Below are 64,988 nucleotides of genomic sequence, written 5' to 3'. Positions count from 1 at the left end.
TTATAACGAAACTAATAGCTGTACATTATGTGCTGATGGGAAATAACACAATTTCAACCCAATGGCAAGCACCACTTTCCATCGTTCAATGTTACCTGTTTCTTGCAGGGTACCAAGCATCAAAGCGGGCTCCATCCCAGCCGCTGCTGCTCTGCCTGGTGCCCTTGGTCTGGATCCCATGACTTCTGGCTCTCTGAGGTCTAGAATCTCTTTCTGAAGCCCAAAAGCCTCCTATTGAAGCAGAAATGATAAAGGGTTTCCCTTTCTATAGTTACTTTTTCATATAATTCTTCTTTCTCTTGATAGGTGAGGAAAACTTGAAAACATCAAAACGTACATACTAGATTATGATGAAGCCAAAATCAGGTGGAAAGAAAGAGAGTGGGAGCAGGAGGAAGAGAGAAGTGGGAAAGGAGTGGGGAGGGGGAAAGGATGGAGAGAGAAAACAGGAGGAGGGGGAGAAGGAATGGTAGAAAGAGTGAGGAGAGAGGGAAAAAGGAGAGAGGGAAAGAGGAGAAAGGGCAGAAGATAGAGGCCAGCAAGGCCTGCACAGAAACTGCGACCTGGAGCGCCCGATAGATGGTTCAGGGTTGAAGGTGGAAGGATGGGTTTTCCCAAGGCCACAGCCAGCCCTGAGGGTGGCGAGGTCAGGCAGAGAAACGGCCAGAATCAGATCTGTGGCCGCTCTTCCAAGCACATCTGTGCATATTGCTGCTGAGGACATCAGGGCCTGGCTTCAGCAATCTCTGTGCTGCTAAAGTCACAGGTGGTCCTCGGAGGGTCCTGTTGTCCTCATGCCTTCTGCGCTTCAACTCCTGTTCTGACATCAGGTCTCCTTGGCCAGGGATGAGCTCCTTACTCTCCAAAGTGGAAAATGTCCTGCAAAGTGTGGGCTCCACTGCCACAGCGACTTCTGCCTAATTCCATGGGGAGTGCCCCGACCGTAGTACCAGGCCTTCCTGTGCCCGGCATGCACCCGAATGGGGCAGGAATCAGAGACTTGTATGGCAATGCCCGGCATGGGCTCCCCAGCCCCCAGGGCCCTCCCTACTGCGCCCAGTATCCCTGCAGCTGCTCCCACACCCCCACAAATATTCTCTGTGTTATCCTTACAACTTTTGTATAAATGTAAAAGTATTCCAAGATGGAAAGTCTTTCAGAGATAAGAATGTGTGAATGAGCTTATGCAGCCTGACTGTGGGATGGTGGTGGCTTGCTTTCCACTGCTTTTCCTAGATCAACGTGTCTCTAAGTTGTCAGGACATACACCTTCAGTCTGGTGACACCTGCAGCCTCCCCACCGCCCCCGCTGCCCTCACACACTCACTGGTAATGTCCTTGCTCGATTAGCCCACTCTTCTATTGTGCACACACATGCACACACACACAGGTACACACACAGGTGTGCACACACACAGATACACACAGGTGTGCACACGCACAGGTACACACAGTTGTGCACACACACACAGGTACACACAGTTGTGCACACACAGGTACACACATAGTTGTGCACACACACAGGTGTGCACACACACAGGTACACACAGTTGTGCACACACACAGGTGTGCACACACACAGATACACACAGGTGTGCACACACAGTTGTGCACATACACACAGGTACACACACAGTTGTGCACACACAGGTACACACATAGTTGTGCACACACACAGGTACACACAGTTGTGCACATACACAGGTGCACACACACAGGTACACACAGTTGTGCACACACAGGTGCACACACACACAGGTACACACACAGGTGTGCACACACCCAGGTACACACAGTTGTGCACACACACAGGTACACACACAGTTGTGCACACACACAGGTACACAGGTGTGCACACAGACACACACAGGTACCCACACACATGGATTGTCTCTTGACCTCCCAGTGACTGCATAGTGGGGACTCCTGTAGATGCAGCATCTTGGACATGAGGGAGCTGTGTTTTCTTGGGTCCCTGATAAATGCATTCAGTTTCCTCATGTTCCCAAATATCTGGCTGACGTTGTGAAAGTTCAGGGGCCTCTAGGAAAATAACCTGCAATTATTACCCTTACCTGAGGAATGGAGGGGAAGGTTGTCTGCTGATAGAGGTTGCATTAGGTTACAGAAGTTAAAATGGCAGATTATATCAACTTAAAATAACCCCGAACCGATTTTAGCTAAGTCATCATAACTTTTACCGAAAACCAAAGGAGCAAATATAGGCAATAAAAAGTCTTGCTGCTCAGTGTAAGCTCAGTTTCTACTTATGAGTATTCTAGCCCGAGGTATTACTTCTCATATCTGCCCCTGATTAAATAAAGACTTTTTTTTTAGCATTCCAGATTTTTCTTTGAAAGCTGTTTTCTCGATAAAGAATGATGTGTTTACATACAGTGACATTTTTGTTGCTTGGTCCTTAAACTGGACAGATGTCTGGTAGTATTAAGAAAAAGTAAATACTGGCATGTTCCAGTTTCTGCAGAAATAGAAGACACTGAATTAAAAGCCATATCATACATACCCCAGGAAAAGACTCAAGCTCGTGAAGCCCTCAGCCTCTCTGTCTCCTCCACTGTCAATCCATCTCGGCTCTTTCTGGAAAAAAAATTCAGGAATGTATGCAAGAATATTTTTCTTGGCCAGGAGAAGGAGATGGAATCCCCTCCTCTTCCTCCCTCTTCTCCACAGGGAGGGCCAGAGTCCAGCTCTCAGGTCACAGGCTCACTGGGAGGCTGGAAGGACATGTCTTAGATTTGGGGTGTCAGCATCAGGGGCGAGCAGCCCAGGAGAGGTAGGCAAGATTGGAGTCAGGGCAGAGAAAACGTATTTGTTCTCTGCTCACACACCCAGATCATGGAGAAAGGGACAAAAGAAGAGAGAGAGGAAATGGAGGCAAATTAATAATAAAAGACTCACTGAATAGATGGGGGTGGAAAATCAGCTTTGGTGAGGGTCTTTGGCGTTTTCCGTCTAGGTCTGGTCTGTGGTGACATCAACAGCTTCAAAAAGGACCATGCTCAGAATTGCACATCAGCTAACAGGAAGGTGGGAGATCGCCACAGCTGGACCAAGGCCACGCGTGGCTCTGTCGTCCTCTTCTCCCTAGTGGCCTCCCACAAGCAGAGGGGAGGTCTCTGCTCCTCCTTTCTTGGGATTCCCGGGCTGCTAATCAGCCACTGTCCTCACCTCAAGTCTCACTCCACAGCCACTGTGGCTGCCAGCTCAGCCCTGGGCGCTCAGAACTTCCACCCCATGGGGCTGTGACCCAGGACCCTCAAGGCTGCTGGCCCAGCCACCTGTGGACACCTGATCCACAAGGCCATTGACCCAGGTTCCCAGGACCCTCAGGACTGTGCCTGAATGCTAGACACCAGGGGGGATGGGAGAAACTGTTTCTGCCTGGCAACACCAGAGATCAACAGAGCTGCCCTTCCCTGGGTGTCTTCCCTGGCACCCACAAGAGCATGGGGAGGGAGCAGAGGGCCACAGTCTCCCATCTGCAGTGCCACAACCCAAAAATCGAATACTTTATTTTATTATGGCCAAAAACTCATTTGGCAGCAAATCCTGTTCTGATCTGATGTGGAGCCATTTGCAATCTTTATTTATTCCTCTTAGTGTGAATATTCATGCATTTCTCAGGAGAAATATTAATGCATGTGCTTATGAGATGCTGTCTGGATTCTATTGGAGGTGTTGTGTAATTTACAGATCCTGCAGCTTTGTGCTCTTCCCCACCTGGGCTGGGCACTCTGAGACATTCACCATCGTGCAAGGCAAACCCTCCATAGAGGCCTGACGGATGGCTAATCTTTCTTATGTAAGCTGTGCATAAGCAATGCAAAAAGTTGCCTTGTATTTTCTAGTAAAGGATATTTTTTCAAAGTTAGCCCAAGATGAAGGCTGCACAGTGTACAGCATTTCAGGACCAAAAATATGACTGCATTTTAGAGGAAAAAAAGATCTTTGCAAGATTGAAGGGTTCTTGGATGGATTTTGCAACCCACTGTAAACCTCTGATTGGCCTCATGGGCTTCACTATTTGCATACCTCACCCGTTACATGGAAAATGCAGGGTCTTTGGTGGCAAGGAGCAGAGTGTGTATAATTAATTGAGGCCTTTCAGAGGAGCAAAGGACCAGGCAGGAGAGAAACAGCGCGAGGGAAGGTGATTGATAATGTGTTTCCAGCAGCTTAACTTCAAGAACAAATTTGCAAGCAAAAAAATTATTGGATTATGTAAAACCAACCTACAACTCAAATCCTGGTTACCAGCCTTTATTCTTGGTACATATAAACCACAGTTTCCACATATTTTCAAAATTACTTGCTTGACTTACAGCTTTCAATTTGACACAAGTTTTTCATCACACACACACACGTTTTCTTTATGAAAAAAGAAGAATGCCAAACAATGGGCAGACCCAAATACACCAGAGGAACGCGAGAGGCAGAATCAGGAGAGACCTCATTATTCCAGCGGTTCGAGAAGTCCCGGGTGCTACACTTGGAGGTTTGGTGGTGATGACCGGAGCACATTAAATTCAAAATGCTTGGCAGTAAAATTCATCACCTGTTTTTGATGAAAAGATGCATCTTTTCAGAAAATCTGGCTCTCCATCAGGAGATGTGTAGCAGGTCAGACAAGCCTAAACACACCCACACTGGCTGGACAGGAAACCCCACACCCGACGCAGTGAGCTTTGAGGCCCGGCACGTGCATTCTGAGCACCTGCCCAGCAGAAACCACCCCCTCCCCGAGTGTGGGGAGCCCAGTGCCATGGGAGATGTTTGCCCTTGTGCTCACTAATTTTTTTTTTTTTTTTTGGCACTTATTCCATCTCTTGATGGTCCAGGTGGACTTGTATCAGTTTGGGGCATATAGAAGCCTTAACTTAGCATTTTTAATGGGCTCATTGAAACTTGGATTTAAGTGAAACGCCATATAACAAAACCCGTTTTACCAGAAGCTATTTGATGTAAACAAGAGTTTAAGTTCCTATAGCATATTTCTGATTTTAAAAAGCAGTAAACTCAACTTAAAAACCCAAACACTTCTGATATTATGCACTGAAGCTGAGTGTGACGGCTCACGCTAAAACCCAAACACTTCTGACATCATGCACTGAAGCTGACTGTGATGGCTCATGCTTGTGGGAAGCCACAGTGGGAGCACCACTCGAGGCCAGGAGTTCAAGACTAGTCTCTGGGCAACACAGTAACACCAAACCCAATCGAGACTGAACATATTTTCCTATCTCCTTGATGACAACAGCTCAGCAGTGATTCTACTGAAATGCTTTTGAAAATGTGTTAAGCCAACAAACTCCCCTTGCCCTTCCTGTCTGCACTGGCTTTACCCATAGAGACCTCCCTGTTCTTGTGTGGTCTGCTCTGTTTACTCGGCTGCCTCCTGGAGGACCTGTGAGCAGCCCAACACAGCTGCCTTCTCTGAGATGACAGCGGGCACTGGGCTCTGACCACAGGCAGCAGGGGGCATCTCAGGCACTACAGCAGCTAGAGAGCATTCACTCAGACGAGAGACTGTAGGACCCATGCAGCACACAGGGAGGAGCCTGGCTCTGCAGGAGCCCACGTGTGGGACAGGAGAGGTGGGGGCTGCATTTGGAGAAAAAGACTGCACCACCGTGCAGAGAGCGCCTCATACATAGAGAGCTGCACAAGTGTGCTTTGTGCACATGGAAATTGGGAGCCATGGGAGGCGTTAGAGTAGAGGAGTGCCCAGATCCGCTGTGCACTAGCATCCTTGATCTGTTTTCTTGCAGCTTGCTTACTGAATTTGGTTGGAGAAAGGGATAAGAATGGAAGTTTCTGGAACAGCACTAGTGAAGTATAATGGGAGTCTAAGTGGGGAGTATTGGCAAGGAGAGAAATGGAACCTGGGTGGGCTCAGTCAGGCGACCTTTGCCCCTTCCCCACTGCCTGCACAGGGGAGTTCTGCACCTTTGAATACGGAGCACCCTCAAGTCTCAGGGGGATGTGTACGAGCTGCCCATAATGAACTCAGGACAAAAGGCTGTACCTGTGGGTTCAGAGCCTGCCAGGGAACGGCAAGCGCACAGTGGAGAATGGCCATCGGGCCCCCAGATCCCCCAGCTTCCCATCCCTCAGGCCAGGCCCCTGGTGGAACTGCGTGGGTTGGGGGTGGGGAGTTCCCCTAGTACCCCAACGTGTTGCTGACCCTGCTGCGAGGGCTTCCCCGCTGCCTTGAACCCGACATCTGCTACGGTCTGAATGTTTGTGTTGCTCCCAAATTTGTGTTGAAACTGAATCCTCAATGCAAGAGTACAGGGAGATAAGGTCTTTAGCAGGTGATTAGGCTCCGCCCTCATACATGGGATTAGCGCCTTTATAACAGGGTTTGAGGGAGTGAGTTCCTCTCTTTTTTTGTCCTTCCCTACGATGAGGACACAACAACAAGGCGCCGTCTTGGAAGTTGAAATTCAGCGCTTTCCAGACACTGAATCTGAGCTTGCAGAACTGTGGGAAGTAAATTCCCAGTATTTATGAGCTACCCAGTCTAAAGTACTTTGTTATAGAAGCGCGCGTGGACTAAGACGATATCTTTCATCACTTTACCCCACAGGGTCCCCCACACTGGCTGTGGCTAAATTCCTTACTGACCCAACTGGATGGAAATTTACAGGAAACAAAGTAATTCCAAGAAGACAAGGCTGGGCACAGTGGCTCATGCCTGTAATCCCAGCACTTTGGGAGGCCAAGGTGGGTGGATTGCCTGAGCTCAGGAGTTTGAGACCAGCCTGGGCGACATGGTGAAACCCCGTATCTACTAGAAACACAGAAAAATAGCCAGGTGTGGTGGTGGGCGCCTATAATCTCAGCTACCTGGGAGGCTGAGGCACGAGAATTGCTTGAACCCGGGAGGCGGAGGTTACAGTGAGCCGAGATCGTGCCATTACACTCCAGCCTGGGGGACAGAATGAGACTCTGTCTCAAAAAAAAAAAAAAAAAAAAAAAAAAGACAAATTATGATGTTTCTTTAGGGTCTCCATATCACGCAACCCTGAAAGTACCATTCACACAGATTGGGTATGGGCAGTGCCTGTTCTGTGCAACTGTCCTGGACAGTCTTCACTCACACACATTCATAAGACTATGGGAATTTGCATAACTCTGAGTTTTCAGACATAATTGCCTTATTTCATGAATATATTATAGGAGATATACAAGATATTAAATACACAAATCCTCTCCTGATGCAAACGCTCAACTCAGGTGATACAGCACCTTCTACGCTCGCCTTTGAAAAATCTTTTGGTTTTAAAAAAAATCTTGTTAAAAGATATTTGGAGCCATTTAAACGTTCTAAGTTAGATGTTATGGCCACCAGGCAAAGTCACACTATAGCCGTCTTGCCCCTCAGACCTGGAAGGATCCTGTGTAACTGTGTCCTTACCACTCCAGCCATCGTCATTTCAAGACTTGCGTATTTTGAAGGCATGTGTGTTCTACTTTCATTTTCATGTTTCAAAAGAAACCTCTGCAGATGTCATCCTCTGCTGGATTTACTCAACAAAGCCATCATCCAGAAAACAAATAAACAAAACCATACCACAGCTCCCTTACCCAGGCCAAGGGTGTGCTCACCCCACGGACTCCAGATGAAAAGTTCTTGCCTTCAGAAGCAACGTTTATTTTCAGTCTCAGCACAGCAGCCCACAATGGGAGGCCTTCAGCTCTCTGCTCCACCTGCTCTAACGAGATCTGATTTTTAAATTTTGATGTGGGATGAAAATTGCCAATGGTATAACTTAGTTACAAAAGCTAGGGTGCATTCCATTGATTGCAACTGCTTAAAGGGAAAATTGACTCTTACCACTGTTTGTAACCTTGCTATGGTTGGCATGTGGAGGGGGGCTTTGGAGAAAGACATTTTTCTCTTTCCTTTTTCTGATGCATTCAGAATCCTTGTGGAGTGCCTCCCACATGCCCTCCTCTGGCTCTCCCAGGCAGGGAGAGTGTAAACCTCTCCCCCAGTTCCTGGAGTGGAGGGGGGCAAAGCCTGAAGGTCCACAAGCCAGCACAGCTGGAGTCCAGTTGGGGTCCTAGTGGGCAGGGGGTTCAGGCTAGAGAGAGGTCCCATTCAGCAAGGGATCCCAGCCAGCAAGGTATCTCGGCCAGTGGGGACTCCTGACCTCACCTTCAGGCTGAGAGGGGCCTGGGTGTTCAGAGAACCCCCAGGTGGCCCCTGCCTGCTCTGGGGGGCATGTGGTATGACTGGTTCCCACGTGGATCTGCAAAGGGAAGGAGAATTCCGTTCTCTGAAAGACTAGCCAATGTTTCCAAAGCTTCAGGCTAATAGATGGATGGCCAGGACTTCCAACCCTGTGAGTTCTACCTGGATTCTGGGTGATCCTAGGAGAGCCTTTTCACCTCTTCATGTCTCTACCCTGACCACCTGCATGGAGCAAAATGCCGTGATTCACACGAAGAAGGCACCGGCAGCCAGTCCCAGCTCAGCCATCCCTACGTCACACCTGGAAGCCCTGTGCTACGACCCCCTTTGTCTTTGGGTATTTCCAGGCCCACTTGGTCCTCGGAGAGTTCTGGGATCAGCTCCTGCAGGACATTGAGGTTTGATGGCTGCATAGTCAGGCTTCCAGAGGCACAGGCCGGGCCAGTGCAGGAGGGGTGGCCGCCGTGGACCACCGACTCACAGGGGTCTTGCCCTTAGCCTGGCAGGGTCTCCAGCCCCTCCCTGACACATACTTTTCCATCAGCTCTTCATCACACGCCCTCTCTCAGCAGGTGCTTTCTTGTGCCTAGCATTTCCTTAGGTCTACCAGCATCCCGTCTTGTCCTCCATGGGATCCCCAAGGAGGATGGTGCCTGTGCAACAGTAACTGTCCCTGAAGTCCGGCTGAGCAAACAGGACAGGGATTTGCTCACAGCCTCAGTGGCACCCGTGGGATTCCCCAGGGCCTCATGCCCCAGCCCTGAAGGAGGCGGTCCTATCTCTAATCAGACCCCCTCTTGTTAGTCTCCAGTGGACTTCATTTCCCTTAAATAATAAATCCTGGAGCCCCAACCACGAGGCCAACAAAGTTCTGTGTTTTGAGTAAAGGTTACACACTGGAAGCACAGAGGTTTCTTTGATTGTTAGATTTTTTAAAATATTGAGAAACATTTTTAAAACATGGCTATGATAGCTATCATCTCATAGTCATGAGCGCGACTTCTCAAAGGATTTCCCAATTCCAGAGGCTTCAGTGCCCATCAAAAGGTGAGCCCGGGGCACCGGGGCACAGACGTTGCCTCTAAAGGAGAGAAGGGCAACCTCAGACTGTGGCCCGAGCAGGGGTCTCCGCTCCTCAGAACCCCCCACCAGGCTGGCATCAGCCCGATGCCCGCTCCCTTTCCCCAGTCCACTACAGCAGTTTCTGGGGGAGACCAGGAAATCTGGTGTTTTAAAGAGCTCTTGGGCGATTCTGATGGACGGCCAGGGTTTAGAGCCGCAGACTTCAGTGGGAGAAGTCTCCCTCCCCGCCCCAGGAGAAACGGATCTGGCTGGGGAAGCTGGGCAGAAGCAGGAGAAGGCAGAGGTGAGAGGTCAACTCCGAAGGTCTTGGGTCCTGCTCCAAGTCCAGATTCTTGGAGGTGCAGGGCAGTGGTGGTAGAAGAGCTGGGTCATTTTGAGGGCCAGCCCCGCCCATCTCAGGTGCCAGTCTGGGGCACAGCAAGCTCCTTACAGAGGCTCCCAGAATAACACGGCACAGTGGAGACTGGCTTAAAACTAGCTGAGAAAGGAATTGTGTTTGCAGCCGCCGCCGCGCTGCCGTCGCTCTCCAACGCCGGCGCCGCCTCCGCCTCTCGCTCGCCCGAGCTGAGCCGAAGGAGAAGCGGGGTAAGTAAGCAGCTTCCGGTGCCATGGCGCGCACAAAGCGGGCAGCCCGGAAATGACCCGCGGTGAAGCTCCCAGGAAGCAACGGTCTACAAAGCCGCTCGCGAGAGTGCGCCCTCTACTGGACGGGTGGAGAAACCTCATCGTCACAGGCCGGGTACTGCGGCGCTCCGGGGAATTAGACGTGATCAGAAGTCCACTGAACTGATTCGCAAACTTGCCCCCAGGCTCTGCTGCGGGAAATTGCTCAGGACTTTAAAACAGATCTGCGCTTCCAGAGCGCAGCCATCGGTGCTTTGCAGGAGGCAAGTGAGGCCTATCTGGTTGGCCTTTTCCAAGACACCAACCTGTGTGCTGTCCATGCCAAACGTGTACCAATTATGGCAAAAGACATCCAGCTGGCACGCCGCATACGTGGAGAACGTGCTTAAGAATCCACTATGATGGGAAACATTTCATTCTCAAAAAAAAAAAAAAAAAATTCTCTTCTTCCTGTTACTGGTAGTTCTGAAAAAAAAAAAAAAAAAAATCTCTTCTTCCTGTTATTGGTAGTTGTGAACGTTAGATATTTTTTTCCGTGGAGTCAAAAGGTACCTAAGTATATGATTGCGAGTGGAAAAATAGGGGACAGAAATCAGCTATTGGCAGTTTTTCCATTTTCATTTGTGTGTGAATTTTTAATATAAATGCGGAGACGTAAAGCATTAATGCAAGTTAAAATGTTTCAGTGAACAAGTTTCAGTGGTTCAACTTTATAATAATTATAAATAAACCTGTTAAATTTTTCTGGACAGTGCCAGCATTTGGATTTTTTTAAAACAAGTAAATTTCTTATTGACGGCAACTCAGTGGTGTTTGTAGCATTTTTATCATACAGTAGATTCCATCCATTCACTATACTTTTCTAACTGAGTTATCCTACATGCAAGTACATGTTTTTAATGTTGTCTGTATTCTGTGTTGTTCCTTTAAGTTTGCTATTAAAATACATTAAACTAAAAAAAAAAAAAAAAAAACCGCTGAGAAAGAAGGTTTCCAGGCAGAAGGATGGAGTTAGAAAAGTCTCCATTTCCAATTTCCCATGGCCCTGGTGGAAGCGACTCAGGAATTCCTGCTCCTGAGAGCTGGCTACTGTAGGAAGTAGGAAGAGAGGCTGCCAGGCAGTGGGTTGAAGCTGGGGTGGACGGGGCAGCTGTGACTAAGCCAGGGGCATGGGCATGGGCAGCATTGGCAAGAGCAGAGAGGAGATGAGTGTGTGGAAGAGGGATCCACTGGGACCCCACCGAGGCTGCGAAACCACCTGAAGTTTGGCCAGCTGCACACAGATGCACTCCCAAGCACAGAGGGGAAGCGGGGTCTCGCCTGTGGCCCTAAAACAGGGCCGATTCCGACTCCAGAGGTCAGGCGGGTGCTCTCCTACCAAGCTCCCAAGAGGAGCTAAGGGGGCCAGGGTGGAAACGGGGAGCACTGGCCCTGGGAGGTGAGCTGACAGCATCAGGAGCCTGGGCGTCAGGAAGGTACCTAGAGGTGATTTCTGCGAGGAATGTCCACACAGGCATTTGGGGCCACGGGGCTCAGACAGCAATCTCTGGTTCTTAACAATCCTCCATAACAATTTTAAGAACTGTTTTTTGGGAAAAGTTTAGTTCACCATGTTCATTTAATAGTCAAAGTCCCCGGCTGGGCGGGGTGGCTCGTGCCCGTAATCGCAGCACGTTGGGAGGCGGAGGCAGGCAGATCACTTGAGGTCAGGTGTTCAAGAGCAGCCTGGCCAACATGGTGAAACCCCGTCTCTAACAAAAATATAAAAATTAGCTGGACGTGGTGGCGCATGCCTGTAGCCCCAGCTTCTTGGGAGGCTGAGGCAGGAGAATCGCCTGAGACTCAGAGGTGGAGGTTGCAGGGAGCTGAGATCATGCCACTACACTCCAGCCTGGGCAACAGAGTGAGATTCTTCTCAAAAAAAAAAAATTGTCAAATTTCCCAAACAAGACTGGTGCAGCAGTTTTGGCAAAGTGCCCACTGTAGGTCCTTGGCCATCCTGGACCCTGGAGCCTGATGTTCTTCCCAGCACTGGTCCTCTCATTTCAATTTTGCTCAGGGAAGCTCAGCTCAACCCTGTGGTCTTTGATGGTGACTCTGCCTTGAGGGAATGGAGCAGTGCGGCGAAAGGCCTCCCATGGTGTCCAACCACTGCCTGTTTTGTGGGTGGACTTGTCCTTCACTGCCCCTGAGGCTCCTGGGTAGAGTGATGTCCACCTTGCCTCCTGCCTGCCCCTCTGCCTCAGGAAGACTCACTGCAGGGCTCAGCCAAGCGTGGCAGTGTCACAGACAAGCAACGCCCTAGCGAGTGGGGAGGCCAGAGCAGCACTGCACGGTCTGCAGAGCAGGAACACAGAGGGCAGCTCCCTCCAAAATCAGAAGGCTCCTGGGTGATTCCTTTCCCAGGCCGGCAACGCCCTGTGGAAGGCCTCCTACGTTTTGCATGAACTTTAGTGTAAAGAGTAGCTGGAGAGAATTACTTATTTCATTTTTCCTGAAAATATGCTGCCTTTTGATGTGAGCCCCAAATACCTGCTTGTATACTAAAAAGAATTAATTTAGTTAAGATTTCTCCTACAGCGTCGTGGTACTACCAAGTAAAAATAAATTATTCTGTAAATCGGGTCAACAAGGAAGCGCCTGGATCCTCGTTTTCATGAGTGGGAAGGGGTCCTTCTCCAAGACTTGCAGTGGGCAATGACCTCCTTCCAGATGTGTTGGGGGCTGGTTCCCTCTCTGTCCTCCCTGTGGGGATCTCCAAGGGATGTTGGTGACTTCGAAGGGGAATCCCGCAGCCAATGCTGTGCACCAGAAGGTCTCAGCATCCCCCTTGTGGCCTCCTGCCCTTGGGGATTCTGTAGGTGGGTCCCTCCCCTCCATGCCTGATGGCTGAGCTCGCACACCTGCCGTGGGGCTCAGGTTGTTTTCCAGGCTCAAAGAATGGCCAGTGCATCCCTGGACTGGCCTTATCTGAGGGTGACCCTGCTGGGAGGGTGACTCCTTTTCCTCTCCCCTTTGGCTTCTTTCGGCTCCTTTAAACGTCTCCTCCCAGCAAGGCGTGCGCGGAAGCAGCCTGCAGGACCTCCGTGCACAGCGTGTGGCTGCAGGACCCCCGTGCACAGCGTGTGGCTGTGGGACCCCCGTGCACAGCGTGTGGCTGCTGGACCCCTGTGCACAGCGTGTGGCTGTGGGACCCCCGTGCACAGTGTGTGGCTGCAGGACCTCCCGTGCACGGTGTGTGGCTGCGGGACCCCCGTGCGCAGTGTGTGGCTGCAGATGACGTGGAGTGCTTGCACATGTGCCTGCAGAGTTCCTTGGGCTCTCAGGCACTGGCAGATCAGAGAGGACTTGGGAAGTGATGTATTATTTACAACTGCAGCTCCCCTGCAAGCCTGGGGAATCTTCCGAGAGTGATGGCAGATCCTAGATGCTTTCCAGGGAGCCTCTGGGGGAGCCGGTGCAGCCTCCGGGCAGATGCTGTAGAACCATAGCCAGGAGGCCCCAGGGTGGTGCTGATCTCAGAGTTGGGCTGACCTGCCCCTGGCTCTGGGAAATAGGACAACGGACGCCCCACTGGTGAGCGGACAGACCCTCCACGTCAGCTCTGCAGCATCTCTCACACCAAGACAGCTCATGGGGCCTAATCCCAATTAGCCCTGCAGACAGCATAAGCTTTGCATGAAGCAGGGAAAAAGAAAGGACTTAAAAATGGACATTTTCAGTATTTCTGCAGTTTCTCTAGACTGGCAAAAGTTGTGCAAACTTAATAGAAAATGAAGATGTATGAGGACGATGGCTTTATGATTAGGAGGAGTGAGATAGAGTGGATCAGCGAGCACCCCCAGAGAATCACAGGTGTGTGGCATTTGTGACTGTCATTGTCATTTCACTTATTGAAAATGACTTTGATAAAAATCCCTGACCCAGGAAAGTATACATCAGTGGCCCACAATTCAAATATTCATTTCAACCTCTGTGGTCTCGTTTCCCTAATGTGACACTAGATTTCATCTTTTGGGGACCAGATCTCTGCTAAGATTTCCCACACTTTTCCTGACCCTACCTGAATCAGAACTAGACCATACAGATTGGGCAACTGACTCTGAACGAGATTTTTAAGTCCTGAGGGAACCGTGTGCCCAGGCAGTCTGGCCTACAGCAGGATTCGGGGACGGATGTTGCAGAAGTCAGCTTTTTTTCCTGTGAACTCCCACGGCACAATTGTCAAACATGACGAGCACTGGCTTTGGTTTTCCTGCTCGAACGGCTGTTTTTCTGACGTTGTGTCAGCACCACTGTATGACAAATCAGCTTCACGTCACAGGTAAGACAAACCACGAGGTGTTTGCCTCCTCCAATCTTTTAAGCAATTAAGTGGGGAGACTAGTCTGTTGAAGAAGCTTTTAAAACAACATTTCACCAAGCACAATGATTCTGTAAAACCATTCATTTTCTTAAGTAATGACCGTTGTTACTCACTAGCTGATTCTGTTTGCCTTAGAGAGGCCACAGCCTTGGTACATGGTCGAGCTGAGAGGGTCTCAGAGGGGGTACTGCCTTCATGAACCCCACATTGATGGGGTCGACAGACCCTCCGGACTTCAGACCCCAGTGGACACATCCATTCCTCCATGGGAGGGAACAGCGGGGGCTTAGAGAAACTCAGATGTCACAAGGGCCCCAAATGGAGAATCAAGTCCCCAAAGCCCTGGCTTCTGGGATAGAGGCCCTGCTCAGCCGAGGGTCAGAGCCCAGGAGAGGGAGAAACCAGTCTCTTTGGTGGCAGATAGGGGCTCTGCCCCCAACTTTTCACCTCCTCTTATGCCAGGTTCTAGGCTTTTATTCCTTGCCCTGATGTTGCTAAGTCCTCCTGGACTATTTTAAGCATTTTAGCCTGAAGCTAGGGACATTTTATCAGCCCCTTTCAGAGTCTCAAAATAAAATGTTAAAAATTTGGAATAAAAGAACATCCATGGAGGACAGGAGCTCCCTCTGTTCAGTTGGAAACACAGAGCAAATGTGCAGCCTTTGGGCCAGGGGTTCCCAGGGACCAGCAGCTTCCTGGCTATTTCTCTCATTCAGAACCGGCTCTGCTACACCCCCAGTGCTCATGGTCTGGGGCACCCGCTGGATCTCCAGAGGCTCCCGCCATGTCCTGTTCTGACCCCTGGGTAGCCTCTCCCGCACACTGTCAGCCAAGGAGTGCCACAGCTAGGCGAGGTGCATTTGTCTGTAGGTGCTTCACATGGACACAGCTGCAGGGGGGCAGTGACAGGTGGCAGTGGGGGTTCACCAAAGGGCAAAGGCAGAGGGTGAGTAGTCAGCTCCCCACTTAGTCTCCTCGTACCAACAGGGGCCACTTCTAGCTGGAGAGGCTCCGCAGCCTGCCCGACTGCTCCTTGCTATGACCCACTCTCCTCCCCACACCGCCTGCTGAGGTGCCACACCTGCACACTCATGCCTGTCCTCGGCTGCCCCTGACCACTACACCCCGAGAGACCCGGGGGTTCCCTCTGCACAGGGAAGGACAGTCAGGGTCCTGGGCACATGCAGGATAGTTGCCTGCCAAGGGCTCAGATGCTCCGTGCCCTTCGGGTCTAAAGGGAGCCCTGAGCCCCCTGCATGGGGCTTCTGGATGGGGACAAACCTGACTGGGGCCCCGTGCCCTGACGACGGTGCCCTCTACACATGACGTTTACGTCAGTGCCGAGAGTGAGTGGGGCACGGATTGCACTCTGTCTGTGGAGACCAGAAATGGAGGAATAAGCCAGATGTTCCGACGGCCCAGAGGACAGTGCTTATCAGAAGGCACAGGCTTGTTCCTCTGCAGGTTCTGCCAGTTATCCTTGGCTCAAAACTGGACCCATGACCCTTGTTTCTGAGCCCTTCCCTAAGGGCCCACCCCCCTCCACCCTCGGCAGATGGCTCACGTCAGCTCCTCACCCTGCTGTAAAGCAGCCCCAGCATCCCCAAAAGCAGAGGCTCAGAAGGCTAATGTTTTACTTGCTCAAAAGGAGGCGTGTTTCATCAAGGGACTTTGGAAGTCAGCTCGCCACTCCAGGGTGAAAGCTGGCCCTGCCTTCCCACCTGCCAAGCCCCTGCCCCTGAGTCGGTGACCCCACCTCCCCCAGGCCAGGGCCCATCTGGTGCAGGGGTGGTGGCCTCCTGCATTGGAGGGGCCACAGACATTAGTCTCTGAGCAGATGCTGAAGCATACAGGAGCCCTCCCACAAATTCCTTGATGATGCTCCACCCAGGCGACGGAGTGGGCAGCATCTTGAGACCGTTTCCACCGGGGCCATCCTCGGCAGGGCTGCAGGCGGCCTTCCCCCGTCCTCAGCAGGGCCGGCAGCTGGCTTCTGGCCATGGACGCAGTGCATGGCTGCCCATGCAGGGATGGCTGACCCCCACTGCCCTGCCCTGATTCCTGATGGGTAGACAGACCCTCTGGACCCCAGGCCCCATGAATACGTCTACACTCCTCTGTGGGGAGGGCCACAGCAGGTCACAGGATGGACAGCGTCCTTCTCAAAGGCCTTGTTTTCCTGGGCACCCGAGACTTTCTGAAGCCTTCTCGGCCATGGATGACACCCCACTTACACTGTAGACAGCCCAGGCTAGACCGTGGCAGTGTGCGGTAGGAGGGCCATGGCTTCACTGGCGATCACCGTCAGAAATCCTGGCAAGTTGGGCTGGAAGAGATCTAAGTGATACCGTAGCATGTTTTATGGATAGGGACTTAAGGAGATCAGAGAAGGAAGGGACAGCCCCAGGGTCACACAGCAAGCTCCTCCTTTTAAACCTGGAAGAGCAAAGTGATGAAATGCATCCGGGCTCAACTTCTCTGCTTTGAATTCTGCAGAAGCTCTTGGCTTTCAGGATCACTCTCTCACTTCCTAGCCTGGCAGATGCTCTTCCCACATCCTTGCTCTGGCCCTGCCCTCTGCTCCTCACTCGGTTCTCAGCTGCCCTCTCCTCCCTGGCCATCCCCACTGAGCCCCTGCCCCTGCTGCCTGGATGTCCCTGCTGGCTGCCTAACTATTGGGAGAACCTACTCCCAATGTTTAACGTGGGTTCTTTTCTATTTCCCAAGTGTCTCGGCTGGGTTGAGAAATAAAGGGAAAGAGCACAAGAGAGAGAAATTTAAAGCTGAGTGTCCAGAGGAGACATCACATGTTGGCAGGATCCGTGATGTTCCCCGAGCCGTAAAACCAGCAAGGTTTTATTAGCGATTTTCAAAAGGGGAGGGAGTGCACGAATAGGGTGTGGGTCACAGAGATCACATACTTCACAAGGTAATAGAATATCACAAAGCAAGTGGAGGCAGGCTGAGATCACAGGACCACCAGATGAGGTGAAATTAGAATTGCTAATGAAGTTTCAGGCATGTATTGTCATTTATAACATCTTAGCAGGAAACAGGGTTTGAGAACAGATAACCTGTCTGACCAAAATTTATGAGGCGGGAATTTTCCCGTCCTAGTAAGCCTGGGAGCGCTACAGGAGGCTGGGGCTTATTTCATCCCATTGGCTTCGACCATAAAAGACGGGACACCTTAAAAAGGGGCCGTCCATAGGCCTACCTTCAGGGCGCATTCTCTTTCTCAGGGATGTTCCTTGCTGAGAAAAAGAATTCAGTGATATTTCTCCTATTTGCTTATGAAAGAGAAAGAATACAGCTCTGTTTCCTCCGGCTCACCAGCGGCCAGTTCAAAGTTACCTCTCTTGTTCCCTGAACATCGCTGTTATCCTGTTCTTTTTTAAAGATGCCCAGATTTCATATTCAAACACACACGCTCTACAAACAATTTGTGCAGTTGACACAATCACAGGGTCCTGAGGCGACATTCATCCTCCTCAGTTTACAAAGAAGATGATGGGATTAAGAGATAAGTAAAGACAGGCATAGGAAATCACAAGGATATTCACTGGGGAAGTGATAAGTGTCCAAGAAATCTTCACAATTTATGTTCAGAGATTACAATAAAGACAGGTGTAAGAAATTATAAAAGTATTAATTTGGGAAACTAATAAATGTCCATGAAATCTTCACAATTTATGTTCTTCTGCCGCGGCTTCAGCCGGTCCCTCCTTTCGGGGTTCCTGACTTCCCGCAACACCTAACCCTCTCTGGATCCAGACTCACTCAGGCACCCTTTCTCCAGGAGGTCAGAAGTCCTCCCTGACCTCCCCCTGCTCTCTCTGGATGGGGCTCAGGCCCCACCTGTGCTCACCTGTGCCACCGCCTCCTCGGAACGAGCCAGCGTGCTCCGTGACCTCATCTGCCTCCCCAGTCCGACCGGGATTTCTCAGGGCTTGTCTTATGTAAACAGCAGGCAGGACTGCTCATGGCAGGTACTCACTGTTTGTTGAATGAATGGACGTGTGGGCAGATGTAGGCTGCTCATGGCAGGTACTCACTGTTTGTTGAATGAATGGACGGGTGGGCAGATGTAGGCTGCTCATGGCAGGTACTCACTGTTTGTTGAATGAATGGACGGGTGGGCAGATGTAGGCTGCTCATGGCAGGTACTCACTGTTTGTTGAATGAATGGACGGGTGGGCAGATGTAGGCTTTTCCAGCACCCTCGGGTCTCTGCAGCCCTGCCACCAGCAGCCCTTCTCTGGGTCACTTCTGATAAAAGCGCATGTCTGCTCCATAGCAGGCTCTTGGTGACGCCTCCATGTGCCTCTTTGCTCACCACATCAGCTCCATTTGCTGGATTTGTCCTGTTCTCCCTGACCCGGGCCCGTGTAGGGTAGTTCTGGTTGGTTGCCTTTGGGGTGGGGGAGCCTAGTGACATGTTCTGGCCAACAAATCAGCAGTGGGGATGAGGAGAGTCCCTTCTGGCACAGAGACCCTGCCACAGCTCCCACCTGGGGCAGTTCACTTCACGACAGTGGCCTTCCACCCACCGAGTCCAGGAGGGGGCCACAGAGCGAAGGCCCTGGGTCACCCCATGTGGCCTATGACGGACAAGGAGTGAGGGGGGTGTGCACATGGAGCGAGGGGGGTGTGCACACAGAGGTAGGTGTGCACACAGAGGGGGATGTGCGCACGGAGTGAGGGGAATGTGCGCACGGAGTGAGGGGGGATGTGAGCCTCCATTGGTGAAGCTCCCAGGACGTGAGGAGCAGCTGTTCCTGCAGCAGAAGCTGGCCCGTTCCGACAGTTTCCATCCGGACTCCGCCTTTGCTGGAGTTGAGGCCCAGGAACAATTCTCTTGTCCCTGGAGAAAACCCTTCCATCAACTATGGAAGGACATGGAGGTGTCAGAGGCAGGCTCTCTGGCTTCGGGGATCAGGTGGAGAAAATGATTTGGGATAAGTGAAGGCACATTGCAGGAGGTGGCTATCAGCTCACTGGAAATTGAAGAACTGCTGCAAAGTAGTCCATCCTGGATACCTGCAAAAAGACTGCAGACAGAGTTTTAGGAATCTTAGGAGGGAGCAGCAAACTATTGATCCTAGGTTGTTGTAAAACTGTCTCTCAGGCCTCACTTTTCTGGGTAAACTTTGGCAGAGTTTAAGGAGGCAGCAGATCGAATGAAAGCCGCCTGGGATTGGATTATTAACCCCCAAATTCCAGTTGTGGATGGACCATTTACTGTCTGAGAATGTGGGCAGGTCGTTGAAGCTTCTCTGGAGCGCTGCTTGCTCTGATCTGTGCAATGGTGGAGCCTAAGCTTGTCCACCTGGGGCCACAGAGGCCAAGAGCATCTCCTCTTCTTCATGTTCTCTTTGTTCCTTCTCATTCTCTTCCTTCGAGGTGAGGTGAAGAAAGTGCAGCCGGGGACCAGACAGACCACCCTCAGAGCCACCTCCTTCTCTAGTCAGGTGAGGTGAGTTGGGATGAGTGATTTCCCACCTCTAGTGTCAGTTTTCCCTCCTGTCACAGAGCAACCATCCTCCCAGTTTCCGTGAGGCTCCAGCTGAGCTAACACGCTCTGAGCTGCTCTCAGTGTGTTCCGAGGCTCTGAAGGAGACCTGAGTCTATCCCTCCTGAGGCACGAAGCAGCCCTGGGGGATGCTGGGCTGTGAGGACGCAGCCTGCAGGCCGTCCCGGGGCCGGTATCTAGCCCAGGGCGATGCGTAGCAGAGAGTGTGAGCTCCGCATGTTAAAAAGGCTCCCATCGTCCCAGATTTCGTTTTCAGAACAAAGGTGCTCTGGGGTCTGTTGGGGAAGTGCCAGAATTTGCCTTTCTAAGCAGACCACTCCGGATGTGACTCTGCAGTCGTTAAGTGCCATTCTCAGTCCTCCGCAGAGCTCGGGCCTCCCTGCTGCCCCGCACCGACAGAGCAGGTCAGACGTGTTATTTCAGGAAATGCATTTTCCGGAAAGACTGACCCTAAGAGGTTCAGTGAGCTTCCTCGTGTTTCCACACCAACTTTCTGTTGTTTTTCCTCCGTGTGAAGTCGTTCTTAGTTCTGCCAATCTGAGAGATGAAAAGGATGGTATTGCAGGGGGTTTATGTTGTATTTCTTTCATTCTCTTTTGTTTAGTTAGGTTTATTGAAGGATGCTTTACACACAGCAGAGTTTGCTTGTTAGTGCACAGTTCGATGCGATTTTGCAGATGCATAAGCCATGACCACCTGGATCACAGCAAATCCTTCCCCTCACCCCCATCCCCGGCAATCCCTCTGCTTCCCGTCTGTGGTCAGCTCCTCCTCTCAGCTTGTTCCTGCAAACTGTGACTTGTTTCCTATTCACGTACTTCCATAGAAATGGGATCATGTAGCATGTAATCTTTGAGTCTGGCTTCCTTCATTTGGTAAAATGTATTTGAGATTCACCCATGTTGTTGGCTGTATCAATGGGTTGTTCCTGTTTCTCAATACGTAGGAATGAACCCCACCCTGTTTATCCATAGCAGTCGTGTTGTTTCCAGTTTGGGATCATTGTGAATAAAGATGCTATCAATATTCATGTACAAGTATTTTTTGAAGATAATTTCTTTTTCTCTTGGGTAAATACCTAGAAGTGGAATTTCTGGCTCACATGGGAAGGATACGGTTAACTTTATAAGAACCTGTTCTTCTTTTAAATTCTAACATTTATGCAAACTTTTAAAATTAGACACAAATTTCTGTATGATCAATAAGGTAATTTATTTCTAAAATGTTGAATGTTGGGGGACTGATACAGCGTTGGCGGTCATTCAGGACCCCCTGGGAAGCCGGACTGCCTGCCCTCTGCAGTCTCCCTGAGACCCACTCTGCCTCCTGGCCACCACTCCCTACCCACTTCTCATCCGCGCCACCCACTCCCGGCCTCTCTTCCTTGCACTTGGCATATCATGATGCTTCCAGTAAGTTCTAAGTAATTGAGGTTACAGAGGGCCGTATCTTTCATTGGTTAGCCAGGATCTAGCTCAGAGTAGACCCTTAAATATCATATTGAATAAACGTATCTCTTAGTTATCTTCATTACAGACATTGTATCAGCCTCTGCATCTTCTTTGCTTTCTACAACCAATAGAATAGTCAAAAACCCATTAATTGGTATTGCCTTATTGTCATATAACTCCCATACCACACAATTCACCCATTAAAGCACACGATTTAGGGTACAGTGTATTTTTTTCATATATTCACAGCATTGTGCAACTAGCATCACAATCTAATTTTAGAATATTGCATCACCCAAGAAGAAACACAGGCACTTTGATGTTCCCCACCTGAACCTGCACTCTAAACAACCATCCTTCTACTTTCTGTCCCAAAAGATTGGCCTATGATAGATATTTTATAGAGAGCGTCAGAAATCTGTGTTCTTTTGTGACTGATTTCTTTTTTTTTTTTCCTGAGTTGGAGTTTCGCTCCTGTTGCCCAGGCTGGAGTGCAATGGTTCGATCTCGGCTCACTGCAACCTCCACCTCCCGGGTTCAAGCAATTCTCCTGCCTCAGCCTCCTGAGTAGCTGGGATTACAGGCACCCGCCACCATACCTGGCTCACTTTGTACTTTTAGTAGAGGCAGAATTTCTCCATGTTGGTCAGGCATGTCTCAAACTCCCGACCTCAGGTGATTCGCCCGCCTCGGCCTCCCGAAGTGCTGGGATTACAGGCGTGAGCCACCGTACCTGGCCGTGAGAGATTCCTTCCACTCAGCATCACATCTTCAAGTTCATCCAGGTTGCTGTGTGTGTCAGCACTTTCTTCTTTTTAATTGCATAATAATATTCCATTATTTAGAGATGTCACCTTTTATTTATCTGTTCATCATCTGATGACCATTTTGGTTGTTTCCACTTTCTAGGCTATTATGAATAATGCTGTGATGAACATTTATGTACAAGTTTGTGAGGTGTATATTTTCCTTCCTCTTGAGTAGATATTTAAGAGTGGAATTGTTGGGTGATATGGTAATTCTAAGTTTAACATTTTAAAGAATTCAAACTTCCAAAGTGATTGCATCATTGTACGTTTCCACCAGCAATATACAAGAGGGTATTTTGATTTTCTCAACTTCTCTACATCCTCACTAATATTTGATATTGTCTTTTTTATTTTCAACATCTTCGTGGGTGCAAAGTGGTGTCCTTTGTGCTTTCGATTTCCATTTCTGTAATGACTAACAGTGCTGAGCATCTTTTCATGTGTTTATTGACCATTTGTATGTATTCTTTGAGGAAATGTCTATTCCGAACTTTTGCCCATTTTATTGGGTTGTTTGACTTTTCATTGTTGAGTTGTTAAGATTTATTTATACACTTTGAATGCAAGTCTTTTATTAGATATGTAATTTCCAAATGTTGTCTTCCATCTTTGGGCTGTGCTTTTGCTTTCTTGATGGTGCCCTTTGAAACACAAATATTTTTCCTTTTTTTTTTTTTTTTTTGAGATGGAGTCTCACTCTGTCACCCAAGCTGGAGTGCAGTGGCATGATCATGGCTCACTGCAACCTCTGCCTCCCAGGTTCAAGCAATTCTCCTGCCTCAACCTCCCAAGTAGCTGGGACTACAAGTGCACGCCACCAAGTCCAGGTAATTTTTGTATTTTTAGCAGAGATGGGATTTCACCATGTTGATCAGGATGGTCTCGAACTCTTGATCTCATGATCCACCGACCTTGGCCTCCCAAAGTGCTGGGATTACAGGCATGAGCCCCAGTGCCCGGCCTAACATTTTTCATTTTTACTTAGTTTACTTTATTTTTTTTAGTCTCTTGTGATTTTAGTGTCATATCTAAGAAAATTTTGCCTAACTCAAGGCAAACTTTGTATGAGTTGCTAGATTCAGTTTGCAATGTATGTTGTTGAGGGTTTTTGAGGGATTATTCATAACAGACATTATGTGGTAGCTTCCTTTCTTATTGAAGTCTTTGCTTTTTGTATAGAGTAATACTGGCCTCATAGAATGGGGCAGGACATGGTTCTCTCACCTAAAATTTGGGAAGAGTTGATGAAGAATTGGTGTTAATTCTTTAAATGTTTGGTAGAATTTACCAGGAAAACCACATAGGCCTCGGCTTATTTTTATGGGGTATTTTCCCTTTATTTGTTTTACATCTATTTGGATTTCTTATTTCTTGTTAATTCAGTTTTGGTATTTTCTTTCTAGGAATTTTTCTATGTCATCAAAGTTATCTAACGTGTCAACATACTATTGTTCATAGCATTGCCTTAGAATTCTTTCCATTTCTGTAAAGTTTATAGTGGTATCTCCTGTTTCATTCTTTAGTTTATTGAGTCTTTTTTTCTTAGTGTAATAAAAAATTTTCCAACATTGCTGATATTCCCAAAGAGCTAAGTTTGTTTTTGTTAGTTTTCTCTATTTTTCTATCCTGTTTTACTTATTTCCACTCTAATCTCTATTGCATCTGCCCTTCTGCTTGCTTTAGGTTTTGTGCACCCACCATCTTCCTATTTCTTAATATGGAAGCTTAGGTGAGAACCTTTTTTTCGCTAAAATAGGAGTTGACAGTAAGTTTTCTCTAAGCACTGCTTTAGTGGCATCTCACAAGTGCTGACTTGTTGCGCTTTGACTCTTACTCACCTTGAAACGTTTTCTAATTTCTTTTGTGGTTTCTCCATTGACCCACTGGTTATTTAGAAGTGTGTGGCTCAATCGCCACACATTTGTAAATTTACATATTTCCTTCAGTTGTCAAGCTTTGTTTTACTCCATTGCAGTTGGAAAAACATTTTGTAGAATTTTATTTCTTATGAATTTTTGAGGCTTATTTTACATCCTAGCATATGTTCTATCCTGGAGAATTTTCCACGTGGGCTTGGAAAGAATGTACATTTTGCTGGTGGTGGGTGGAGTGCTCTTTAGATGCCTGCTAGAGGGAGTTGTTCAAGCCTTCTGCATCCTGTTGCTCTTCTGCTCAGTTGCATCCATTCTGGGAAAGTCGGATATTGAAGTCTCCAGCTTAATATGGTTGAATTGAGTATGAATTGAGCACCTCTCCCGTCAGTGCTGTCCGTTTGTGCTGCAGCATTTTGGAACTTGTTTGGCACATGCATGTCCACGTCCCTCCTTCCATTTAGCAATACATTTGTTTTAAAATCCCTTTTGTCTGATATTAGCATAGCCACTCCAGTTCTCTTAGGGTTGCAATTTGCAAGTAATTACTTTTACTTTCACGTTATATCTTTGAATTTAAATGTTTTTCCTGCCTTGTAGACAGAATATAGTTGGATTGTGTTGTTTCTTGGTTTGATCTAGTTTGACAATCTTCGTCCTTTGAATGCACTGATTAATCCAGTCACCATGTTATTATTGACATAATTGGATTTATGCCTATTTTACTTTTTAAACAATTTCCTATTTTTTGTATTACTTTGATTATTCTTTACTGCTTTCTTTTTATTATGTGAATATTCTCTAGAGTAGTGTTTTAATTATTTTCATTAGTTTTCACTCTGTTTTCTGTGTTATTCTCTTAATAAGGTTCTTGGTTAACAGTTTTTCTTTCAGGGCTTTGAACACGTTGTACTACTGACTTCTGGCTGCCCTTGTTCCTCACGAGGAGTCATCTGTTCATCTCACTGGGGTTCCGTTGTACATGCTGAGTCATTTTTCTCTCGGTCTTTCCAATAGTTTCTCTTCTCTCCTTCAACATTTTGAGTAAGATGTGTCAAGATGTGGGTATGTTTGTTTATCCTACCAAATATTCACTGAGCTCCTTAGATGTGTAGATGAGAGGGTTTTAAAAAAATCAAATATGGGAAGTCTTGAGCCATTATATTTATTTATTTATTTATTTAATTTGAGATGGAATCTCACTCTGTCCCCCAGGCTGGAGTGCAGTGGTGTGATCTCGGCTCGCTACAACCTCTGCCTCCCGGGTTCAAGCAATTCTTGCGCCTCAGCCTCCCAAGTAGCTGGGATTACTAATGCCCACCACCACGCAGGCTAACTTTTTGTATTTTTAGTAGAGATGGTTTCACCATGTAGGCCAGGCTGGTCTCCAATTCCTGACCTCAGATAATCCGCCTGCCTCAGCCTTCCAAAGTTCTGGAATTACAGGCGTGAGCCACCGCACCAAGGCTGAGCCATTATTTCTTGGAGTATTTTTTATTCCTTTCTCTTCTCACTTTCTCCTGATATGCCTTAGTACACTTAATGGTATCCCACATTTCCCTGAGGTTTTGTTTATTTTTCTTTATTACTGTTTCTCTCCGTTCTTCCAGTTACACAGTCTTTATCCATCCACCTTGAAGTTTTCTGGTGTTTTCTTCTGCTAGCTCAAATCCACCACTGAGTCCCTTTAGTGACATTTTTTATTTTGGATATGGTATTTTTCTACACATATTTACTTTTATCTCTTTATCATTATTGTATATGTAACGAGACGTTGACATTTTGCCTTCTGGACTTCTTTAAACATTCCTCCTTTTAGTTCTTTTAACTTACTTTTAATAGCTGCTTGACATTTTTGCTATTTCTAAACACTCTGGAAGGTAGTTTTAATTGCCTGGTTTTGTTTTATTTCTTTCTCCCTGTGTATGTGTCACACTTTCCTGTTTCTTTGTATGCCTCTTGTTTTTTATACTGTAGAAAACTGGGCATTAAAAAATATATACATGTGGTAGCAACCTAGGGCTTGTTCTTTTGTTTTGACTTGTCGACTTTATTTTTCTTTAATGACTTGACAGAATCGGCTCAGTGAAGTCTCTTTCCACAGCAGTGTGCAGCCCCTGGTGTCACTCCTGAGAGAGCCTGGCCATGGCCGTGCCGCCCTGACCTCCCTTCTCTGGGGATAACAGTGGTTCCCGCTGAGCTCTTGGTGACATCTTTCCACAGCAGTGTGCAGCCCCTGGTGTCACTCCTGAGAGAGCCTGGCCATGGCCGTGCCGCCCTGACCTCCCTTCTCTGGGGATAACAGTGGTTCCCGCTGAGCTCTTGGTGACATCTTTCCACAGCAGTGTGCAGCCCCTGTTGTCACTCCTGAGAGAGCCTGGCCATGGCCGTGCCGCCCTGACCTCCCTTCTCTGGGGATAACAGTGGTTCCAGCTGAGCTCTTGGTGACATCTTTCCACAGCAGTGTGCAGCCCCTGGTGTCACTCCTGAGAGAGCCTGGCCATGGCCGTGCCGCCCTGACCTCCCTTCTCTGGGGATAACAGTGGTTCCCGCTGAGCTCTTGGTGACATTCTCCTCCTCTGGCTCACTGGTTAGGCTTTTCGCTCTTTGGCCTGTGTTGGTTCCACAGCCAGCTGTTATCCTTTACCAATGTCTACCTGATTGCTTTATGGTTTCTGACAACATCCTGGGGCATAAATTACTCCACTATCTGATCCAATTAAAATCAGTCTCTTCGTTGGAGTTGTCTCTTGTTTCCTCTTTAAGACCTGCACTGGCCCCAGCAGAGCTCTCCATGACTGTCTCTTTCTGTGGCTCTCTGTTGGGCTTCTAGCTGGCTCACCATTTTGCTTGCTGCCATATGCAGCTGCTGGCCTTCTCTCAATTGTTCCCACTAGACATGCCAGTGGCATTGACCTGGGCTGTGGATATGATATCCATTGAGGATATCATGAGAATCCCTGCTTTGTGTCACTGTATTCCAGGGTCTCAGGTAACCTGGAATAAAACAGAATTGGAGTAATGACACTGAATCTCTTTTTTGTGTTTTAATCAGAAACCTTTCGGGGGGGTTATGTTTATTTTTTCTTAATGCCAAATTGCCTACATTAGGTCTCTCTCTCTCTTTATAAAAGCCCCCATCCTGTTCCTTTGATAACTCACACCCATGACTTAATTTTCTTGTTCCCTGATTAACACTGGTGACAGACTGTTTCAAAAATTAAAGCTGTGCACCAATATTTGTTTATGGAATGATACATTCATATTATATTTTTGTAATATGAGCCTCAAATTGGCACCTGATCCTATCTGAAATGAGTTTGCCCTTTGCTGTGCCTGGAAGAAGTCTCATGGCTCTCCTGTGAGGCTGCCTTGGGGGATGTCCCCCTTTCTCCTGGCAGAGGTGGCCCCTCCAATGCTCACCAGAAGGTGAGCAGGTAAAGGTGCAGACCTTGTCTGATCCAGTCTCCATCCTCCAGTTCCCGGGACGGTACCTGACACATACCAGTCCCCACACTGTCACTGTCAAGTGAATGAATGAGCTCATTAATTACCAGTAACATGAATGTGGCAGCTTGATGTTGGTGAGACGACAAAGGGACTTCAGATTTCGTTTTGAGAATGGTAGGAATGTCAGTAATTTAGACAGATTAATTAGTGACATAGATTCTAAAACATCAGGAATTCCAAAGAATGTATTTCAGAAATGCTAAGCTTGAAAAGCTATCCCAAGTGGGCTGTCACGGTGGCCTGAGGGTGAGGACTGCACTATGATTAGGAAGACAGAACTTGGAGGTAAGGCTGATATATGGTCAATGGCTCATCATTAAGTTTCCCTGAAAACTCTCTTTCTTCCTGAGGTGGGCTGGAGGCCAGGGAAGCATGGCATCAAGGAGGACAAATCTTCCTAAATTGTCAAAGGCTGAGTTTGTCTTCTTCAGTACCTATCCCCACGCTCCTAGGAAACTTTATTTCTAGAGGAGCCCTGGCACGAAAAGACCACAGAGGTCCCCTTGGGGTCTGTCCAGTGGTTGGCCCTCGGGGAAGAACCAACCACCCAACTGCAGACAGTGCAGATGCTGGGCCAGAATCCACATGGAAGACACAGCACCAGCTCCCTGAACAGGATTTGCATGAGCACTGAGCTGCTTGCAGGCACAGCAGGCCGGGTTGAGGAGAAAGGCCGGCTCAGATTTGTGGGATACCATGCAGTCACCTGTGCTGCCTGATCCCAGGCTCCCTGGGGAGGCCCAGCCCAGGGAGGTTACCACACATCCCTACCTTGCACACCTTGGTCGTGGGACCTTGAGAGCTAGGCTCATACTTCTAAGACACGATGCCTGAATCACACTCCAGGCACCACTGCCATCCCCATAGCTCCTTTTAGAGACCTGAGGAAAAGTAAGCAAATCTATCAAAAACTTTCTCAATACTCTCCCCAAGTCAGGCATGTGAACTGAAAGACACAATCAATGCGATTTATGGTCCGGATCAGCTATGGACCTGAAAGCTTTCCATGTTGAAAGGGCTTTTTTTGATCAATTACAATGTACCTGCAGCACCATAAAAATACTGTATCTCTCCACCATCGAGACATTTCATCAAAGTGTCACGATTTATTTTAGTTCTCTCGCATGTGGAAGCTATATCTCTGCCTCCCTGATTTTTTGCCATATTCAACATCATTTTTCCCATTTCATTGTGGAGATGGCAGCTCCTTATTCACAGGCTCAGGAAAGTGTTTGTTGAATCAAACCTTTGTCTTTGTTCTCCCAGCCAGAATTAACCCTCCCTAGACACACTGCTGTAATCCGGCTGTGGCACTTACTTAATTCAGCCCAAAAGCAGCGTGAACCATTTACGTGTCTGTGTTTCCCCCTCAACCCTGTGCCCAGCAAGGCAAGGGTGAATTTGTGGGGTCACTCCAGCTCCCAACATCAGGCAGAACCCGCAATCTCTAAGCTTTTGATAAATGACTGATGAATGGATGGGAAGTCAGCAATCCAATGCATGGATGAGGAAGCTGTCATTGCCTGGGGCACAGGAGTCCCCTACAGAGGGATGACTTGAATGGCACAGGGAGTTTCCTGGGCATGAGGGAGAGGAGACCTCCCCGGGCATGAGAGAGGAGGTGGAGTCACTGGAAGACACAGAGCAAAGCGAGGGATCTGGCAAAATACCTTGCAGGGAAGGGGCTGCAAAACTCTCACTAGGGGCCAGAGAGCCCCCTCCTCTTGCTGCTAGATTGAGAAGAAGATTCTGAACCTGGTGAGCTCACTCATGTGAAACTAAAATAAAGTCATGTTCCAACAGAAGAAAAGAATGTTCAAAACTCTACACCCAAAATGGCATAGACGATCCTCCATCCTGCCTCCTCACACCCCAAACACATACCCAAGGTTTCACTGTCATCTTTAAAGAGACTCCTGAGTAGCATGAAGACAGCAACAAGTCGATTGAGACCTTGAACCCACCTCCCCAGTCTGCCCCATAGGCCAGTGGGAAGTTAGGGAGCACCCAGGTCAAGGTTCAGGGACAGACGCATCTTTGTCCTCAAAAGTCAGGCAGACCATTGGCTTATAATGAAGACTAAAGATAACATATTGTTTACAATGAATTCTCTCAGTGCCAGCTTCATATATCAAACTAATACAAGCTTCATGTTCTTTTTAATGCAAAGAGAACAAAACTATTGGGGATGTATTGGACATGATCTATGCCCATATCTCTGATAACTTATTCACTTTCATTACTTTTTGCAGCAACTCTATGGGGTCACTTTATAGACAAGGTAACTGAGGCTTAGAGAATTTAGGTGTTTCTGCAGCTAGCAAGAGGCCAAGCCCAGATGCTGCAGGGCTTGGGGACCCATCATTGAGGTCTGCCTTGGGAGTAGAGACACCCTCCCTCACTGTGTGCACTGGGACTCTATTGGCCTGGCAGGAAGATGTTCTTGCACAGAGATACTGCAAGAGTTCCAAGAGAAGGAAGGAAGGAGTCACAAAGTGGGTGAGGATTGTGAGCTGCCTGGCTGATACAGATGGGCTGTGGCGCCAGTGAGAGAGGAAAGGTGTGCTCTGCCATGATTGCTGGAAGGTTGGCTCTACAACTTCAAGCGTGCAGCTCAACGTCTGACAACCTCTAAGTGGCCAAGGCTTGTTTGAAGGAGATGAGGGGTTGGTTAATCCCACTTCTGAACCTGATGGGGAAAGAAAAGCTACACAGCAATGAAGCTCCCTGGCCTGTTTTCCCCACAGCGGGGGCAGCCATGAAACCTGCTCAGGGCAGGGCATTTCTCAAGTTTTTCAGCTATTTAACAATGGCTTATCTTCTAGCCACATATACATTTTAGAAAGAAAGTCTTTCCTCTCCAAATCTCGCATCAAAAGTTGGAGTTGAACAATTTCAGAACAAACTAGAGCAGAATGAAACTAGAAGGATTTGCTTCTAGAGCTGCTCATATAACAACCCTCTGCATTTGCACTTTCCATCCTGAGAATGAACAAGAACACAGAGAGGCAGGTGTTTCTCCTGGGTGGGTGGTCCAGGACTGAAGGTGACTTCTCTTATTTCTCATTTCTGGCTGATTTTTTTAAGTAGACTATATTTTATAATAGTTTTAGATTTAAAGAATAGTGAGAAGACACAGAGTTCCGCATGCTGTGTGCCTAGTCCCCTCCATTACTGACATCTTGAAGTAGTATGACACATTTGTCACAATTAATGAAGAAGTAACAGGAAATTACTGTTAGCTAAAGTCCGTAGTTTACTCAGAGTTCCCTAGCTTTTGTCCTTTTTCTGTACGAAGATGCCACCCAGCATGCCACATCCCACTTCACTGTCTTGTCTCTTTGTGTCTCTTTGGACTCCTCTTGTCTGCGACAGATTCTCAGCCTTTCCTTGTTTCTGATGACCTTGACAATTTCAGGGAGTACTGATGAGGCATTTTTTGTATGCCCCCCTATTAAAATTTCTCTGGTGTTTTCTGCATGACTAACTGGGGTTGTGTACTGGGGAAAGGTCACAGAGATAGAGTGCCATTTTTATCACAGCACATCAGAGGTGTGTCCCATCAGGACTTAGGCCTGTCAATGTTGACCTTGGTCACCTGTCTCAGGTGCTCTGAGGCTTCTCCTCCTTTCCACACTGTACTCTTTTGAGGGAAGTTGTCATTGGGAGCCCAAGGAGTGGGGAGTTATGCAGTGGAGAAAGAGACATAGGGATGGAACAGGGAGGTTTGCAGATTCTGGGCTCGAAGACTGAAGGGAAGTGACCACAAGCCAAGGAATGCAGCAGCCACGGGCTGCTGGAAGAGGACCTGCCACCACCTGGATTTCAGCCCAGTGATACTGACTCTGGGCTCCAGACCTGTGAGATAAGAATGTTTTTCCCTAAACCACCAAGTTTGTGGGAATTTGTTACAACAGCTGCAAGAAACCAGTCATCCTTGAGTACATTAGCATAAACTCATAAGCATTGATTTTAGACTATGGGTTATAATCCAATACTCCTTTATTCATTTTGTTGCTGAAATGGCCAGAGCTTTGGCCATTGGGTGCTCCTTCAGTTCACCCATGTGCCCCATGACACACCCTGATCATTGTGGGGGTTTGTGGTGCTGGTGGTGGTGGCAGTTGCTGTGTCTTCTTACTCTCCAGCACTCAGATGCTTCCAGCTGATCTGGTATGTATCTCGCTCCATAGAATTAGCCATTTCTCCAAGAAGCCCTGGGTCCTTCTATTGGATTATGGTACCTGGAACAAGGGTTGGGTGCTCAGTGTGCTTGTTGCTGCTGGAGTATTGCTTCTTTTTGACCCTCTGAACTGATGGAGCAAGGAAATACATACACATATATTAATCCATGTATATAAACATATCTCTACATATTTCTAAATCTGTAAGACATGCAAACACACTTATCTGTGTTAAGTTAAACATGAGTTCTTAGTGATGCCTCCATCACTAGGGGGATCTAATCTGTACCAAGGGGATCATTCTAACCTTCTCCCTTCCATTCCAGTAGTGAGAAACCGGGTCCCACCATCTACCGGTCATTTACTGAATTGTTCAGTTCCAGCATATCTGGGAAAGTATCTGAATTGCTAGCAGGTATTCTTGTGTGGGGAGGGACATTATCAAGTAGAGTCTGGTGCTTCCATGGAGTTCCCTCTGCCTATAGTCTCACAGCTGCCACTCATTTCCAAAATTGCTCAAGTCAGCACCTCTCCACCTGCTTCAGTGAGGTTGCTTTATATATTTGTAATGCAGCAGCTATCACTCATGTCTTATCACAGTCTGCATTTCTTCCTGGGGTCTCTGACCTCCTCAGTCACTTTTTAAGTTTGCATTAATTAAGGATCACTTTTTGTTCTGTGAAGTTCTATGGGTTTTGACACTTGCATAATGTCATGCATCGCTATTAGGGTATATACAGTACACGTTTACCATTCTAAAAACCTCCTGTACTTCACCTATTCCGTCACTATAAGAGTATATACAGTACACGTTTACCACTCTAAAAATATCCTGTACTTCACCTATTCCGTCTCCCGAAAGCTCCCTTCTCCCTCCTGAATTGGCTCCTTCCTACTGCAAACTACTAATTGTTTTTCTGCCTTTGTGGTGTTGCCTTTTCCAGAATGTCATATAATTGGGGTCATAAAGCCTGTAGTCTTTTCACACTGGCTTCTTTCACTCAGTAACGTGTATTCAAGATTCCTCCACATCTTTCTGTGCTTTGATAGCTCACTTCTTTTCATCTCTGAATAGTATTACAGTGAATGAATGGATGGGTCACAGTTTGTCCATTCACCTGCTGAAGGACATCTTGATTGCTTCCAGTTCTGGGCAATTATGAATTGAGCTGCTATAAACATTTGCATTCAAAGTTAGGCTTAATCACAAGTTTTCAGATCAGTTGGGTTAGTTACTAGGAGCGTAATTGCAGAACTCTGTGGCGTGGCTGTGTTTTGCATTGTGAGAAACTGCTAACCTGTCTTCCACAGTGGCTGCACCCTTTGCATTTTGCAGCCCACAAGAGCTCCTGTGGTTTCTCATCCTTGTCAGCACTGGGCATTGTCAGTGTTGAATTTTAGCCCTTCTAATGTGTGTGTAGTGGTCCTCGTTGTTGTTTAATTTGCAATTCACTAATAAATGACGTTGAGGCTTGGCACTATGGCTCACGGCTGTAATCTTAGAACTTTGGGAGGCTGAGGTCAGAGGATCACTTGAGCCTACGAGTTTGATACCAGCCTGGGCAACACAGTGAGACCTCATCTCTACAAAAAATGTGAAAAATTAGCTGGGCATGGTGGCACATGCCTGTGGTCCCAGCTACTTGGGAAGCTGAGGCAGGAGGATCACTTGAACCCAGGAGATAGAGGCTGCAGTAAGCCGTGATTTCGCCACTGCACTGCAACCTGGATGACAAAACGAGACCCTGTCTAAAAAAAAAAAATGATGTTGAACATCTTTTCATATGTTTATCTGCCATCTGCGTATCTGCTTTGGCGAAGTGACTGCTTGGTGTTTCTGCCTAATTAAAATTTTTTTTTCTTATTATTGAGTTTTGCGAGTTCTCTGTATATTTTGGATATCGACCTTTATCAGATACGTGTTTTGCAAATATTTCCTCCCAGTCTGTGGCTTGGCTTTTCATTCTTTTAATAGTTTCTCTCACAGAACAAAGTTTTAAAATGCTAATAAGGTCTAACTCACCAGTTTTTTCATTCATGGATCATGTTTTTGGTGTTGTGTCTAAAAACCCAAAGTCACACAGATTTTCTTATATGTTTTCTTCAACATGTTTTATAATACTGCATTTTATCAGCTTCCTGATACATTTTGAATTCATTTTTGTGACAGTTATAAGGTCTGTGCCTAGATCTTTTTTCACACATTGACATCCAGTTGTTCCAACATTGTTTGTTGAAAAGACTATGCTTTTTTTTTTCCGTCAAATTGCCTTTGTTCCTTTGTCAAAAAATTAGTTGACTGTATTTGTGTGGATTTATTTCTGGACTCTCTATTCTGTTCCGCTGATCTATGTGTCTATTCTTTCACCAATACTGTGCTGTCTTGATTACTGTTTTATTGTCAGATACCGTCAGTCCTCCAATATTTTTCTTTTTAAGTATTATATTGGCTAGTCTTTGTCTTTCATCTTAGCATATATGCTTTAGGACTGGTGTGTCAGTATCCACACAGTAACTTGCTGGTGTTGTGAACAATTCTGTGCTTTATCTATAGATCAATTTCAGAAGAATTGGCACCTTAAAAATATCAAGTTTTCTGCCCATGAACAGGGAAGTTTTCTCCATTCATTTAGTTCTTTGATTTATTTTATTGGAGTTTTGTAGCTTTCCACAGGTATTTCCCATACATCTTTTGTTAGTCTGGTTACCTTTCTCAGGGCCCTGCATCAGCGCACTCTCTGGGAGGATTTCAAAGAGTGACAGCTCCCTCTTCACCCCTTCATCCTGGCTTGGATCTCCCCAACCCCGGGGAAGCCTGCTGTCATCTACAAGGCAGGCACTTGCCCCTTCAGGACCTGCATCAAGGTGTGTAGCACGAGCCACATGGTAATGGACTTATTGTGGTTATTGGTCCCCGTTGATGACAGGCTTGGGCTTTGTGAGAAGAGTAACTATAGTGTTTATTTCCACATCTCCAGGGGCACTTAGAGCCTGACATAGAATTTTGATTCAGGCTTCAGGGCCCCAAAGTGCACGCACAAAAAACTCAATGGCTGGAGATGATAAGAACTTCACATCTGCATACATCCTGTCTCCAACTGCCTTGGAGAAGAAAGTCCGTTCCTCTATTTCATATTGCAAATCTCATGCACATGTTTCTCTTTGGATGGCTCTAACTCAGCACTGTACAGAGAAGGGACTCCTGGGAAATTCACACAGAAGTTGGCTTCGTTTGCAATGTAGCAACAGCTATTCAGAAAGGGTGGTAGTGATGTCACAATGACAAGAACCTGCACAGCAACTCCAGCTTAGCGCCTCTTCTCTAAAGCTATGGCTTTGTCTCCAGATGATCTCCGTAAAAAGGCACATACATCACTCACAAGGAGAGGCGCCACAGACAAGAGACCCCTAGGGCTGTACAGATCGATAAAGCAAAACTTGCAGGTGAAACAACCCCTTCTTAGCTGCTTTTCTGTGGGCATTTTTCTCCAGTAGAGACATGCTAGACTGTAACATTTTACATTACATGAGAAGCATCATATTGGATGGCGATATTTCCTCTCTGAAAATTATTACTAAAAGTTACGTAATCGGCAGGTTCTATGTAAAACTATCCAAACTCTTAGACCATTGCATTTGCAGTAAAAGCAATCATTTTCTTCCTACTTCCTTCACAGAATACTATCATTTTCATAAAGAAGGAGAAAATTCCACCTTGCTTATGAATCTATCCTTCGGATTGCTTTTTGGTTTTATGCGGATGTATTTCATACATTTAACTTGACCAAAATGTATTGAAAATTGAGTGAATAATATCAGTAGCATAAAACCTGAAAGTCAGGACTAAGTTGATAATGTGCTTAGGAAAAAAAAATATTTCCTCTGTAACACCATTGTCAGTAACTGAACTCTGGATTAAAAAATGGAGCTCCTTGGAAAGGATTATTATAATAAAGACCTTTGTTTTCCAGGTGAAAACTCTCTGAGCAATTCAACATTCAGGTTGGACTGTGGACTCTAACGAAACCCGTGAAGAGTCAGCCTATTGTATGTTTTTCACATGGAGCCATAAAGGGGCTCATGTACGCTGATCAATAGAAACTTTTCCTGGAGTAGAGGTTCAGGTCAGCACAAATACCTGGGAAACACTCTGCTGGGATAAAATTATTATTTTTTTTATTTAGTGTTAGAGAGGCTTATAGTATCATCTCTCCTCAGTCGTAAAGGAAAGACAATGTTATCAATAGGTTTAGCAAAGTAGTTCCAGCATGTGAGCCTCTGGCTTTCCCACACTGTACACAGCTGTGAAATCACACATAGGAACCAAATTAGCAGAACATCGGAAGCACAGTACAGTCTAATTTGTAAAATGTCCTTTGAGCTTTGAAAGGTTGAGATACCGTAAACTGTGTCCAGTTGTGCTAGAATTGGACAAATCAATAACCCAGTACATGTGGTACTGGATACTGCAATACTTGCTAATACCAGAGGATTGGAGCAACCACCTATGCAGGGGTAAAGTTGGGATTTGGAGGAGCTCAGGTACAAGCATCCCAACACCCGATCATCTGATACCTGAACCAAATCTGTTCTTTAAAGAGTTTCTGAATTCAGTATCTCCTTCAAATCCCCAGCACACACAGCATGCAATCCCTTCTAGAACATAAGTAAAATATTTATGTAAATAAATGCCAGGATAATTGGAGCTTGGGTCACTTCTTCACATGCTCGCCAGCTTCCCCTTGTAGCTCCTTTGCTAGATTCCAGTGGATCCCTAACTCACAGTCTGCCTTTATTGGAGAAAACCCCTTTCCCCATCCACCCATGGGGGATGTCTTGATTTGGCAGTCACATCTCCAACATTCCCAGCTTGCTTAACTTGTGGCAGAGCCAGATGGCCGATGAGAGGTGTTAGCTATTTGTGAAAGCGAATTGCTGCCTTGATTCTCCACGGATGCTTTGTCTTGACTTTCTATAGCCCACATTTCCACTCATAGGCAGGTGGCCTTCCCTGAGTCATTTGGTGAGGGGTAGGTGCCAAAATCTCTCTCAGACTTGATTTAGGAAAAGCAGAAGACACTGGAATTTGGATCTTCAGGGAATGAGTGTGATCATGAAACTCGGAGAGACTGCTGCACCAGAATGGTGTTCAAAGACATCCCCGCTTCTCCGACGTGCTGGCAGCTTCTACCCCAGCCTGTGCTGTACAAAGGCCATGGGGCCCTTCCAATTGCTTCTTTTCTGGAAATATTTTATGCAGTTTCAGCTTTGCTTCAAGCTGATTTTTCTTTACTTCCTCTTGTTTCTTTCAGACAGAAGCTATGTAGGGTTTATCCTGAAGCGTTTCAAGCCCCTCCCTCCCTCCCTTCCTTCCGTGCTGCCGACGGCCCTTTGGGCACTGGGATCGCTGAAGGTCTGCGTCAGCACCATGGATAGAGGTCCCGCCCCAGAACGCAGGCCTTGTGGGGTCCACATCACTAAAGGCGAATCAGCTGCCACTGGCTCCCTGGTGTTGGCACGGCTCAGGGGTGTCTGAGCTCCTTCTGCCACTCCACTACAGAATTCAAAATGGCCTGGGTGAGGGGCTGCAGCAAGGTCCTTCTCCCTCAGCCAGTGGCAGAGCTCCTCAGAGACAGGGGGTCCACCTCACACCCTTCAACCCCCAGCACCCAGTCCTCCATGGAGGTTGTCTGCAGTTTGTGGGCCAGGTTCTGTTCTCAGGACAAGCACAACCACCGACAGGCATCAGCCGCGCTGGCTCCTAGAAGTCAGCCCTGCCCCATGCCCCTGAGAAGGTAAAGGTCGGGTTTCAGGAGAATGGTGAGGAATGGGATGATGACTAGAGAGGCAGGTGAGCTGGCAGAGGATAGAGGGACAGAGAGCCAGTCAGGGCAGTTCTCACGAGCAGGACCACCTGCTTCCCCTCCTGGCCATGGCTGGGGCCCGGTTCCTGGAGTAACCGCACCTGCAGTTCTGATGGTTTTTGACACAGGATCAAAGGAGCCCACGCTCCTTCAAGTTAGTCTTGGTTGCATGTATAAGAATGTAATTGTGCCAGTGTGTATGAGTGTGAGCATGCATGAGGTGTCTGTGTGTGACTGTGTGAGTGTGCATGAGTGTGAGGTGTCTGTGTGTGATTGAGTGAGCATGTCTATGAGTGTGAGTGTGTGAGATCTCTGTGTGTGATTGTGTGAGCGTGAGTGTGTGTGTTTGTGTGTGATTGTGTGAGCACGTATATGAGTGTGATTGTGAGTGTGTGAGCGTGTGTGTGAGTGTGAGCATGTGTGTGAGTGTGAGCATGTTTGCAGCGTTTGTGATTGTATATGATTGTATGAGCATGTGTATGAGTGAGATTGTGAGGTGTTGTGTGTGTGAAGCGTGTGTGTGATTGTGAGTGTGTGTTAGTGTGTGGGGTGTCTCTGTGTGATTGTTACCATGTCTATGAGAGTGTGTGTGAGATCTCTGTGTGACAGTGTGAGTGTGTGCGAATGTGTGTTTGTGTGATTGTGTGAACGTGTATATGAGTGTGATTGTGACATGTCTGTGTGTGTGAGCATGTGAGGTGTCTGTGTGTGGCTGTGTGTGCATGTGTATGAGTTTGAGTATGTTGGACTTGCCTGTGTCATTGTGCAAGTGTGTGTGAGTGCATGTGTGAGGTGTTCTTGTGTGATTGTATGAGCGTGTGTGTGAGTGTGATCGCGAGGTGTCTGTGTGAGTGTATGTGTGTGAGGGTGTGACATGTCTGTGTGTGGTTGTGTGTATGAGTGTGAGCATGTGTGATGTGTATGTTTGTGGTTGTGTGAGCTTGTGTGTGAGCATGTGTGTGAGATGTCTTTTGTGGCTGTGTGAGCATGTGTATGAGTGTGAGCATCTGTGATGAGTCTGTGTGTGATTGTGTGTGTGTGAGTGTGTGAGGTGCCTGTGTGTGATTGTGTGTGTGTGTGTGTGTGTGAGGTGCCTGTGTGGATTTGTGTGGGCATGTGTATGATGTGTATGAGTGTGAGCATGTGCGAGGTGTCTGTGTGTGATTGTGTGAGCATGTGTGTATTGTGAGATGTCTGTGTGCATGAGCATGTGTGTGAGTTTGTGAGGTGTCTGTGTTTGATATTGTGGGTGTGTGTATGAGCATGTGTGAAGTGTCTATGTGCCATTGTGTGATCATGTGTGTGAGTATGAGTGTGTTTGAGGTGTCTGTGTATCATTGAGGGAGTGTGTGTGTGGGCGGGGGTGTCTGTGTGTGATCGTGGGAGCATGTATGAGGTGTTTGTGTGTGACTGTGTAAGAGTGTGTGCATATATGAGTGGATGTGAGTGTGGTTGTGTATGTGTGAGTGTGTGAATGTGACTGTGTGGGTGTGTGTGAGGTGTCTGTATGATTGTGGGAGCGTGTATGAGGCGTATGTGTGTGACTGTGTGAGAGTGTGGGCATGTGTGAATGGGTGAGTGTAGATGTGTATATATGTGTGTGTGAATGTGACTGTGTGGGTGTGTGTGAGTTGTCTTGTGTGATTGTGGGAGTGTGTGAGGTGTGTTGTTTGTGTGAGAGTGTGCGCATATGTGAATGGGTGTGAGTGTGGTTGTGTATATGTGAGTGTGTGGATGTGACTGTGTGGGTGTGTGTGAGGTGTCTGTGTGATTGTGGGAGTGTGTGTGAGGTGTATGTGTGTGACTGTGTGAGAGTGTGAGCATATGTGAATGGGTGTGAGTGTGGTTGTGTATGTGTGAGTGTGTGAATGTGACTGCGTGTGTGTGTGTGAGGTGTCTGTGTGATTGTGGGAGCGTGTAAGAGGTGTATGTGTGTGACTGTGTGTGATTGTGTGAGCATGTGTGTATGTGTGAGATGTCTGTGTGGGCATGTGTGAATATGACTGTGTGGGTGTTTGTGAGTTGTCTTGTGTGATTGTGGGAGTGTCTGAGGTGTGGGAGCATGTATGAGGTGTATGTGTGTGAAAGTGTGTGCCTGTGTGAATGGGTGTGAGTGTGGTTGTGTATATGTGAATATCGGTGAGTGTGTGTGAGGTGTCTGTGTGATTGTGGGAGGGTGTATGAGGTGAATGTGTGGGACTGTGTGAGAGTGTGCATGTGTGAATGGGTGCAAGTGTGGTTGTGTATGTGTGTGTGTGAATGTGACTGTGTGGGTGAGTGTATGTTTATGTGTATGTGGGTGAGCAGGTGCATGTTTTACCATTTCTTTGCCTAAGTTCTCCAGGCCATCCCCCTCCTCTGGCAGCCAGAGCTGAGACTTGCACCAGTGCTGGAGGTGAGAACCTCTCCTGCCGGTTTACACTCTTCATTCCCAGTATCTCTCTGGGTAACTCTTAGCTCAAGAACTCCCCCGTGGTGTTCTTGACATGTGGTGTTCTCCATTCGTTTTGTTTTGTTACAGAGCAAGAATTCCAAACTTCAAAACTGAGCAGTTTCTGAAGAATAGACATAGCAGGCTTTGTGGGAAACCGAGATTGAAGCCTGTCTTCTCCCTTACAGGAGCTGGTAGAATGAAGACCCATGGGTCCATGGAGGAAAAGGGGAAGAGCCTCTGTCCTCTGGTTAGAAAAAGCTACCTAATACTTATATTCACATTCAAAACAGAAAATGAAAACTACTTTGGTGAGAACAGGTTGTTTCTTAGTGGGGAATTCAATTCTCTTTAATTCAAGTCTTTCTAACTTGTAACTCAAGCTATGGCAACATTAAGTAATCATGAATATTGAATTTTCCCCTTCTTTGCAGAATAAGTTAGATGCTTGGTAACTCTACCCACTGTAGGGAAGTGAAAATCCCCCTGCTATTTTTTAAGATCATGGAATACAGATCTTTCACCAGCTTGCTAAGACAATGTGTGATTGATCTTCGTGTTTTCAGAATGCAGGGAAGAACTTGTGTGTTTGAAACTACTGTACAAAAGCTGTCCATCCAATGAGTGGGACGAGCAGAACATTTATGAGCTCACTCTTGGCAGGCTTTTGCTAATCAACCTGGGCACATAAACAAGGAACTCATTTGAGATGTTTGTAGACCTGTAGGGAAGACAAGCTACCTATGGAAATTTGGACTATTAGGTTATTTTAAATGCTAGTTGTCAGTTTAAAGGAAGGAGCGGTTACTTTTGACAATGAATTCTGAGAAGGCTGGAGTGGGTGAACCTCGAGCTGAGCTTATGATAATGGGAGGAAAGCACACCAGATTATTTCACAAAGAAACCTCCGTTTAATGAGGCAGCCTTTCACAGGGATGAGAAGCCTCCCTCCCACCCCACATTATAAATGTGTGGTAGCACTCAGAAGCCTGCAAACTAGAAACATGAGCATTGCCTAATGCTGCTGAATTTTACCATAAACACACAGGCTTTACCTGTTCAGGAGAGATGTTGGGGGTATATCTGCAGCCATTCAGTTTACTCATCTCTGAAAATTCTTGGGATGTGCAGTCAGCCACATGGCAAATCATCCTTTAATTGCATCATAAAGACATACAGTTGTCTCCCGAGATGAAACTGATCACAAAGAGGCAAACATTTGTATCATACAGGATCCCAGAATGAAAGACACACTGAACTGGAATAATGCAGAAATTTAATGAATCAACTATTTGGAGGGGTAAAGGCAAGGTTACGGGCAGCAGACTGGCAAATATAGGAACCCATCACTCCTTCCAGGCCTGAAGAGAAGTGGGAAAGAATGCTATAATGTACTAGAAATGGGAGAAAACTGGAGCTGTAGGAAACAGAGCCTGGCATGGGGGCACAGCATGCCAGAGCCATGGTGCCCACGAGAGACAGTGGGGAGGGGCATGGAGTTTTCTCCTCCTGTTGTTCTGTTCCCGCTAGCCAGATCCAGTCATAAGCAGAAGGCGGGGGAGCCCTGGGTGCAGCCCGGCTGCCTCCTGCCAAGCACCAAGCAAAGCAAAAACTCAAATGGGTCCGGGGGGCAGGGCACAGAAAACAGCCAGCACACTTCTCCCCGTCAAGAACCTTCCACAATATCTTCCAGGTTCTGAAGCCAACATCCCCGGAGAAAGCTGGTTCTGGGTTGAACAGTGCCTCAAGGAGAAGGAGATGCTCCTGCAGGCAGGAGGACCCGTTGGGAGTGGCATCTGGGACACCTGGCTTTTCAGAAGCCTTCTTCCTTCTAGACAGACTTCAGCATGCTTCATCTCTCTCTCAGGGATGGTGAGAAAAAAGACTAGGGCTGCTGGGCTGCTCCACAACTCCCCCAGCACTGTGTGGGGTCTACAGACCCCAGACCCCAGGCCCGGCTCTGCAGGAAGGGCCTGGGAGGCAAACATGATGGGCCCACCGCAGTCAGAGAGGGGGCAGGCAGACAGACAGGGAGACACCAAAATGTAAGCAGCCCTCGCCAGCTGTGAGTGCCCTGAGATAGAGGTACGGGTGGGGTGAGGAGGAAGAGAGGGAGTGACAGAGAGAGATCCGGGACGGCTGGGGGAGGAGGCCCTGTTTACTCCTCTAGGCACCCCACGATGAGGATTTGGACTTGTCACTTCTGCCCAGGACCCCGATCCCGGGGTTTCCTCTCACACGCCCATCATCGCCGTCTCCTCTGTGTGCTCACCAGGCCTGTGGGCTCCATGGACATCTCACGTGCCTGGGAGGCTGCTCTCCTTGTCCTGTGGATCCAGGTCCCGGGAGCCCCACTCTCAGGAGCACAGGAGTCCTGAGAGCCTCCTTCTGCCCACCCAGGCGCCCACACTCCTGACCACAAGTGCACTGCTTGTTCTGACACAAAAAATGGGAGCTTTCTTCAGTTATCCCTCAACGTTGTCTTATTTAATAAAGAAACAACCTTCAGCCATGCCAGGCAGCCACGGACTGGAAGCTTTTGCAGCTTGCTCGGGTAGAGCTGTTCCTCCTGGAGCCCTAACAAAGCCCTCTGTTCCCCTTAAGAACCCCCTGCCATGGCCCTCTTGGGCTATCCTTGGGGACTGTTCCAGAGAACAAATATAAGGACGGAAGCCAAACCTGCCTGGAGCAAGCCTGACTCTGTGAGTGGCTGACTCCCTCCGAGGAGCTGCGTTCTGAGAGTTTTCAGAACGAAACCGCGTCGTCTTTGGGACGCAAAGTGTCCCAAAGCCGTGGAGTAGATAGCCTTGCAGCTGCCCCAGAGTCTGAGAGGCCACACTGCCCCTGCCCCCGCCCGATACCAGGACCAGCTGAGCCATCCCCTGCAATGCCCAGGCCGGAGAGCCCCTGGCAGCATGGGTTGCTGCACACGGCCTGGGCGGGGAATGAACCCCCACCTGACTGGTGTGTGACTCCCAGCAGCTCCAGCAGGTGTGGGGAGCCAGCCTTGCCCAAGGGCATGGTCACTTCCTGCCCCTCCCTGGAAACAGAGACACCACAGACTGACTCCCTGCATTGATGCTGGCTGAGCACCGTGTGACAGCCTGTGCCTTCTTCCTGCCATTGCTGGTGTGAGGAGTTGATGGGCTGCAGCGGACAGCCCCTCACCGGGAACCTGGCCTGGACCAGGGCTCCGTTATGAGCACCTCCTCCTGTGGCTCCATCGCTGTTCCAGGTGGGGCAGGACCAGGGCTCTGCCATGAGCATCTCCTCCTCCTCCTGTGGCTCGGTCGCTGTTCCAGGTGGGGTGGATGAGCTCCTTGCCACATGCTCCAGTGAGACCCTGGGATGCTGGGCTGGAAAGCCTCAGGGAGAGTGGGAGCCTGGGCTCTGCACCCCACAAGGCCATCCCAAGTCTCAACACAGCCTCAGCCGTGGAAGGAGGTCTGGGAGAGTAAGAGCAGACCTCGTCAGGAATCCCATACACACAGCTGACCCCAGTCCAGGGGGTGCTGGGGTGAGGCTATTCTAACGCAGCTGTAACATTTTATAAAATAGCAGGTGCAGGGACTCATTCCTGAAACTGGATATGGGAGTTTGGAGCAACTTTTTGGTAGCTAACAACCACAGTGTCCCCAGCTTCCAGCACTCAGTAACGAGTTGGATCTGGGGACGGTACGGCAGAGGGCCCATTCACCAGGTCCATGGTGGCTCTGCAATTTCCAGACTGGGTGATTCCTACAGGCAGGGAAGGTGCAGACGGTTCTTGTTCCTTGGGCATGGTGCCAGATGAGATCATTGCTAAGGATTCTTCCAGTTTTAAGAGCTGATCATGGAAGAGATGAGAGGGAAGGAGGCAGGACAGATGAACTAGGGAGGAGCATGGCTGTCACTATATGTGGGTTGCTTAGCATCTGCAAGGCCTGTTCCCAAAGCTTCACAAGGGAGATAGGAAGGACCCCTGCTGCACATCCCCCAGCTTAGACAAAAGCTCTGTGGCTCCGAGAGGCTCCCTGACCTGCCTATTCTCACAGCTCCAAGAGAACAGAGGGCAGATCTCTAGTTTCTGAGCACTGTGGTCTTTCACCGATTCAGAGGGGGACTCCGGAAAGGAAGGGACTCTTATCGGACCTTGCAGATGGCACAGGGAGGCATGGCCCCTGCAGGGTTGTGGACGGTGAAGAGGACAGGGTCTCTGCCTGAAGAACTTGAGATAACCGCTAACACCACCGGCACATATCCGTTCATCTCTCCCCGAAGGCCAGACTAGGACACTTGCATAGCGGAAAACTGTTTAAAATACAGACTTTAAATATACAGGAGTCATCGTGTTTTCTATAGTCAATCTGTAACTGAGGTTTTCAAGGCATAAAAATAATGCTTCTGCTATCACCACGATTTAATTTTACTTACAGCACATTCATAATTCCCAGGCATCTTTATAGTGTTACTTTGATAAGTTTACATTCATTTTTATAGCTCTGTGTGTGAAACTGCTTTGAAGAGGCAAAGCACCATATAGGGTCTAAGTATTATTACTTTATTTTTTCTCTGGGAAGGAAACTTCTAATATGCTCCTCTGGAGTTCAGAAGCCAGGAAAGGCCCCCCGTGGGTGAGGGTCCCACATGGGCATCAGATACCCCACTTAACCCGAAGGAGGAGGCAGCAGCAGATGGACTTGGGCAGTCTGGGTGCATCTCAGCCTCCTGGAAGAGTCCTCCAGACCCCATCCCTGTGCCCAGATCTCGTTCCATGCTGCCACCCCACCTGCCGGCCCTTGCTCTCGGTCTGGGGTCCAGGTGTCTCCTGTGCTCGCATCTCGTCCTTGACCCTCTGGTTCTTCTGACACTCTCAGTTCCAGACTCAGCCGACCCTCTGCTGCTGTCAACACGCGTGCTCTAGAACACACGTGACGCTAAATGTGAAGCAATTGGCAGGGTGCTTCTCCTGGGCTTGGAAACCCGGAAGGGGACATCTACCTTCAGATCACAAGAGATGTCAGCTCTGGACTGAAGCTCTAGGGAGACTCACACCAAGCCCAAATACCAAAGCCAGGGCAACACAAACTTCTGTCTAAAGTCGTGAGCTCTGACTGAATTACCCCAGAACAAACTGACAGGGAGACAGAACGCAGTCGGCTTCCTGCGTGTGGAGTCAGCGATGCCACGGTGGCTGCTGCCTTGCTACGTGGGTTATTCAGCGTGGCAGGTCCCTTCCCAGCATGAGTGTCAGCACCTAGGAGGCCTGATGCAGCACAGGGCTGTCTGGGGGGAGGTTATTCTCACTTAGCCTTGCCGTTTTCTAAAGCAAGCGCAGAGTGATTCATTTCTGAAGTTTAATGAAAGATGTGGGGGCTTTGAATGATGATTTGGTAACTAATAAAAGCATTAACTGTTTCCGGCACCAGGGACTCGACTTGTTGGCAGATATGGGGCGTGGGCCATGTGGCCAGTCCCCGCCTGCTCTGAGGCTGGGAGGCTGTGGAGCAGTGAAGCCCAACACGGAAGCATGAAGCTGGAGGAGAAAACAAGGCAGGAGAAAGGCCCTGGGTTCAGGTGAGCGTGGATGTGGAGGGCTTTGCCGGGAGACCAGAGATGTGTTGGGTTATGGGCCTGCAGCTTCCACTGTGTCCAGGAGTTTGAATGGGGCTTGAATATCCTGAACTGGGAAGCAAGGGATACCCCAGCTCTCCTTGGAGTGCAAGCAAAGTCCAGAGCGAGAGAAAGTCAGAAGAAGGCCTGCTTCAGGAGTGGATGGCACAAGAGCCATGGGACAGAATCTGAGATCCAGAAATGCACCATCTGCAGGCAAAGGGGGGTTCCATACAGACCACAGGTGCTCACCAGGGTGGGCCCTGCATGACTCAGGGTGGCAGGAGACACCTTCGCCAGGGCCCCAGTCTCAGATCTAAGTGGTATTGCCATGTGAGCCACTGCCCCTTGGGACCCACCCAGCTGTGTCTCTGCACGTATGTGCATTTTCTCTGTACTGAGGCTGTCCTCACAGGGACTGTGCAGAGCTTCCGCCAGTGGCAATGGTGCTTCTGTTTCTCCTCCTGAGAGCAGAGCTGGGCCCCGGCCCCCATGGGGCTGGCTCTCCCCACTGGAGCATCAGTGGAAGGGCGCATCCTCTCCTCTGCCCTGGGTGGTTCAATGCGGAAGTGCTCAGCATCCCCTTCTCTGTCCTCATCTGCTGGGGACACAGAGGCTGAAGCAGGGAATCCAAAGATTCTGTGGGGGCAATGCCCCTGGAGGGCCCCTGAACGACTCGGCTGTCACCCATAAAACTGTGATTTGAGCAGGAAATAAATCTCCGTGGTGTGGAGTTGCTAGGGTTTGGGGAATGTTTGTCACTACACTCAGCCTATCTGCCAGGTGCATGAGGGCATGAATGCATGTTGGAACAGAGCTGCCAAAGAAACTTCCAGTTCCTGAACAAAGGGGCCCCGACCTGGAGGGCATCTGCTCTTCTTCACTCCTCCAGGAGCCATGTCTTCCCTGGAGTCTGGTCTGCCCAGGGACAGGCACTGAAGCTTTATGTCATGTGCAATGAACCTTCAGCAAGAGGGGCGGAGTCTTTGTCCTGTCAGAAGTGGCAGAGCTGGACCCCGATAAATGGCAGGAAAGACAGACTTTACACAGGACCATTGCAGCAAGGGAGAGAGGCTCGACTCCAGCCATGGCAGGGGCAGCTGGGAAGTGCGGCCGAGAAGCAGTGGGCGGTCACCAGATGGAAACCACGCAGATGAGACTGTGGGGAAGGGGTTCTTGCTAAACCAGCCTGACGGGCTCCTGCTAAGGCAGGCATGGGGTAGGGGTGAGGAATTTGATCAGATATGGAGAGTGGGAGATTCCTAGGAAACTCAGGTCACCGGATTCTTGCTAAAATTGCGCTGGACTGCCAAGGACAGGGCCGAGGCTGAGGCCTGGTCTAAAGGAAGGCGCAAAGGATCCTGGAGAGTTTGCTCAGAGACAGTGTCTGTCATGAAGAAGCCAAAACAGAGGCCCTGGCCAGGAGACACAATTGTCTCAGCCCCAGAACCGCTTCAGAGCGTTTGTCAAACAAGAACGAAGATTTGTAGCAGCAAGCTCTTCAGCAGACTGACAAATACTTACTAGTGAAATAGATCACTGTTTACCATGCAGAGCGCCGCCCTCTGGGGATGCAGCTCCCAGTCGTGGTTCCTCATTTGTTATGTGATTGAAATATGAAAATCATTTTCTCTGGCTACGTAGCTTCAATATATTGATATTAACTATAAAAAAAATTCCTTCCGCAGGCTAAATCAGCAGATGGGTTTCAAACATTTTAGGAATATAAAGAGGTCACTTAGCGTGCGATAAGCACTGAGCCCAGTGCATAGCAGGAGGCCCAGGCAGTGGCCTCATTCCTTCCCCGCACCGCCTGCTGTGTCCTTCTCTGGGCGGTGGCTCTCACACATTTAACAGCGTATCAGTGCTTCCAGGAGGAGCGGGCGGGGAGGGGGGAGGTTGCAGATAAACCTGCAATGCCTGGCCCCAGCCCCAGAGTTTCTGATTCAGCCTGTCGGGGTTGGGGCACCAGAATTTGCTTTTTAAACAAATCCCCTGGTGGAAAGAATGCTGGCGACTGGACATTCCACTGTAAGAACCACCAACTTAAGAGTACCCAGGTTCCTTCATCTGACAACAGAGAAAACTAAAGTCCTTTGCTCTTCTGCCTGTGGTGGAAGGACCAGGTTCAACATACAACATCCTGTATTGGGACTGAAACTTTTATTCTCTGCTCCCACCCAAGTGACCCATAAAAGGTTAAGACAAGCACTGCCAAATAATACAATTAGGATATTTTTAGAGACCATCTAAAGCAGGGTTTCTTTGCTCTTGGAAATCTGATGAAAGCTATGAATCTCCTCTTCCCAAAAATACAATACACACTCAAACATGCACACATGCACATACACACACACACACACACACACACACACACTGAATTGTACATTTGAGTCCAAAGTTTTGTGAATCTCCTGAACCCTGTGACCCCAGGATAAGAACTCATAATATTCTAAAAATAAGAAGAAACAAGAGATGTAAACAGTTTTCTGTGATAAAAATGCAATGGTAATTTGGAAGGGACTTTATCTTGAAGGTTTTTAGTGTGTAAGATAAATAAAAAGAATATTGGATTAGACAAAGAAGAAAAATAATTAATTTGTCATGGCATGATACTTTCCTGAAACTCATCCAATGGGGCACTGATCAGGAAGGCTCCTCCTGGGGGCCTGAGGATGGAGGGCTGCGACTTCTGCGTGCTCAAGAGCAGGATCTTGCATGGCGGAGCCCAGGCAAGCACTGGCGACCCCTTTGAGCAGCGTCCTGCAGAGGCTGCAGCACCACCCCCTGCTTCCTCCCCCATATGCTTCTGCTGACACTGGGTGCAGTGCTACCAGGGCATGCCTTGGGACACCTCTGGGTTGGCAGCTGAGGTAGCTGATGTTCATCCATTCCCTCTGTCTACACCAGTAGATAGTGTACACCCAGTGATACCCACACCCCTCAGAAGAATCCAGTGGGGAATATTCCACTTTGCAGAGAGGCTGAAGCCCAAGGTGATCACGTGACTTGTGTGAGGTCACATGGTGAGTGACAGATCAGGACTCAAGGCCAAATCTGACTCATCCAAAGCCCCCTTAGCAGCCCCGACCAATGCTGTGCTGGGCTGTCCTGTCAATGGTCCTCTCTTCCCTCCCCAAGCCCCTGCCTTGAGAAACAGATACCTTCTCCCTAGAGTTGAGAGGAAAGAGACAATCGCTTCTACGGTTTTCTGCCTGAAGGTCTATGAGAGGTCTCTCAGTCCTCCCCTCTCTTAATCATGATATTAGGACATCCCAGGGGAAGGGAAACACAGGAATACCATCGCTAGCTCTGCTGTACCTTTTCTATCTGGTCTTGTCCACCTGCCAAGGGTAGCCTTGCTATTTCTGTACATAAGTAAAATAAACAAGGAATTTACCTCCGAACAGATCGGAGAATCTCGAGCTGTGCACGTTCAGCGAGGGCCTTACGCTTTCTGAGTCGGCTTCTCTGTGTGTAAAATAGGATGGTGTTCCTCTCCTACAGTTCTTCATATGAATCTTGCTAAAATGAAATAAAAATCACTCAACCCAGTGACTTGCACACAATAGGTATTAAATGTGTGTGTGCTTCCTTTCCCCTTTGCTCCCTTTCTTCCTACATTCCTTGGCTTCTGAAGGTAAACAGTTAGTCATCACTGCAGCATATGGAAGCTATGAGGCCCGTCATAAAACTGTCAGCCAGGACGCATACTGTAGCTCAAATTAAAATATCTTTGTTCACTTGATTCTTTGTGCTGGAGGCACAGTCAGTTAACATATGTCTGCAGCACAACATTTGCAAGTAGGAATGACACTTTAAAAAATCTTTGCAATAAATATTTTGGTTTTTGGTTACTGCACAGGGCATATCATCCTGTCTCCCCTGTCTGTCGCTACATCGGTTATCATTAGGATAGGACAGGCTAGGTGTTTCGCGTGACTCCCAAAGAGCCTGGGTTATGGTGGACGGTTCTCCATTCATTTCAAAGCAGGTAAAGGAGATGGTGTGGGCCTCAGAGTAACTCTGGGGTGAGGAAGGGGAGGTTAAGGCAGAGGGGTTAATTACCAAAGTTCCTGCAGGAAGAGTCAGTGAGTATTAGTTGAGCAGCTACTGTATGTGAGGCACTCTATAGAAATGGGAGCGGGCATGGAGACTGAGGAGACACCGCAGTTGGCCTCAAGAGTGGGCTGTTGATGTTGAAAGGAGGCTCCCAAGTTTCCTAATGAAGGGCACTGAGTGGTGTGATCATGCCGGCTGCAGCCCTTTCCATCACACTGCTTCCCGGGACCACAGCTGCCTGCTGACCCCTGCACCCTTGCACCTGTGCTCTGCATGGACTCGTGGTGTTACAGCCCCTTCCCAAAGCCCACCATCGACGTGTGCTGCAGGCACGCCCAGGACTTCATCACAAAAGAAGAACTACTAGGAGGGATAGAGAATAAGAGGCTCATTATCAAGGATAGAGCTTCTGCGAGTGTGCAAACCGGTGGAGAAGTCCGTGCAAGCCTGTTCCTTCTGCATCTGGTTTGGACCTGTAGTCTCTCAGGATCCTCCATGCCAGAGGCTGAGAAGAAAAGTCAGACTGAAGTGGGAGAGAGCGAGGATGAACTAGACCCCATCAGGACTGACCGGAACTGGTATTTTTTTTCACACCGTCTCTAGGCCTAAGGACACGACGGCCTTTAGAAGAAGCTTGATCCTTTGTTAGAGAGCTGCCCCAATCATTGGACTCAGGGACGTTGAAAGAGAAGACCTGTTGGGACCTAGAGGGTCTGCAGGACTGGGTACTGCCCATGTCAGCAAGGAGGACGGCAGGCCGGGAACTGTGAATGCAGTGGCCAGAGTGCCTGGCTCCTCCGTAGCCCTGGTGCCTCAGGACAGCACTGCCACGTGCCGTGTCCGATTCTCACACACAGCTCTCGGCGGCCAGCCCTCACTTGCACTGGCGGGGAAGGGAATTCTAGAAATGTGGTTAGCAAAGTTGACACAGGGTGGACACACAAGAGTCAAATCCTGGAGAGGGGTCCGCAAACAGGTTTTCAACTATAGACAGGGAGTTCAAATTGATATGTAGATTTGAAAATGATTCAAAAACTGTACAAAGAACCTTACAATATTTATACCACTTTACCAATTGATTGTACTATTGGAAATGTAGGTTAAGAAAATAACTCTAAATGAAGAAAAACAATAGTTTTATCGGTGTTCAGTAGTAGAGAAACAGTTAAATAAGTAAGTGAATAAATAAATCCACCTAATGAAATATTAGAAAGTTGTTGAAAACATTTTTACACAGTGTAGCATTTTTTAAAGTTTGTTACAGTGTAAAGTAACACCCACAAGTTCCTAGGCAGCATGAACAAAATTCCAGAATCACAATAGCACATGATTACCCCTGGCCTCTCCACACACACTCCCACATCTTTCAGGGCTCAACACCAAGAGCCAAGGAAGTCACCCAGCCCCCTGCCCGGAGTATAGTTGGTGACTGGTTGTAATAGTTGTCTCTAGAGGGACAGGACTAATAGGATATATGCATGCATGAAAGGAAGTTTATTAAGGAGTATTGACTTAGCACAATCGCAAGGTGAATTCCCACAATGGGCCATCTGCAAGCTGAGGAGCCAGGAAATGTCTGAGTCCCAACATCTCAAAAGCAGGGAAGCCGACAGTGCAGCCTTCAGTCTGTGGCCAAAGGCTCAAGAAAATGCACGAAAACAATGCAACGAAAATAAAACAATAGATAAAAAGGATTAGAGAAACGGTGATGGAAGTAAGAGATGAGCAAAACAAAATACAATTTATGTCTAATTGGAGTTCCTAAAGGTGACATACAAAATAAATGCAGAATTAATACTTCCAGCTATAATCCAAAGAAGCTTCCTGAAATAAAGGAAGGCCTATTCAAAAGCAGATGTGTCTGCAAGGAAACTGAGCCGGGATCGTCAACTCCACAGCAGGCCCTAGGAAATCTATTAGACTCTAAGAATGAAACAAGCCAAAGTAGAAACAGAAAATTTCTCAGAGCCTCCAGAGAAGAAGACCAAGGATCTGAAAAGTAAAAGCAGTAGGCACAGCTGATGCTGTGCTTTCGAGCAGACATCTCCAAAGTGGGACAACAGTGGAGCCTCATTTTCAAGAAAGACTATTAAGGGCAGTGTGAGCTGAGGAAGATAGCTCCAGCCAAGCCTTACTTCAAATATCAACGCCATAGAACCACAGTTATGAAGGAGCAAGGACTTCAGACACACAGGTCTCCCCAGTGCTTTTGGAAGAATAGATTAGCAGAAGGGGTCTGCCCGCCAAAACATAGCTGGGAAACTTTGGCAAAAGGACAGACAGCATTGTATCTATAAACCTAAGACTAAAATGCACATGGGGACAGTGGTAACATAGGGATAACACATCTTACATGTTCTGGAAACAGAAATAGTGCATATAACAACAGGTAAAGGAGAAAGAAAAGAGGAAAATAAATAAACTCACTGATTGTTACACAGGTAAGAAGAGGAAGTCAAAGGACATTGCTTTTAAAGTTCACCACGCAAATAGTTGAAACCTGTTTGAGGTAGACACATAGATAAAGGTTATTCTAGGATAAAAACACACATTGTACCAAACACCAGAACACCTTTAACATTACCTGGAAAAGAAAACTGACCATACACAGAAAAAAAAAAAAAAAAAAAACCCAGGAAATACACCATCACATACTATTGATATTTCAGAGATAAGATCAAACATGTCAGTCATTCCAACAAATATAACTAGGATTATTCCAGCTACTAAAAAAAGGTTTGCAAATTGACCACAAGAAAAAAGATCCAGCTGTGTCTGGTACAAAAGGCACATTTAAAATGATTCAGAAAGGCTAAAATAATAAAAATAAAACAATTAGACAAAATCGTATCAGGCAATTAGAACAAAACAGGAAAGCAGGAATTATATTCCTGATATTTTAGAAGGTAGAATTTAGCTTCTCCCACCACCAAATTGTCACAAAGAAGAATATTTTGTACTATAAGGGCCACGATTGAAAATGGAGTTATAACACTTGTGAATGCATCTACACTAAAGAACATGGCAACCACCTTCTTGAAATATATAGGAGATGTATAGACAAATAGAAGCAATTTACATTAAGAAAATTTCATATATCATTCTTAGTCTAAGGCAAGTCAAGGGGATTAAAAAAAGTAAAAGATTTTTTTAAACGAATACAATCCATTAAGTAGAATCATGAATACATATCAACTTACAACTTAATAACAGAGAACACATCTTCTCAGTCACACAGGAAACATTCATAGACATTATCCATACTGCAGGTCACAACAGAGGGGCCACATATTTTCATAAAGTGAAAATAATGCCAATAATACTCACTGATCACAATGCAATAAAATAGTAATTAGTGACGCACTTGTTGAGTAGATCCTTTCTTCTGGAAATTTAAAAACTCTACGGAACGACTCTTTGAGGAAGGGAAATACAATTCAAAATAACATAATTTCTGTAAAAAAAGATAACGGCATCATGATATATCATAATCTATGGGACACAATTAAAGCAGTAATCAGAAGAAAATTCATAATCTTAGATATAAACAAAAATAAAATAACAAAATTAAATTTCCAAATCAAAGGCTAAAAATGCACTTTCCCAAGAGAAGGAAATAGTAAAGATAAAAGCACAAATCAGTGAAGTGGAAAAAATTGTAGAATTTATTTTTTTAAAAAGTGTTCGTTCTTTGGGGGGAAAAGAATAGACAAACTAGGTAACCTAATTTTAAAACATGAGAAAGTGAAAATATACAATATAATAAGTTACAACGGAGAAAAAAATCATTGAAACACAGGCTTTAAAAAAATTGCAAGGGTCTACTTTCCATAACTCTCTGAAAATATATTTGAAAAACTTGAATGGAAAAGATAATTTTCTAGGAAAATACAGCATACCAAAATTGACCCCAAGAGAGAAGGAAAGATTTAACAGGCTAATTTCTATAGAAAGCAATGAAGAAACTATACACAAAAAAATTACCAGACCCAAAATAGTGTCTTGGGAGAATTCTATAAACTCTTTAAAAAGCAGAAATAGAAAGGAAAAAACATACTAAGAAAAGGAAATCTTCTAAATCATTTGCGTGAAGGAAACACACAATTGAGAACTAAATCTGTTAAAAAATGGCGGTACAAGGAAGAGACCAATATCACAAATATCAATATAAAAAATCATAAAATATTAGCAAATAGAATAAAACATTCTATTAAGAAAAAACAATGACATATTTTAAACATATGTGATTTATTCCAATAATACTATTATGGCTCAATCTTTTATAATTACTCATATTAATAAATCTAAAGATAAAAACTATATGGTTATGTCTGCAGATATTAAAATACCTTCTAACAAAAGGCAATATCATTCATTCCCGACAATACATTCAGTGGCAAATGAGTGAACAGACACGTACGTCCTCAACACAGACACAAGACGAGAGGAAACCTGATACGCGGCACCAGAAGCACTTTGCTAAGGTCAGGAAAAAGCAAGATTACCCACCATTCCCAGTCCTATTAATGTTATATTAGTGGCATCAACCAATGCAATTAGCAAGGGAGAACAATTTGAAACATAATTATTAGAGAAAAAATAAAACCATTTCTATTTTCAGAAGATAGGATAGGATACTTGGAAAAAGCAATAAAATCAGTAAACAAACTCAATATTATAATTCACTAACATAGCAGGGTATAAAGTTAATATACACGTTTTAAAACCATCATATTTTAAATAATAACAGAACACATAATAGAATAAAATCAGCAATGGGAAAGAAAACCCTATCATCAATAACAAGGAGCAGAACATTAAAGTTTTGAGATTAAAGTTAACAAAAAGTATATGATACCTGTAAAAGAAAAATGTTTAAGTGTCAATCAAAAAAGCCACTAAGGTAGGCTTGAAAACACAGCCATGTGCTTGGAGAGGAGCTTTTGTTTACTGATTTTGTTTGTTTTTGTTCACAAGCTAACTTTAAAGTTTATATGGAAAAAATAAAAGTGTAGTAACATTCAGAAACACTTGAGCAATAGCAATGAGGAGGACTAGCTGTGCTGATATTAAAACCAACCTGAAATTTCCATGATCAAAATGAGGGGAGGCTGGTTCCTGAGTAGGTGGGTTAGTGGCACTGAAAATGTTCCAGACATGGAACCTAGTAAAAATGGACGTTTTGTACGTGATAATGTGGCATCTTTATTTCCATAGATCTGAAAATGTTTATTAAAAAAAAAAAGTCAGAGTAAAAGAGAAAGAGAGAGGGAGAGGGAGAGAGGCCCAGCTCAGTGCCCAGTGGACTTTAGAGAGGGCAGAACTCCTGGCCTTTCCCACTTCTGGAAGCCAACGCAGCCCCAGTCTGGTCCTGGGGCCATTTTCTGTATGCTCTTTTGCAAAAACAGAGGAAGTGCTTCTGGTCACTTGAAATATGCTGCTGTTTTTCTCCTCTGGTGCCATGCGATCTGGAGCTACCCAGCCTCCCACTCTACCTTCCTTCTCTGTGGGACCCTTTTGCAGCCTCCAAGGCATAGATACCGTGGTGCACGGCTCCCCATGATCAGCACGCCAGGGTCTTGCCAGCAATGCCCTGTGTTCCTGACACACATCTACACAGCATCAAGACACATGGGAGAGGTTGCATCTCAGCAAGCCCTTGAGCCACAGCTGCCCACACTCTAGACTGAAGAGGCAAATACAGGCTCTGTTCTTGGATGAGAGGCTGTTGAGGGTGCCTATCCCATATTCCGCTTTTCATTGTTCTCTTTAAATCTCACTGTATTTTTGAGATTTTTACCTTCTTCAGACACATAAAGTAACATACATATCGAGTGTAATCATCTATGTTGAAAGACTGGTAAATTATCTTTTAATATATCGTTGCATTTTACGGAATCAGAAAGGGGTGCTGCAGCTCTAACCAGTTACCTGGTAACCCATGGAATCATTCTATAAGAGAAAGCAATTAAAACGTTCTAATAAGAACCCCCCCGTGGAGTTTGATGAATCCAATAGCAATTTTCAGACATCACCAATTCTACAAATCCTCAAGCAGAAATGAAAGAAGAAAACATCTCCAGGAGCTTGTCTTGTCCTGGGACCAACCACCAGGGTCAACCAGCTCAACCACAGAAAGTGTATGAGCTCCCTGCGGGGTGGTATAGACATGCCTCATTCTGCCGGCAGCCTCCTCTCCATCACCCCCTCCATGTTTCTAACTTCTCCTTGTCTGAAGGGTCCTGCAGAACCTCATGTGCTCCTCTGGAATTGCATTGCTGTTCCTGTTTGTGAATCTCTGGAATTTCTCCAGACAACAACTGACCCCCATGGACCCGAGACCGCCTGGCTGGAAGTGCAGGACAAAGGCAGCATGACCACCCAGAGAGAGAAGAGCCCAGACCCAAGCCCCAGGCTAGCCATGCTGGGAGCCTCTTGTTGCCCCAGAGCCTTCTAGGGTGGGACTCACCTCCTCCCAATTCATGGTTAAAGTGCCTCCCTGACTTTGTCCCCTCCCCTGCCTAGGCCATTCCACCTGACAAGACTGCACTAGGCTTTGCCTGGCTCTCCCAGTGCTCCTGAGCCCACCATGCACCAGCTTCCCTCTGCCTTGCACCAGATGGTGTCCCTTCCCCTGCTTCCTGGGCTGATCAGAGCATGACTGGTGCTGACTAGGACATCATGGAGACCCCTGGGAAGAAGAAGAGTTTATAACTGCACCCTGGCTGGGTGAAAACAGATGCCTACAAAAGCGACAGTAGAGTTAGGTCAGTGAGTCCTGGCACAAAAAGGCTCCTTCCTCCCTCCCCCAGCTTGTCTTATTTTGACGTTATGAGTGACGGACAAGTCCTTGATTCTTGACTGTCCCAGTCATGCTCAGCACACTGCCCCCAGGGGCAATATGGTGCTTTGGTGGTGGGGCAGTATCCCCGGAACAGGCCCCCACACCAGACTGGGGCTCACTGGAGCCTGTGGTTCTGGCTGCCCTCTGGGGGCATCACACCCGCCCTCTTGGGCAGTGATGCAGCTCACTATAAACCTAAGACACCCACAGAATGTGTTGTAACATAATTCCAGGCACTTTAAGGCACTATCAGTTATAACCTCCAAATAAAACCAAACCTGGATCAAAATTTATTTCATGTCAGAATTTTATCATAGTTATAAACTCTATCAGAGCTTGAAAGCACTGTGACATTAAATTTATCCACACTGCAAGACAGAACGCCAGGGAGGGGACAAGTCACATTTGTTGGTTTTATTTTACCACCAGTACATTGAGAAATTAAATGGCCGCTGTTTCCTAAATATGCCAGAATGCACAGTTAATTCTGTCCCCTTGCTTGGGCCCATCAGTGCAGTTCATGTAAATATTTCTTCCCGAGTGTTTTTTGCATCATCCCTCGATGGTCCAAACTATTCTTCATTTCGACATGGTTATTGACCTGCAGAGAAATTAGAAGATATTGACAAGCAATATATATGACTATGGGTATCTAGCCCTGGGGTTCTCACCTCCGGCTACAAAAGGGACATTTAAAAATCAAACGACTGGTCTCCTTCCCCAAACAATGCAAAGCAAACCTTTGCAATGGGTACCATGCATGAGAATTGAAAACCTGATTTCCTAAGTAATTCTGCAGCATGGCGAGGGTTTTCAGCCACACCAGCACTTCCCAAACTGCACGGGGTGTGCAGGCTTCCCGGGGATCTGGTTAAAATGCACACTCCAGCTCCATAGGTCTAGGACAGGCCTGGAGAGGCTTCGTTTCTAACACGTCCCCCCATGGACACTGCTGGTGCTGCTCCAACAAGACCCACTAGCAGGAGAGCAGAGCCCTCCCACGCCAATGATGCAGGGTCCGGTCACTGTCATGTTCGCTGTGGGGGCCAGAATCCTTACAGAACCTCCCTGGGTGAGAGCAGGTCCGGCCCTGGACAGCAGTGCAGGGTTCCCAGCTCCCACCTGATGGTCCTTCCGTCTCCCCATAGCTACAAGGTCACTGTGGCTATGCTGAGAGTTAGGGTGACAGGGCCCTCCCTTGCCATCGGGAACAGCACCTGCTATTCCCCATAGAACCGTGTGTGTCTGTGACTCTGGAATTGTGAATGTCAGTCGTTTGCACCATCTAGAAAAGCTGAGATGCAGGTGTTGAGAAAATACCATGGTAACAAGGGCTATGGCCCTGCATCATGCTGGACAGATGCCCTTACCCTTGGCTTCACAGTCACCACAGAGCCTTTATCCAAGACCATCTCACTCTGAGCAAAGGGAGGTTTCTGGTGAAGGAGCAGTTGGATGACCAGAGTGAGTGCAGGATAAGAAAATTACACCTGAGACTGCTTCGGCCAGCACACAATTACAGGATACTTCTCAGACTGCTTTGGCCAGCACACAATTACAGGATACTTACCAACTCAGTGGTGCCCAGATAAAGAGTAGCAGTGATGCCAGTTAAACTGCTTCTGCAAGGGCAAAACCAGCTGGATTCCATGATATAGAGAAATAGCACGTGTTTTTCAGCCAATCATACCTTGCAATCTTTGCAGTCTTTACCCGATGAAATAACCCTGATGACTTACCAGCAAAACGGAAGGAGAATCAGATCAGAGTCAGAACCTATCTGCCATTCTCCACAAGAGTGAGATCCCCGGACTTGCAACTGAAGGAGACAAGAGTGAGGATCCCCGGACTTGCAACTGAAGGCAGTCAAGGATGGAGGCCGTGGAGTTGGAGGAGGGAACGGGACCAGAACCCACAAGCCATGGTCCCCACCCTGGTGCCTCAGTGGTCCCAGAAGCCATCACTTGCTGGCTAAAACTCAGGGGCGGCTCTGCCTGCCACTCTAGTCACAAGAGCTGCACTCGATACACAGCCCTGCAGCATAACCTAAAAGTCACAAGGTGGCCTTCCTCCTAAGAGAAGTTTCATCTCACTAGCAAGAAACCTCAGTGTCCACTCCCAAGGAAGACACTTAGCTGTGAAAGGTCAGGCCTGAGGAAGGGCGCTACCTCTTCAAAGAGCTCACCATATTTTTAAATAAAAATGTTTGTATTCTATTTCAACGTTGTCAAGTGATTCATAGTGGTAAAAATGTAAAACAAAACTTACAGTCACATAACCAACACGACCATCTGAAAAACTTATCTTTTCGCTTCCCTGATTCTGTAACTAGAAACCTGAGGGGGTGGTGACTGGCTGTCTTCTCTATTCCTGCAAGCCCAGGGCACACACGTGGTCTGCGATAGGGGCTGAGACAGGACTGTGTGGTCTCCACCTCTGCCAGGAGAAAGGGGGACCTCCCTCAAGGCAGCCTCATAGGAGAGCCAGAGGGCAAATGCATTTCAAATAGGATCAGCTGCCAATTTGAGGCTCTCAGCCCTGGAACAGGGCCAGACCCCTGTTAGATCCTCAGTTAATATTTGAGGAGAAAATAAAGAAATGATTATCTCTTCTTTATTTGTGGGAGGGGGAGGGGGATGTTGTCTGTCTCTGTCACCCAGGTTGGAATGCAGTGGCGCGATCTCGGCTCACTGCAACCTCCACCTCCCAGGTTCAAGCGATTCTCCTGCCTCAGTCTCCTGAGTAGCTGGGATTACAGGCACCTGCTGCCACACCAGGCTAATTTTTTTGTGTTTTAAGTAGAGACGGGGTTTCACCATGTTGGCCGGGATGATCACGAACTCCTAATCTCAGGTGATCCACCCACGTCAGCCTCCCAAAGTGTTGGGATTACAGGGTGAGCCACCCTGAGTGGCCAATGATGATCTCTTCTGAAAAAGAATTTGAAATACAAGTCTTAAGCTTTTGATCAAAGAAATTTTTTCCAAAGAGAAGGGAAATTCTCAAAAGAGAAAGTATTTTGTCCGTTGGGATGTTGAAAGAGTCTTATTTGTAAAACTAAGAATTAAAAATAAATATCTGACAACATATCATGAAAAATAGATTCAACGAAAAATGTTTGATCTTTCTTAATGTTGTGAAATTCTTTATTTTCTGTTGATGGGACTGTAAATTGTGAAAACATATTCAGGAGGGTAATTTGGTAACTAGCATCAAAGAGTGGTCAAAAAGTTTTGGCATCACTTGTAGGGATTCATCTTAAACGCATAATCAGAGGAGCAGGGAATATGTGTGCCGATGTGCCCCGCCGGAAGGCATTTCTGATGTCACCTTTGGTAGGAGTAGGTGTGTGGAATGAATCAGGGGAGTCGTCAGTACGACAGTAAAAAGTTGAGTCTCTGAAGACAGATGGGTCCTGAGTCCCCGGGAGACCGGGGCCAGGCACATGACAGCAATGTGCTTCCAACCATGGGCTGATGGCAGTGCCTACCTGGCAGTGGTGTTATCAGATTTAATACGGTCACACCTGAAAGTGTTTGGCTCATACCTGGCTTATGGGAAGCACGTGATAGATTGGACCTCATCATCATGGTGAAGTCAAACTCGACAGGCAGGTGATATGATTGCCCCTTTTTCTACACCAGAACACACCTTACTGAGAGAGTCCAGCAGGTTATAGGACAGGTGAGCCAGGTTCTGTGCTTGCTCCATGCCAGACACAAGGATCACACCTTGAAAATGATACTGCAGTGAATCTCCATGGTGAGTCCTTTGCAGTACACAACCATTTCTGGATGAAGACACTGAGATCAAGAGAGGTTAAATAGTAAGCTGGGATTTGAGGCCGGATCAGACTGCATTCATTCAATTGATGTTTATTGAGAATCTATTTTGTGGCAAAGCGTTGAAAGCTCCTGAGAAGCACCACTGAACAGGTGACGACCCCAGTCCTTAGGACTCTTATCTCCACCAGGAGAAACTGCGGACAGCATGCACAGTACCCATGCAAATCATACAGCATGTTGGTAAGCTAGAAGTCCTGTGGGACATTGTAAGGACAGGGAAGAGGGGAAGGACTGTCACAGCAGACCTCACTGAGAAGTGGACATAAGAAAGAACTTGAAGGTGGTCATGAGGTTATCTAAACAACACATAAATGTGATAATAGGGTTTTGTTGTTGTTATTGTTATTGTTGTTATACTTTAAGTTCTAGGGTACATGTGCAAAATGTGCAGGTTTGTTTCATAGGTAAGCATGTGCTTCAATGCCCATGTCCTGGCAGCGATGCTGTATTACAGTTTTGCAAGATGTTCTCACTTGGGGATGGGGGATGGGTAAAGGATTCACAGGAATCTCAGAATTATTTCGTATAATTTCTTGTGAATCTACAATTATCAATTATGTCAAAACAAAAGGTTTAATTAACATGTATGCATGTATATACATAAATAAAATAGGTACACCTGTGTTATGTCTACATATGCATGCATGTATGCACAGGTGCATGTACACATGCAGAAGTGCAGCAGGTCCCTCCGGCTCTGGGGGATGCCACTGCAGAGCTGGGCGCCTTCAGCCCTGGTCTCACTCAGTTGCCAGCTGTGCTCATCGCACCAGTCCTGTTCTTCCCTCTTAGATGCTCGCTCGACTCCTCCCGGCTCAGGGCTTGTCCTCTCAGTCTCCTCCGCTGGATTACCCTCTCATCCCAGATGTCCTGACACCAAGGGCAGTCCCGAGGTGCCTCTCTTACTTACACTCCCTGGGACTGAGTTGTCCAAGCCTACTTGGCACGGCCACTTGGCCGTCCCGTTAACACCACCCACTCAGCGTACCCATGCCAACCTCCACCTTGTTCAGCGGCATCTGGGTCTTCCCATCTCATCTTCCCGGTGGCCCTGGCTGAAGTCTGGGTGTGGGCTTTAATGCTGTGCTTTCTCTCACACCCAAATCTAGTCCATCAGCAAATCATACTTGCACCAACTTCAAAATCCACAGGAAAGCTCTCAGCTCCTACCATATCCATTGCTGCTCCTTGACTCTCCACTTCCCCCACTAATGTATTTTCCACTCAGGAGCCAGAATAACTTTGTAAGTCAAAACCTGTCATCCTAATGCTCAAAACACAGTAATAGCTCCTCACTTCCCCCAAAGTGAAAGTCAAAGTTCCTGAGTATCTAAAGGGTCCTGTGGGGTCCAGCCACCCTTTTCTTCTCTGAGAGTCCCTAGGTATCCACATGGACTGCCATGGGACCTGGCCACCTGTCATGTGTCTGCACTGAGCTGCACTGCCATCCTTATTTCTCATGCAATTGAAGTCACACTGACCTCCTGCTTGTTTCAAACACATCAGGCTCATTCTTTCCCTGACGTTTGTTCTGGGCATCCATTCTGCCTTGGACTACATTCATTCAACACGTATTTATTGAGAATCTACTTCATGCCAAAGAGTTACAAGGTAGGTTGTTCCTGTTTATTGCAGAGTAGTGTTCCGTCATATGGACATGCTGCTGTGTGTCTCTTCATTGATTGATGGACATTTGGGTTCTCTTCAGTTTGGGGCTATGTTGAATAAAGCTGCTATAAACATTTCCATACAGATTTTTGTGTGAATTTATGATTTTTAAAATTTTCTTTTGGTAAATATTCATAAGTAGAATTGCTAGGTCATGTGAGAGTTGTATGTTAACTTTACAGAACACTGGCAAATGATTTTCCAAAGTGGTTGAACCATTCTGCACTCCCGGCAGCAAAGTATAAGAGTTCTAGTTGCTCCACCTTTCTTCCAACACTGGGTACAGACATCTTTTAAAATTTCATCTTCTCTAGTGGGTGTGTGGTGTCTCATTTCAGTCTCCAATATATGTAAATATTTAAGTGTGTGGTGTAAAAATGTGATGTGTAGACTTCAGCTTTAATCAGTTCACACAGGATTGCTGTCAGGAGTTAACTCTGAGTGATTTAGCAATAGATCGTTTTTCTTTTAGCTCTCATGTATTTTAAAGTTATTTTCTATTATTAGCCCAGATGTATTATCTAATTCAATTGGAAAATAATGCAAACCTACAAAAAAGCAGAAAGTGTTTCTGAAATATATGGCTAGCTTACCCTCAATTTGAAAAGGCCCAAACGTTTTCTAAGGAACAGAAGTCCTTTATCCTACATCACAAAGCAAGTTAGGCCAGGACTGAGGCCAAAATGTGAACCTTGCATTAAAATAGAATAAAATAGAGCCAGTGTGAGTTGGCATGGATGCAATGCTGTACGGCCTGCAGCAGGTGCAGACACAGCAGCTTTTCCCACGCCGCTTTCAGCACCGAGCAGTGGACAGCTCCAGGGACTAAGGAAGCGCCGAACAAGGGCGGGGGCTGTTTCAGAGCAGAGCCAGGCGCGCCCCTTGGGCAAGGAAGGGCCTCAGAGAGGGGTCTGCAGAGGGCTCCGGGAGTCTTGCTCATTCTACACCTTCACTCTGTGGTCTTGGACTTTGGGATTTTGAGCTGCAATTCAATTAAAGAGGAATAATGAGGACTTACACATTTTCAATGTTTTTGTTAAGTTTTACTAAGCAATGCCATGACAAAATAGCATGTTATTCAGCTGGGCGCAGTGGCTCATGCCTGTAATCCTAGCACTTTGGGAGGCCAAGGTAGGAGGATGACCAGGTCAGGAGTTCGAGACCAGCCTGACCAACATGGTGAAACCCCGTCTCTACTAAAAATACAAAAATTAGGCGGGCGTGGTGGTGGGTGCCTGTAATCCTCGGGAGGTACTCGGAAGGCTGAGGCCAGAGAATCATTTGAACCCAGGAGGTGGAGGTTGCAGTGAGCCGAGATCGCACCACTGCACTCCAGCCTGGGTGACAGAGTCAGACTCTGCCTCAAAAAAAAAAAAAAAAAAAAAAAAAAAAAAAAAAAAAAGCTTGTTATTTAAGAAAAGTTAAATGCACTGCATGTGTAGGTGTGGATATTCATATATAAAAGACAGCATCATGTAATGCAATTCCATGGACTGTTTCCTTGAAGTAGCAACTCTGTCAGATTGGGGGTCTATTTTGGACACTGGAGCCACAAGTGGAGCTCAGATATCCAATTTATGTGGCATGTCTGATAATTAATGTCAAAAGTGCAGAGTCCAATAGGATTGCGGACATAAAAGACACATCCTTAACCTCGTTGTGCATTTTCATTCACTTTGGAACATACTGATCATCACGGGACCCTTGGGAGCCACAGCACCCAGGCCTCGGGTTTAAGGGTCAAGGCAGATGTCCCCCAACCCCCTATCTCTTAGAGGTCTAGGAACAAGGCAGACCTTCATTAGCAGGTTGCAAATCCAGCAAGTGAGTGCTTCGGGAGCGGGGACAGCAGGACCCACAGTCCCTAAATGGCCTCCTTCCTAGAGGACGGCTCAACTTTGGATTTCTGTCATCCCAGATAGAGCAGTCGATATTTTATCTGACAAGCACAACCCAACCGGATGAACCATGAAACCAGCTCTGCCCCTTCACTCTCTGGGACCCCACCCTCCATTTGGATTTCTTCCATAATTTTGAACATACTGATCTTAAATAAATCACCTCTTGTTTCCTTGCTGTACACAGGAAGTCCTGTTACCTGTGTGTTACCTGTGTGTATAGCACAGCACCTAGAACAGTTGATCTGGACATAGAAGTTATTTAGTAGCTGTTTGTGAAATGAATCAAACAGGTGAGGGCAGTTGACAGCATCAGCCAGTGACCAGGTAATGGGGAGGGCCACTAATCCAGAAGCGCAGAGTCAGCACCCCATTTAGCATCAACATACAAGGAAAGAAGAGGCAGATGATGGGAAATAGTCTAAAGACTTACACAGGGCTGTGGAAGAGAAGGGCCAGGCAGGGTCCAACCAGATGAAGCCTTAGAAACACCTGCCCAGATATTCAGATGGCCGTGGTCCTCAGTGCCTAACATGGCTCTCAAGGCAAGTTTCTCTCCCTAGACACTGCCTCTTAGCAATTCACGATCCATGCCAAGTACAGGCTCATTCTGCAGGTATCAGAACTCAGTGTCATGGAGCTAGACTGATGCTCCACAGACATTCCTCAGAATGCTTGCAGCTCCCACAAAGAAACAACTAAAGAAAAACAACATTCCCTCATGAATAAATAGACAAAAGACAAAAGAATAGCAAAAGTTTTTTTGTGTTCAAAGAGCCTTCTGCAGCTTTTAAAAATAGGCTGTTTTCTGTAATAAGAACAATGATTATTTTTTAAAAAGTTAGTAACTCCAGGCCCATAAATCCAGGGAACAGCTAAACCTACCACAAGAGCTCCTCCTTCTAATGCAAGCCCTCCAATTCTCTATTAAGCTGCTAACTAGGTCATTAACAACAGATCCGCCATCAGCCCCATGCTGGCCTGCTCACCAGCTGCACTGAGAGGTGGAGAGCTTGGAATGATCGATAGCAACTCTCCCAGGGACCTCACTCATCTTCTTTCCTGGGGAACCTTGTGGGGATGATATCTTGTGGCCCTGTCTAAGTTAACAATAAATAAGCGCCTAGTAATT

The 64,988-nt window shown here is 47.2% G+C and overlaps 1 long non-coding RNA gene and 1 pseudogene across 1 annotated transcript; both read left to right on the top strand.

The window, feature by feature from the left end:
- Window positions 1–7,029: 7,029 nt before the first annotated feature.
- On the top strand, window positions 7,030–10,807 carry LOC139356157 (histone H3.3A-like; annotated as a pseudogene).
- A 22,890-nt stretch (window positions 10,808–33,697) lies between these two features.
- On the top strand, window positions 33,698–42,449 carry LOC139356033 (uncharacterized). Its single transcript, XR_011607403.1, has 4 exons — window positions 33,698–35,096; window positions 40,136–40,197; window positions 41,641–41,819; window positions 42,159–42,449. It is a non-coding gene; the product is annotated as an uncharacterized lncRNA (long non-coding RNA).
- The last annotated feature ends 22,539 nt before the right edge of the window (window positions 42,450–64,988 follow it).

The sequence above is a fragment of the Macaca nemestrina genome, chromosome 9 (genome assembly GCF_043159975.1).
Source record: "Macaca nemestrina isolate mMacNem1 chromosome 9, mMacNem.hap1, whole genome shotgun sequence".
NCBI lineage: Eukaryota > Metazoa > Chordata > Mammalia > Primates > Cercopithecidae > Macaca > Macaca nemestrina.
Note: the sequence above shows the minus strand (reverse complement) of the source record. Positions and strands in the feature narration are given on the sequence as shown.